Raw genomic sequence first — 72089 nt, 5'->3', positions numbered from 1 at the left:
TGGAGGGTCAGGGGGTGTTTCTGCCAAGTGAGCCCGGAGTCACAGTCACAAACGTCCTCTTCTTCCTGAATAAAAGTGAGATTATGCTGCATACTTGTTCATATTTTAAGTAGTTCGCACAGACACAATGTTTTAAAAACAATAAAGTTCCTAATACCCGCCTTCTCTGAACAGTTAGCTTGCTGCCCCATCCCCTTCCTCCCTATCCTCTGTTGTGTGAATCCATGGACTAGCCTCCTCCCTCCTGCCATGCATGGTCTGATGTGCTGCCACTGCCCTCAATTTAGTATGATGTACCAGTCCACTCCTCCTGCCCTCCATTGCCCAATTCTATGCCCCATCATTGACCTCCTGCTTAAACTCTGTGCTTAGCTTGCTGCCCCTATTCTCCTTCCCCCTGCCCTCCGATGTCTTTGTGCATGCCCCTGCTCCATCCTTTTTGCCCACCATGTCCCATGGACCTGCCACTCCTATCTACTCTGAGTGCTCTGTTGAGCTGCCACTCCCCTCCCACCTGCCTAGCATTGTCAGATGACTGTAACCTGTCCCTGCCACCTCCACCCTGCCTGTCCACATGCCATGCCCCTATCCTCTTCCTCCTGTCCTACATGGTCCATTGTACTGCCACACCCTTCTGCCCTCCCTGGTCTGTTGTGCTGCAACTGCTCCTCCTGCCTGCCCCGTGTGGTCTGTTGCGAGGTCCCTTCCCCTCAACTTTCTTGTCTGTGCACAGGTCCTGACCCTTCCTTCTATCCTCCATCGTCCTTTGTGCATGCCCCTCCACCCTCCTTCTTGCCCATCATAGCCATTGTGCTGCCACTAACCCTCCCACTTGCCATGCATGGTCTTCTGTGCTGCCATGGCCCCTCCCACCTTCCCTGTGTGGTCAGTTAGCTGCCCCTGACCCCCTCCCACCTTCCCTCCATGGTCTGTGTGTATGCCATCACAGTCTCACTGTTGCTCTTCATGGTGTGTCTTGCTTCTAGTGCCCATCCTGCCTGACCTCCATGGCTATCTTGCTGCTCCTGCCCTGCCCCCTTGCCCCCAGCCCTACTCCCTCCCTCCTGGCTTGTCTGTTCCATTGTAATGCCCCTGATCCGTCCCTCCTGCCCTTTATGGTCTGTTATACTGCAGCTTTCTCTCCTGTCTGTCCATTATGGTCAGCTAGCTACCATTGCCTCTTGCCCCTCTGTTCTCTGTTGTCCATGTGCATGGTCCTGTCCCCTCCCTCTTGCTTTCTATGGATTGTTGTGCTGCACTCCCGTCCTGCATGCCCTGTGTGGTGTATTGTGCTGCTGCAAACCCTGATGCCTGCCCTGCAGGGTCAGTTTGGTGCACCTCTCCATGTCCCTACTGTCCTCTGTTATCCAAGTCCATGTCCCTATCCCATTTCCTTCCATGATCCAATGTACCATACTTGCGAACATTTTGAACTTGGTAAGAGGGAGATTTTGAAAAAAAACTGGGGTATTGATTTTCCCCTTTGAGTTACATTGAAAAAGAGGATATTGTAGACAGGAGACAGATCAAATAAAGCCCATTTGAGCTTAAAAACATTGGACGTTTCCTGGCTGAATCGGGTCTGTTAGCATGTATGGTTGTACTACCATTGCCTCTTCCTTCTGCCCACAATGGTCTATTACATTGCCACAGCCTTGAAGGAGGGTAGATTTTGTATCACAGGGGGCCCCTGGCCCGTTCTGTCCACACCTGAAGTATGAGACCCTTGTCCTTGCCCTGCCAGCTGCATTTGTAGGCCGTAATAAATTGACCAGCGGGTCCTGTGTTGCTATATAATTATCCTGAGACATCCTTACCACTCAGCCAGGATAAAACCCCTGTGTAGGCCCTTCTGTTCAATATGTAGGCCTCTTTGTTAAATTGACCATAGCTCTGCAATTTTAGTGTATAGCAGTCTGAAGGCAGGTCTGCGAGGCCTTCTGATCCAAACTAGTAGCCCCCACCCTACCCGAGTGCTCCGTGCTCGGTATCAAAGTTCAACATCCCCCTGAAGCTGTCGACATACAGTAGGCTGCATCCTGGACTGGTACTTGCTTCCTGGGCAGGTTTCCCGCTTTTAAGGAAGTGGCAACCGCAGAGCGTCAAGTTAGGAGAACTGAGGAGATTTTATACATGAATATATTGAATTCCCGTACAATACCCATTATTTTCTGCTTGCTCTATGGAACTTACGATAAGCGATTGGCCTGAGAGACTGACCTTTTCACCCAGTCCATTGTCAGCATTAAGTGGGTAAATGACGAAATGTCTGGTAAAATCTGCAGACGAAGCTTTTGGGTAGCATACGTAGGTAGATGTAGCGTGCAAAGGAGCCCACAAAATGATATAAAAAGGGAGCACCCACAGATATCGACGGACTACCTCGCCGTCTGTATGTAGGTTAACAGGCAGTGCAGGTTTTCCCCAAGAGCTGGGAGCTCTTGTCTTCCTTTGCTTAAAATGTCTTGCTCTGCTTTGCTTGAAGTATCTTATTCTATTTTACCTATATGAAATGTCATGTTATGTTTAACCATTGTTCTCTTTACTTTTGCATTTAAAAGATTTTGTATTGTAATTGCAGGAATGCTTGCTCTAAGAGTAAACGTGAGTGTTCCTAGGTAACATTTTCCTTGGTGTAACTTGTTTCTCATGATGCATTTATAGATGTGTTTTCTCTCTCTCTCTGTCAGTACATTAATTGAGATACAGAGAATATTATGACAGCTGTATGATTATCTGGATTCTGTATTTTGTACTTTATGTCTCTATTCTGCGGTTTCTTTGAAGTTGCATCTTCTCATTAAACTGCCATTGTATTCTGCCTCCAATTCCATGTCTCATATGTCTGTTTTCTTCATTTTTGGAGCAAGCGTTCCTAGGCACCCCGGCTCAAATTAAGGTGCCCCTTTTGTTCCTGACTCACTCTCCTGCTCAGTTCTCTGGTGGCTCCCGGGGATCTGGGGACCGCCCCTAGCTTCCTTGACCCGTAATAGATCTTCCCTCCAACAGCCTCTCTTGCAAGTCCTGTATTGTTGGTTTGTTGCCCCTGCCCCCCTTTCCACTGCCCTCCATAGTCTGTTGTGCTTCCACGGCCCTTCCTGCCTGCTCAGTGTGGTTAAATTGTTGCCTTTGCACCCTCCTACCTGCCTTCAATTTTCAGAGTCCCTGCCCCTGGCCTCTGCCTCTCAACAGTATCCTAATGAACAACTAGATTGCTAACATTCTATATTTATTACAAAAGTGTGGAACGCCTGACATCATCTTGATGTAATCAAAACTGTAATACCTAGAGCATTTCCTTTAGAAATTACATATATGAGAGGGTCTTATTGGCATCAAAATTATGGTTAGTGCTCTAAAAGACTAAAATAAGGACATATTTTCTGACTTTTCAAATAGCGACAAAGCACTTTTAAATTATTTGTTATCTTTATGTTTTTTTATCCAGTTGACCACTTGATTAAATGTTGCACTTAGGGGAGAGGATGTGGTGTTACTTCCAGAACTGCAGACTTTGCAACTGGGGAACCAGGTTGAAGTTTCTGCTTCAGCTCGACATTCTGTGATTCTGGTCAAATCACTTAGTCTCCCCATGTCTACAACCAAAATGAATTTGTTCTTGTGTGATGTAACCAATGCTCATGTAAAGCACTCCAATACCTGACAAGTCTGCACTATATAACACTGCAAAAACACAAAATAATAAGTGTTTTGCACACTTCTGTCATTGGGCTATATTTGGGCTACATCTGGGTGATTTTGGGCTACATTTGGGCTCTTTTGTCTCCGGTGGCCATCTTGGGAGATTTATTTGTTATGAAGTTTCCTAATTTCCTCATGTACTGCAGTCTCCTCAGTAGGAAATGCTTTCAGTTTTTTACTTTGATTCCATCATGAAGGTATTCAGATATGTCACACATTTGCCATAAATTCTGAATGTTAGCACTCTAGTTGCTCATTAGATCACTGTAGTAAAACTACTGCACCATGGAAGTCTGCTCCTGGTATTAAAAGTGCATGTTTCAGTCTGCATGTCAGAATGTTTTAATGAAATAGAAGAGGATTTGAGAAGTCACTCAAAATGTGCCCTCATTTTCTTTCTTCAGCATTAATCATAATTTCTATGGCAAAATGAACCTCCTCATTGTGTTCCTTTTTAAATTAAATGTTTTAAGTGTTACCAGTTTATTCCAATCAAGATGGCTTCAGGTGTGCCTTACTTTTGTCATAATGAAGACAGTAAGCGCTCTAGTTGTTTTTAAGAACATTCTGGGACATTCTGTCATTGGGCTATACTTGGGCTACATCTGGGTGATATTTGGGCTACATTTGGGCTCTTTTGTCTCTGGTGGCCATCTTGGGAGACTTATTTGTTATGAAGTTTCCTAATTTCCTCATTTACTGCAGTCTCCTCAGTAGGAAATACTTTCAGTTTTTTACTTTGATTCCATCAAGAAAGCATTCAGATGTGTCACACATTTGCCATAAATTCAGAATGTTAGCACTCTTTTTGCTAATTAGATCACTGTAGTAAAACTACTGCTCACCAGGGAAAACTGCTGCTGGTATTGAAAGTGCATGTTTCAGTCTGCATGTCAGAATTTTTTTATGAAATAGAAGAGGATTTGAGAAGTCACTCAAAATGTGCCCTAATTTTTCTTTCTGCAGCACTAATCATACTTTTTATGGAAAAATGAACCCCCTCATTTTGTTCCTTTTTAAATTAAATGTTTTAAGAGTTACCACTTTAATCCAAGCAAGATGGCTTCAGGTGTGCCATACGTTTATCATAAGTAGGACTGTTAGCGCTCTAGTAGTTCTTTGGAACACTCTGGGAAGCTGCAGTAGAACACAAAGGAATCAACTGACAGTCTCTGCCCTTGTTGGATGTACATGTTTTACTGAGAATGTCAGACTTCATTCTCACATGACTGAGAAAGATAATGTGAATTTACAGAAAATAAGCTCTCAGTTTAGCCTATAGATCACCTTCCAAACCTCTGTGGTAAAAGCATGAGAAAATATTTTTCTCTCAATCATGATATCCCAGCAGAAGGCTTTTTCACATGGTGAAATCACCTTAGAACATACCACAATTCCTAAAATGAGTATGGTACCATCAACAAATGATTTATAATGTAACTAAAGTCTTAAAACCTTCTATTAACTGCAATGCTTTTTAATGAGGTGCTATCATGTATATTGGTCCCAAGATGGCTGCCAACACTTCTTGGATGAAGTGCTGACAGCCAATCAGATCTCAGGATGAGATGTGTGGTTAGGCTCCGCCCACATATATATATGCTTTTAAATGCTATTTTCTCAGGAAATACTGAACAGATTTACACCAGACCTGCAAAAGGCACTTCCTTGACCTTATGGCTACCTCTCTGCCAAATTTCAAGTAATTCTGTTCAGCCGTTCGGGCTGTAGCTGTGTCTAAAGGTCCTATGGAAAAATGCATGGGGAAAACGCGTTTTGGGACCCCCCTTTTTTCTCGGCCCCTGCTTGACGAATCCCCCCGAGACTTTCAGGGTAGGAGCGGAGCGTAGCGCCCCACCTATTTTGAAAGTTTTGCGAGGATTCGTCGACCGGCGCCAAAGTTATTCCAAATAGAATGTTGCGGATTTCCTATGGAAACAGGGTCCTAACTATAACTACCTACTGGCGACCGCCAGTAGGTAATATATATATATATATATATATATATATATATATATATATATATATATTATCTACTGGCGGTTGCCAGTAGATAGTTACAGTTAGGACCGTGTTTCCATAAGAAATCCGCAACATTCTATTTGGAATAACTTTGGCGCCGGTTGACGAATCCTCGCGAAATTTTCAAAATAGGTGGGGCGCTCCGCTCCTACCGTGAAAGTCTCGGGGGGATTCATCAAGCGGGGGCTGAGAAAAAGGGGGGTCCCAAAACACGTTTTCCCCATGCAATTTTCCATAGGGACCTTTAGTCCAAGGTACAGCCCGAACGGCTGAACAGTCTGGTGTCAATCTGTTCAGTAGTTTCTGAGAAAATCAAAAGTAAAATCATATATATATGTGGGCGGAGCCTAACCACACATCTCATCTCAGATCTGATTGGCTGTCAGCACTTCATCCAAGAAGTGTTGGCAGCCATCTTGGGACCAATATACATGATAGCACCTCATTAAAAAGCATTGCAGTTAATAGAAGGTTTTAAGACTTTAGTTACATTATAAATCATTTGTTGATGGTACCATACTCATTTTAGGAATTGTGGTATGTTCTAAGGTGATTTCACCATGTGAAAAAGCCTTCTGCTGGGATATCATGATTGAGAGAAAAATATTTTCTCATGCTTTTCCCACAGAGGTTTGGAAGGTGATCTATAAGCTAAACTGAGAGCTTATTTTCTGTAAATTCACATTATCTTTCTCAGTCATGTGAGAATGAAGTCTGACATTCCCAGTAAAACATGTACATCCAACAAGGGCAGAGACTGTCAGTTGATTCCTTTGTGTTCTACTGCAGCTTCCCAGAGTGTTCCAAAGAACAACTAGAGCGCTAACAGTCCTACTTATGATAAACGTATGGCACACCTGAAGCCATCTTGCTTGGATTAAAGTGGTAACTCTTAAAACATTTAATTTAAAAAGGAACAAAATGAGGGGGTTCATTTTTCCATAACAAGTATGATTAGTGCTGCAGAAAGAAAAACTAGGGCACATTTTGACTTCTGAAATCCTCTTTTATTTCATTAAAAAATTCTGACATGCAGACTGAAACATGCACTTTCAATACCAGCAGCAGTTTTCCCTGGTGAGCAGTAGCTTTACTACAGTGATCTAATGAGCAAAAAGAGTGCTAACATTCTGAATTTATGGCAAATGTGTGACACATCTGAATGCCTTCTTGATGGAATCAAAGTAAAAAACTGAAAGTATTTCCTACTGAGGAGACTGCAGTAAATGAGGAAATTAGGAAACTTCATAACAAATAAGTCTCCCAAGATAGCCACCAGAGACAAAAGAGCCCAAATGTAGCCCAAATATCACCCAGATGTAGCCCAAGTATAGCCTAATGACAGAATGTCCCAGAGTGTTCTTAAAAACAACTAGAGCGCTTACTGTCTTCATTATGACAAAAGTATGGCACACCTGAAGCCGTCTTGATTGGAATAAACTGGTAACACTTAAAACATTTAATTTAAAAAGGAACACAATGAGGGGGTTCATTTTGCCATAGAAATTATGATTAATGCTCAAGAAAGAAAATGAGGGCACATTTTGAGTGACTTCTCAAATCCTCTTCTATTTCATTAAAAGATTCTGACATGCAGACTGAAACATGCACTTTTAATACCAGGAGCAGACTTCCATGGTGAACAGTAGTTTTACTACAGTGATCTAATGAGCAACTAGAGTGCTAACTTTCAGAATTTATGGCAAATGTGTGACATATCTGAATACCTTCATGATGGAATCAAAGTAAAAAACTGAAAGCATTTCCCACTGAGGAGACTGCAGTACATGAGGAAATTAGGAAACTTCATAACAAATAAATCTCCCAAGATGGCCACCGGAGACAAAAGAGCCCAAATGTAGCCCAAAATCACCCAGATATAGCCCAAATATAGCCCAATGACAGAAGTGTGCAAAACACTTATTATTTTGTGTTTTTGCAGTGTTATATAGTGCAGACTTGTCAGGTATTGGAGTGCTTTACATGAGCATTGGTTACATCACACAAGAACAAATTCATTTTGGTTGTAGACATGGGGAGACTAAGTGATTTGACCAGAATCACAGAATGTCGAGCTGAAGCAGAAACTCCAACCTGGTTCCCCAGTTGCAAAGTCTGCAGTTCTGGAAGTAACACCACATCCTCTCCCCTAAGTGCAACATTTAATCAAGTGGTCAACTGGATAAAAAAACAAAGATAACAAATAATTTAAAAGTGCTGCGTTGCTATTTGAAAACTCAGAAAATATGTCCCTATTTTAGTCTTTTAGAGCACTAACCATAATTTTGATGCCAATAAGACCCTCTCATATATGTAATTTCTAAAGGAAATGCTCTAGGTATTACAGTTTTGATTACATCAAGATGACGTCAGGCGTTCCACACTTTTGTAATAAATATAGAATGTTAGCAATCTAGTTGTTCATTAGGATACTGTTGAGAGGCAGAGGCCAGGGGCACGGACTCTGATAATTGAAGGCAGGTAGGAGGGTGCAAAGGCAACAATTTAACCACACTGAGCAGGCAGGAAGGGCCGTGGCAGCACAACAGACTATGGAGGGCAGTGGAAAGGGGGGCAGGGGCAACAAACCAACAATACAGGACTTGCAAGAGAGGCTGTGGCAATGTAATAGACCATAGTGGGCAGAAGGAAGAGGCAATGGTAGTACAACCATACATGCCAACAGACCCGATTAAGCCAGGAAACGTCCAATGTTTTTAAGCTCAAATGGGCTTTATTTGATCTGTCTCCTGTCTACAATCTCCTCTTTTTCAATGTAACTCAAAGGGGAAAATCAATACCCCAGTTTTTTTTCAAAATCTCCCTCTTACCAAGTTCAAAATGTTCGCAAGTATGGTACATTGGATCATGGAAGGAAATGGGGTAGGGACATGGACTTGGATAACAGAGGACAGGAGGGACATGGAGAGGTGCATCAAACTGACCCTGCAGGGCAGGCATCAGGGTTTGCAGCAGCACAATACACCACACAGGGCATGCGGGACGGGAGTGCAGCACAACAATCCATAGAAAGCAAGAGGAAGGGGACAGGACCATGCACATGGACAACAGAGAACAGAGGGGCAAGAGGCAATGGTAGCTAGCTGACCATAATGGACAGACAGGAGAGAAAGCTGCAGCATAACAGACCATAAAGGTCAGGAGGGAAGGATCAGGGGCATTACAATGGAACAGACAAGCCAGGAGGGAGGGAGTAGGGGTCTGCACATGTAAACAGAGGGCTGGGGGCAAGGGGGCAGGGCAGGAGCAGCAAGATAGCCATGGAGGTCAGGCAGGATGGGCACTAGAAGCAAGACACACCATGAAGAGCAACAGTGAGACTGTGATGGCATACACACAGACCATGGAGGGAAGGTGGGAGGGGGTCAGGGGCAGCTAACTGACCACACAGGGAAGGTGGGAGGGGCCATGGAAGCACAGCGCCCATGCATGGCAAGTGGGAGGGTTAGTGGCAGCACAATGGCTATGATGGGCAAGAAGGAGGGTGCAGGGGCATGCACAAAGGACGATGGAGGATAGAAGGGAGGGTCAGGACCTGTGCACAGACAAGAAAGTTCAGGGGAAGGGGCCTCACAACAGACCGCACGGGGCAGGCAGGAGGAGCAGTTGCAGCACATCAGACCAGGGAGGGCAGAAGGGTGTGGCAGTACAATGGACCATGTAGGACAGGAGGAAGAGGATAGGGGCATGGCATGTGGACAGGCAGGGTGGAGGTGGCAGGGACAGGTTACAGTCATCTGACAATGCTAGGCAGGTGGGAGGGGAGTGGCAGCTCAACAGAACACTCAGAGTAGATAGGAGTGGCAGGTCCATGGAACATGGTGGGCAAAAAGGATGGAGCAGGGGCATGCACAAAGATATCGGAGGGCAGGGGGAAGGAGAATAGGGGCAGCAAGCTAAGCACAGAGTTTAAGCAGGAGGTCAATGCTGGGGCATAGAATTGGGCAATGGAGGGCAGGAGGAGGGGACTGGTACATCATACTAAATTGAGGGCAGTGGCAGCACATCAGACCATGCATGGCAGGAGGGAGGAGGCTAGTCCATGGATTCACAAAACAGAGGATAGGGAGGAGGGGATGGGGCAGCAAGCTAACTGTTCAGAGAAGGCGGGTATTAGGAACTTTATTGTTTTTAAAACATGTGTCTGTGCGAACTACTTAAAATATGAACAAGTATGCAGCATAATCTCACTGTTATTCAGTAAGAAGAGGACGTTTTGTGACTGTGACTCCGGGCTCACTTGGCAGAAACACCCCCTGACCCTCCACCCCCTATCGCAAAATGTAATGCCCGTGAAAAGGGTAGGTGAACACAGTGTTATATAGAACATAGTCCTGAGAGCACGATTGAAAATGAAAACTCGATATAGTGTCTGGTATAAACTATGCACCAAAAAGTGTGATATAAGATGAACCGGGCGTGAAATATAATATGCAACACATTGTGCGCAATGACAGATTCATTGGAGAGCGCGAGATAGCACAGGCACTAGCGCGTGCTATGCGATGTGCACCTTGGAGTGAAATATGCACAGGGCAGTGTTGTGTAACCTAACTAGTCTCTAAAGTTGTAATATAAAATATGTGCTGGGGAGTGTAACGTTGCATATGCACTTTGACAAAGATATGGATCCCAGATTGTAATATGTATGGCATAGCACTGTGCGTTATAACATATGCATCGAGGAAGGCACGTTAGATGGGGCAATATAACCCGTGCGAAGTGTGGCATGACATATTCACGGGGTGGTGTTACAGTGCACATGGGCTAGAGAGTGTCATAGCATATGCACTAGCTGGTGGAATACAACACAGAGGTGTGTGGCACTCGGCAGGCAATGGTGGGTGTAACACAGCATTGGGCCCTGCCAGGAGCGCGCTGTGACTCTCAAGTGATGTTCGTCCCCTTTCCAGAGAGTAAAATAAAAAGTATTACACATCCGGCAGTGGATTTGTGTTTTATTAACCGTGAGGGGGGTTTCTTACATAGTTTTGGTCGAATTTTTGTCGAATCCCCTTTGAATGGCTTGGTGTGCATGTGTATTAAATGTGCCCGTCAATAGCTACCCATGTTTGTATAAATAAACAACAAGCGTGTCTACCGGGATTAGGCACGGTAGGGCATCAGACATGTCAGAGCTTCACTAGTGGTGTAAATACATTCCACGTGGATTCATTGTATGCATAGTCGCCTTTTAATGAATATCACTCAAATCATCATGGTGATAGGTACGTACGGTTTGTCCAGCATGTCCTAGGTGTGTCTATAAAAATATATTTTTTAAAAATAATAAAAAACAGTGGCCGGCCCTGGGGATTGGGGTCAAAAAAATATAATTAGGAGACAGGCCCTGGGGGATGGGGTCATCAGGGCCAATAAATTAGAATAAGAAGGGGAACCACACAGCCCCCCTTCTTAAAAAATTAATATAAATAAAAGACTGGCATCGTGCCGGAGGCCACGCCCCCTCCTTGCAGCACTCTGCAAACTCGCCCCCTGGCGAGTTGTAAGTTGGGGAATTAATTCCTCTTCAATACTGAGGGTCCCTGAGGGCCAACTAGCCCAACAGGCATCTCCAGTATGCGCCAGGGAGCTGCGCTGCAGACAGGTGTTCTGAGGCCAAGCCCCTTTTTACACCTCCATGCAACGCAGCTCTGTGGCGCTTACTGGAGGTACCTAGTGGTCTAGTTTGACCCTAGGGACCCTTAGGATTCAAGGGGACTTAATCTCTCAACTTAGAACAGCCACAGGGCGCGTTTACACAGTGGTGAAGGGAGGGGACGGGGCCTGAGGTGACGTGTGCAAACACGCACTATGGCACGTTTTAAATTGGGGATATAATTTCCCTTCAATACTGAGGGCCCCTGGGGGCTAACTAGCCCACCAAGTGCTTCCAGTAAGCGCCACTGAGCTGCATTGCAGAGAGGTGGTCCAGGCTGTGCCACTTTTTACACCTCTATGCAACGCAGCTCTGTGGCACTTACTGGAGGTACCTAGTGGGCTAGTTGGACCCTAGGGACCCTCAGGATTCAAATGAACTTAATCTCCCAACTAAAAACGGACACAGGGCGTGTTTACACAGTGGTGAAGGGAGGGGACGGGGCCTGAGTTAACGTGTTCAAAAACGCCCTGTGGCCTGTTTTAAGAGGTAGTTTTAATCCCCCTGCCCTCTTATATACTAGGGGCTTACAGAGGAGGTCATGCTAATCACAGGGGGACCCCAACGCATAATGTTCCCTAGTGTATGTAGGTGTTTTCACTGTATTCTAAGTGTCTTTTAACATAGCACTGGCTCTAGGACTGGTTAGTCAGACTCAGTTACCACCAGTATCCGTCTGAAAAAGTTGAGGGTACAGGATGATTTTGCAACAAGGATTCTTTTTGCTCTTCTTTTTGTTCTTTCTGCACGTTATCCTTCTTCCTGCACTTTTCTTCGTCTTTGAGGACTTCTGTTGCTTCTTTCTGCACTTCTTTTTTTTCTTTCTGTGCATTTTTTCTTCTTTCTTCACATGTCCTATCTCTGTAGGCATAGTTAGAAATTAGCATTTAAAAAACCTTTGAAATTCACAGATAAAACCATAGGTTTCAGGCACGTTATAGTTAGGAATTAGGATTCTAAAAAACCTCAGAAATTCACTGAAAAAACCATAGGTTTCAGGGGTGTTAAAGTTAGCTGGACCCATTGAAATTCCCCCGTTATAGTTAGTTCAGCTAACTATAACTCACGCGCCCGCAATGCACTGCTGATGATGTAACATATTACATCACTCATGACATGGTCAGTGACATCACTCATGACATCACTGATGACATCTCAAATGACATCACTGATGACATCACTGATGACATCATGCTTGTAATAGAGTGGCAGACCTCCTCTCACCCTAATATAACCTTTGATACACACATTCAAAAATAGAGACTAAAATTTTCAAAACAATGGACATACCAATACCAGTTACAACAACCTCTTCAGTAATTCTAAGATCCACATGCACATCCACTCATTCACCAACAGTCCTATACAGTCACTCACACATGTACTCACTCATCATATGTACTCATACACCTATACATCCTGTTACACAATGCCACTCATCCATAGAGTTACTCACACACATAGTCACTCATGCTAATAAAGAATCAAACATACATTTACTTGCATATACAGTTATACACACACCACCACACTTACTTCTACGGAAACTTACACATACTTAGTCTTTTAAACAATCACTTATAGAAACACATACTTATTCATACAGGAACTCTTTCAATCTCTCACTCTCACATATACTCACTTATATACACCAATAGTCACATATACTAGTTTAAAACATATGTAGTTACTCATAAAGACACTATTGAGACAGTCATTCACTCACTAACACACCCATACACACACTCATCCACCCATACAGTCCTGCACACATGCTGTCTTCAACACATACAAACAGTGAGTCACTAATTCATGCACCTATGCACTACGTAATACCCCCCACCGAACCATGCAGACACTTAGACTGATACTCAAAAAACCAACTAATGACCTATATAGACACCCATGTAGCTACTCACCAACCCATGCAGCCACTTCTACACAAAGTGAGAGACTGATACAGATATTTACATATTTAAACATTACTCACTAAGCCATGTATTCACTATGATACACTTAATCAGTCAGTTACACAATCAATTTTTCAAAAACAAATCATCCGTTTAGACACTTATATACCCATTTATTCTTCCATCGACCTTGACATATACATATATAAAACATATTTAATTTTCAGAAAAACAGACATTCACTGGATGATGTCATCAGTGATGTCATCAGTGATGTCATTTGAGATGTCATCAGTGATGTCATGAGTGATGTCACTGACCATGTCATGAGTGATGTAATATGTGACGTCATCAGCAGTGCATTGCGGGCGCGCGAGTTATAGTTAGCTGAACTAACTATAACGGGGGAATTTCAATGGTTTTGTACAAGTGAAAAGTTCAGCTAACTATAACATGTGCCCCAATGTTTATAATCCAAAGAGCAAGATTGCTTGACTTTTCAAACCTAACAGCAAATCCAAACTAATGTTCTCTGGAAAAACATTTTTCTGAACCAATACAAAACATGCTTTTAAAAAGGTAAACATACAGTCTAGTTTTCAGTGTTGAATGCTCTGAAACAGCCAATGAGTTTTTTTATTTTAAAAAAAAAAGTATGTAAACCTCCATTTTACAACTATCTTTCATTTCATATTGCCATTCCACTGAAACACACCTTCTGAGTGTATCCACATCTCCTCCTCACTCCCTGAAGTAGTCTGCTGTTCTGCCATTTTCAAGTAAAATTGATACCTGTTCCGCTCCTTGTCCCAGGAAATAAGAAGAAATAGTGAGGGGAGTGGCAAGGCATTTATAGAGGAGACGGTGTACATTTCACAGATGAAGGGAACAGAAGATTCTGGAAGAGAAAGTACTATGAACCAATGCTTCTGAGTGCATCCAGATCTCCTCCTCACTTCCTGAAATAGACTGCTGTTCTGCCATTTTCAACTAAAATTGATACCTGTTCAGCTCCTTGTCCCAGGAAATAAGAAGAAATAGTCAGGGGAGTGGCAAGGCATTTATAGAGGAGTCGGTGTACATTTCACAGATGAAGGGAACAGAAGATTCTGGAAGAGAAAGTACTATGAACCAATGCTTCTGAGTGCATCCACATCTCCTCCTCACTCCCTGAAGTAGACTGCTGTTCTGCCATTTTCAAGTAAAATTCGCACCTGTTCAGCTCCTTGTCCCAGGAAATAAGATGAAATAGTGAGGGGAGTGGCAAGGCATTTATAGAGGAGTCGGTGTACATTTCACAGATGAAGGGAACAGAGTCTTCCTCTTGAACTTTAGACTCTGCATCGGCACTTACTTATAGATACCCAAAAACACTCTATTAACATAATGGCTCGTTTTAGAGCCAACCAACATCTAAACACTTAAATTTGATTTTTAATTCTATTTTTATTTAACGGGTATGAGGATTAGAAAAGGGGGTAAGGGAAACTGAGAGATGGAGAGTGAGGGGATGGAGGGATTTAGGAAACTGGAGTGAGAGAAAGGGAGTCAGGATGTCAATGAGCAAAGCAGAGTGAGGGAGATTGAAGGAAAGAATGCAAAAAGGTGAAGGGGTGTGAGATACAGACAGGAGGAAGTGAAGTAGGAGAATAGGAGTGACTATGAGTAAAGGATAGTGACAGTTAGGGAAGGTGAGGGAAGGAGAATGACGGAGAAGGTTAAAAAATTAACATAGATGGAAAATGAGTGATGGAGAGAGGAGGAGTGATAGAAACAGAAGAGCAGATTTATAACAAACTAACGCAGCACGGTGCAGCAAGTAATTTTGCTGCGCCGTGTTGCGTTAGTTTCGAAGCACAGAGATGTGACATAATTACAAGAATATGTTGCATATCTATGTTTCCCCTGCGCTGGCGCACAAACTGCAGCCATGCGCCGACGCAGGCTCCCTTGCACCATGGTGCAAGGATGCCTGCGTGGTGGGGAGATTGTTCTTGTGCAGGAAGGGACACCTTCCGGCACAAAAACAATCACAAGAGGCTTTTTCCTCTTTTAATGCGTGCTGTAGAATGCAGCATGCACTGAAAGAGGAAAAAACGAGGAGAAATAAAAACATTTCTCCTCGGTGTGCCTCGCTATACCACCTCTAGGGTGGCGGAGCATTCACACGCAACTCCAGAGTTACGATTTCTCGTAAATCTGGAGATGTGTGTAGTTCTATGATCGCTGCGTGGGAACACCCACAACAACACCCATGGAACGCCCCTTCAACGCACATTGCTACGTGTGAAGTGGCTGTATTTACAAGGAGAGGAAAAGTCACGCAGGGTGGATTTTCCTCTCCTTGTAAATATGGAGGAGCCCCCAGCGCCACTAGTACGTCATGAAAAGTAACGTAGTGGTGGCGCAGGGGGCTTGTAAATCTGCCCCAGAGACGTTAAGGAAATTAAAGGTAAGACAGACAAAGTGAGAGAGACAGAAACAGAGACAGAGAGCAAGGAACTGAGAAGGAGTAAGGCAGTTAGAATGACTGAGACATATGAAGACAGGGAGAGAAACATGGTTGAAAAAATAGTGATGGAGGCAGTAAACCTAGGGGAGTAGTAGAGAAGGAGTGAGGGAGTTACGAAAGAGCAGTAAAGGAAGAAGAGAGAGGGAAGAGAAAAGCAGAGTGAGGAGAAGTGAAGAAAAGGGAGCATGAAAGTGAAGGGGTGAGAAATACAGATATTTTAAACTTACCTGTCCACCAAATAACTTCATTAGAAATAAATGGTTTTTTTTAATTGCAAGAAAAATGGATTCAATTTCCTAAATTTTCTTTCGAGATATGAAAAAAAAGAAAAAAGTATTAATATTCAACAATACATTTTAGAAAACAGTACATGTATTTTCATATTTAACAAAGTAATTTTTTGCCCTTTTTTTGCTGTTTTCAGAATGTATTGAATTTCACTGAAAATAGTGATATCAATTGTATTCATCATTTAACAGCGGGCAAAAAAATAAACAATCTGAAAGATTGTTTAAAAAAGCCCTGAATGTATCCTCACTAAAACATACCTTCATAGAAATGTAACATATATATTAAAAATATCTTCTAAGAACAATAACATTTTGCAATAAATAACGTCTGTAAATCTTGTTGCTTAAGCACATACACCAAAATAATATATGTCAAAGAAGTCCACAATATAAATATTTACCTTTCCATGAGGCCAAATGGTAATTTTTAAATCCTTTTAAGTGAAATATCCAATGTTAATCCTATAAAATTGAAATAATGGTTTCTTCAGATGCTGAAATTTGTATCTAAAATGTTGGTTTCAGAAAAATTAAGTAACAATTTCGTAATTTGTAAAATCATTACACAGTGTCCAGCCTTTTTCACATTTTAGATAAACTGTGTAATGACCAGAAGTTATACAAGGTCCATCATGGAATATTATTGCAACTGCAACAAAAGTTTTTCCTGATATTGATAATTGATTTCCTACAAACTTCTTTATTAAAGTGTCCAATTTTGTTCCATCAGCTCTACAACGTTGCATCATTAAAATTACATACTGTCCATATTTCTTTAACAATAACGTTGATAACATTTCTGATTTACATTGAGAACATTCCATGTTGTGATCTGCATCTTCAACTAATTTACTAAAAGTCACTGATTTACTCTCTGGTAATGTTAAATGTATCAACCTTTCAGAATCAACATTAGTGCTGCATGTGTTCAAACAATTTTCACAACAACGTTCCCATTTATAAGAGAGACCAAATATATTTTCTATTTCTACCCCTTCATCTTCCAGTACCATAAACATATACATTAAGAATTCCTGTGCATCTTGCTGGACATTTTGTGTAAACTGTGTACATCCAGAACATACATCTAAAAGATTTCTAACATCAGAAGCACTTTCTATTTTAGTTTTATCATTACTCAGCTTCTCATAAAGGAAACTCAGCAGAGAACAGAATCTTTTTTCATGATTTAGTATTATCTGCTCTTACAAACTTTCAAGATAAAATACAACATTCAGCACTACATTAGCATAGCAGTTGACACCAGAGCTATTTTCAAAATGACAACCAACAACCTCTTCAACATTGTCCTTTTTCTTTTTGCTTGTAATCACATCACTCTCTATTTGTTTACTCTTCTGTACATCCTCATTACAGATATTCTCAATTCTCCTTTTCCGACAAACAACACGTTTTTCAAACACAGGATACTGACCTAAATGAGGAGCATAGCTTCTTCTTAATCTATTATACTCCTTCACACAGTTTGCATCAGCACTAACTTTTGAGTCATCAAAGTCTATCATGAATAAACCAGATATTTTTTTCACTCGTGACAAAGCAACATATGCCATACCTTCTTTAAACACACTAGATCCAATGTTTACAAAAGCACTATCTACAGTTAATCCTTGAGATTTGTGAATAGTTATAGAATATGCTAGAGAAAACGGAAACTGCTTTCTACGTACATATAAGTCTTTCACAAGCAAAAAACGAACTGAACAACGACTAATGTCTTTAACCTCTTCAATCTGATCATATTTTATTTTTAAAAATTCAATTCCATCTTTTTTCTGGTAATTAACAAAACCCACACCTTTACCCATAGCTCCATTCACTAAACCTTTTTCTACATCCAAGTTACGTCTTAAAATTACTCGACAGTTCAGACATGCATAAAGATTTTTTTCTAAACCAGCTGTTTTCGATATGTTTTTCGCTAGAGAATCCAATTTAGTTGTCAATTTGCTTGTCAATATAATAGTTATTCCTTCATTCTGTATTTTATCCACAGCTTCCAGTTTTATAATCTCTTCATTTTCCAATTTCAAAAGTTCTTGAATGAATATAGAGCATTCATGTAGTGTTGGCATTAAGCAGATTACAGTATTTTTGTCAGCAATTTTCTTGTATATTTTCTCTGGAACTATTTCTTCTGTTGGAAACAAATTACATAGCAATCGACTCTGTAAAGCTTTTCTGCCATGTTCTGTGAGTAGTCCAATTCTGATATCTTTGAGAATAATTGCATAATCCTCATCATTTGCTTGCCTCATATTGGTAATGAGTTCTTTATACTCAAAGTATGTCCAAATATTCACATTACCTATACTTCCTAACGACTTTTTCGTGTCTTCATGTGTAAGAGTATGAAATACTGGTTGTCCTTTAACTGGACTGAGCTGCAAAAGATCCCCAAAAACTATGACGTGTTTTCCTCCAAATAACACGTCATAGTCTGTCTTTAGAATTTGCTGCCTTCTTAAATGCACAAAGGCAAGCATTAAGTTTGATACCATGCTTACCTCATCAATAATGAGAACCTCCATCTTCTTCAACACTCTTGAAACTTCAAAACATGCTTCTCCTGTTAGCTTGTGGTATTGTATTTTGTTTTCATGCTCTACTGGTAACATTGGCAAACGATGTAAGGTAATTCCTTTTATGTTATACGCTGCTAACCCAGTTGGAGCAGTAACAACACAAGACAAAGTTGAATCAGTTTTTTTTCTGTATGTAGCTTCTAATTACTTTAATTAAGAAACTTTTTCCAGTTCCAGCTTGTCCACTCACATACATTCTGATTGGTTCAAATGATGTACATGAGCACTCTTTATTTTCATGTAGTAATCCGTGATCAATTTGTTTTTTGACTTCCTCATAAATTTGTTGTTGTTCATCATTCAGTTGTTGTTCCAATTTTGGTAAGTTTATTAAATCTTCCTGAGCTTGATTCATAGCTGTTTTCACTTCAGTCATGGCTATTGCAGCTTCATTTTCTACGATTGGTTGTCCTAGAGGATCTTGACTGAACGTCCCAGAACTTTGACTGTCTTGAGAACTGTATCTAGCTACTTCAGCTGCAATTGTTGCTTCTTGTTCAATTTCTTCATTTAACATTTGTACATAAGTTGTGAAAGTACTGCATTCTATGCTATCTTTGCATGCATTAAAGGAATCTTCATAGCTCTGAAAATCTCCAAGTAATTCATCCTCTGAACGCCATGGTTTAAACAACTGTAAAAGTGCTAAGTAGTAAAATTCCTTTTTGTCAGTAGTGTCGCAACTCAGCTTCCTGTGATTAATCAAACTTCCTTTTGTTTGTTTGACCAAACATCCTTCCTCACCAATGACTTTAAATTTTCCATTGTTGATGTCTTCTGTGGCATTCCGTTTAAAAATGTAGTTCTGCAGCACTTCATAGAAGACACATGTTCTCAAGATGATGACTTCTTTGTGGGTAATATGTGTCCAACATGATTGTTCTTAAAATGTCTGTACTTTCAGGTTCGTTCTCTGCTAAATATTCAATTTCTCGAATAGATTTCAGTACCCGATTTCGCATTCCTGCAAGGCCTAAACTTACCCAAATTATTCTTCTGGATTTGGAGTACAGCCTTGCAGATGATAACCTATCTGAGCATTCGTATGACCCAATTTCTCGATGCGATAACATCTTTAAACTGAAACTGTATAGCTTTTTACTGACAGTCTTCTCGTGAGAAATCTCTTCCCACATTTCTTTCAATTCCGTTTTCTCAGATTTAGTGATGTAAGATGTGACATACCGAGCAACAGCAATAGAATTGTCAGCGACATATTGAATATCCATGTTAGCATTCCACATGGATAAAATGACTGGGTTGTAGTCATTTATGTATTTTGACTCTTCTTTTCTTCTTAGGTTATAGGTATTTTTCGGCGATTTTCTTGTAATAGTATGTCGCACAGCTGACATAAAACTGTTTACTCTTCCTTTTGAAAGAACAGGTCGTGGAAATCCAAATTGACATTTTGTGTAGAATTTATCCTTACTCTTGTACTCTCGTCGACAGTACTTTCCACACCGATGACTTTGGAAACGTAAAACTTGCTCTTTTAAGTTTTTTTCTTCTGTGCTTTTAGGTATAGCACATGTTGCATACTCTTCAATGAAAGATAAAACTGCATCATCAGAATCTGTTCCAAATTTTGGGGCATCCTTGATCCACAACAGCATATGAATATGAGGAGCACCTCTTGCTTGGTACTCTTTTCTCCAAAAGAAATCCACAACTTCTCCAAGAGGAGGATTTTTTTTATTGCAGATGAAGGACATCATAGCCTCAAATCTATGATCGAAATATCTGCAAACATTAATCGGATCCAATGAGCACAATTCTCCTGCTGTCTTGTATTGGATTTTTTCAATATTTGAATTTGCCTCTCGAAGAAAATCCAGTAAATCATACCAAGCGTACTCAGCAAAGCTTAGGGTAAGGAACCATGTAGGAGTTCCTAAATTCCGTAAGATACATTTTAATTCTCCATGGCGTCGGTACCAATATTCATTAGTCCCACGCTGACAAGCCATCAGATTAATCAATTGAGATTCCAAATGATCATCTCGCTGTTGCACTTTGTTCATAAAATCCTTTGCCGACACATTATGTAGATGTACTCCAGTTTTTAAAATGTGATTTACTGCATAAGATAGTGCAGACAAGTCACTTTCAAATAAAAGATGGAACAAATAAGGAATACTTTGACGAAATCTAGGATCTTCTGCATATAATCTTGTAGTCTGATACTCAGATGCAGGAATCTGTACTAGACGTTCATCATATCGTCCACCTTTTCCTGTAGGAAACAGCTGGGGAAAACAACGAGCTTCCAAGCTCTCCTCCCATACACTCACAGGAGTTCCTTTTGCTTTTTTCATCTGAAACAGATCAATAGCGTTTCCCATAACTTCTTTAGAATGAAGAGGATGTATGCTGAAATGTTCAGAAATTTCTTCTTCTTTTGACTTATCCACTTTTTCAATTTGCCCAGTTGGTATTCCTGTGTCTTCTAGTAAAACTTCTTCATCTTCATCCATATAAATGGATTCATACCATTTATTATTTCTTTTCAAATATAAATTTGCTCTTTGTACTTTTCGTACATCTACCAGCTCCTGCCACATTTTCTTATTCTTTGTAGGTACACCATTAACCAGAATAACTAATGGTTCAGTTTCCAAACTATCTGCATCAATTGTTTCAATATTTTTTTTCCAATCCAATGGCAAATAGACAACTCTTCCTTTTAAACCTCTTTGTAGTCAGTCAGTCAGTCAAAGAACTTTATTCGGTTACTAAAAACCATAAAAGCAGTACAAAATACATAAAATAACATTAAAAATTCAATAAAACAGATTTAAAAAGTGATTGCAAATCCTAAAATAAAAGAAGCGTATCAAAAATATGAGGAATACCAAATTTACAAATGTCAGGTTTGGTGATTGATCTTTGTGGCCAGACTGATTTTCTTTTGTCTAGCGGCTGCTACCAAAAAACACGCTACACTATATGTGACCTGTACCGAGTTCAACATCTGTAAATATAATAGAGCCGGCCGTACCTGCGCAAAATTTAAATCTTTCAGAATAGGAAAGAGAAATTTTTTGCGGGCCACCAGATAATGTTCACAAAGCATCACTAGGTGCAGAGTATCCTGTGTAGAGAAAAAATCGCAGGTGCAGGGTGGGGAATCTTCTGGGATGCCCCACTTTGTATACGAGCCAAGCACAAGGTGTATCAGATTGAACCTGAACCTTATGAGTAGAAAACGATGATATGGTTTAGTAACATATTTTAAATAAGGTTCCATGGCCAAAGACGACGAAAGTTGGTAAAGTGATCTTACCATTGGTTTACAAAGCTCAACCGTTTCCCTCTCAGCTTCCAACATATTTCTAAAGTGCTGCTTGACCCACCTTACATCATCTTTTTTAAGGTTCTGTGGAAAAGAGTACATATCCGGGCGACCTAGCCTAGCGCATGCCGCTCTAACATACGCTAGCCACGGTATGCTATCTGCTTTGTCCAAAGACATGCAATCTTTAAGAATGCAGTGGTTCAATGTGATCTCCTCATTTGTCCAGGTTTTAATCCAACATAACAGTGGGGACATTTTTAAGAGATCAGTGACATAACCCAAGCCTATTTCGTTATGTATTGAATATGTGGGGGATGATTTCGGGAGTGATAACAAGGCTCGTATAAAACTGTTTTCTACGATTTGAATGCCTGGGGCTGAAACGTAGCCCCATATATCTGCCCCATATGATGCAATTGCCACACATTTGGCTCTATAAATACGAGTCATGGCTTCCATGGGTCTCGAGCCCAATCTTTTAGCAAAATGCATAAGAGCTGTGGTAGATCTACTTACACGATTCTCCTTTAACTTTAGTTGGGCACCCCAAGTTCCTTTCTCATCAAAAGTGACTCCTAAGTAACAAAAAAAGGGTACCCTCGAGATTGGGGAATTGTTACAGCTAAAGGCCCTAATCTTCATGTTTTTCCTCCGTGAGCCTGTAACCATAACATGGGATTTAGTGGTGTTGATCTTTAGGTCCAAGGCTTCCATGAAACCACCAAAATGATCTAATAATCTTTGCAGGCCCGTACCAGTCCGAGCTACAAGGACGGCATCGTCCGCATATAGCAGTACCGGAATAGGTAACCCCCCCATATGCGGTATGTCCAGGGTAGCTGAATCCAGGGATTTCCCCAAGGAATTAATATATAGTGTAAAGAGGAGAGAGGCCAGAATGCAGCCTTGTCTGACCCCTCTTCCTGACCTAAACTTCGCCGTGCATCTCCCTTCCCTTGTGACCCTAACCGAGGCGGACAGATTTTGGTGAAGGTCGTGCAAAAAATTAACCAAGGTGCTATCCAAACCCATGTCTCGCAAAATAATCCAAAGTTTTGAGCGATTTACCAAATCGAAAGCAGAAGATAAGTCCATAAATCCCAAATAAAGAAGCCCACCCTTCGCCACAGTGTATTTACTAATAATAAGGTGAAGGTTTAAACATTGGTCCATGGTCCCTCTATGTGCTCTGAAACCGTACTGTAAGTCCGATAGGGTCCCGCTCTCCACTAGCCAATCCCCCATTCTTTGCAAAATAACTCTGCCCAGAATCTTAACGGCAGAGTCCAACAGGGAGATTGGTCTATAGCAGGCAGGGTCCCCCCTATTCCCTTTCTTAAAAATAGGCACGATAATGGAGGTAGACCAGGAGGAAGGAAAACCAGCTGCAGGTATTGCATTAAACACATTGGTTAGTATTTTTGACCAAAATTGCGGATACTGGATGTAAAGATCTGCAGGGACCCCATCCGGACCCTGAGGCCTTGTGTTTACTTGTATCTTTAATCGCCCTCTCAACCTCAGTGATGTTAAACTTCAGGTGAGGTATAGCATGGGTACTGACTGGTGGCGTTAATGCTGTGGATTCATAATTCTGTTTAAAGTGGCCAAGCCATCTTCCATCTTCGATCACACAGTCCATGTCAGTTTTCCCATCCTCGGAAAAAAAAGGCTGGTTCACCAAGGCCCAAAACTTTTTGCTATCTCTCAGTACATCAATGGATAGTAAACTATCCCAAGCTTCCTCCTTAATTTGGTTTTTGCGATTAGTGACTGCAATTTTGTATTCCTTCCTTAGTTTGGTCACTAAGGGCCTATCTCTGGGTTTATGTTTTAATGCTTTCAATAGGGCACTGTGTTTTAGCGAGCAATCCTTGTTAAACCATTTAAAGATCTTCTTGTTCCTTAGAGCGCCTGGCCTTGACTCCAAGTTCTTAGAGATCCTTGTACATATTTCCTCATACGCTGCCATAACATCAGAGCCAAGGGCAGTTGGATCTAGGCACACTGCCAAATTAGCCTCCGCCTCTTGGGCTAATGTTTGGAAGAATTGCTCAGGGACAATCATCCCCCACTTAAGGCGCCTTCCCTGGTCCTTAGTTGTCAAAACATTTGGAGCTGCCACACTTGCCGATCTACTAATCCGGAAACAATCTAGGTCCAGCACTAGGAGGACAGGGTGATGATCACTAAAACTAGCAGTAACAACCCTATACTCACGTGCTTTTGACAGGACCCCGGATGATACAAAAATATAGTCTATGACAGTATTGGCGTCTCTCCCTATAAATGTTGGAGGTCTGGGTTCATTTTTGCCCTGCTCAATTTCAAATAGATTTAAGTTAGCAAGAAAAGTCTCCAGGCACTCACCCTCGTTTGTGTGTTCAAAATGGGGAATGCCCTCGGTCGGTAAGCCCCCATATCTATCATTAAAACAGTCTCCCTCACAGGGATGAATGTTAAAATCACCCAGGATTACCATCTCTGGGACGGAGTTGCAATCTTGTCTATAGACTGACAGGAAATCTAACAAGGAGGTCAAATGCTCATTCGCATGAGAAACCTCCTTGGAATTATAAAAATTAATGAGCAAAAAAACTTTAGTGTCAGATAAAACCCACTCCACAACTAACGTGTTCATGGGGGCGGAATCTAATTTTTTAAAGACCCCCGCTAAGTTCAGAGAACATAGTGTAAGTAAGCCACACTTTGCTCTCCCTCTCGCTCCTGGGACTGCTGGGGTTGAAAAACTACAAAAACCATCCAATGAGAAACTTCTAGTGGTATCCCATGTTTCTTGGATTGCCAAGACGTCATATTGTTTTACAAACCCTTGCCATATGGGGTCTAGAGCCTTTATATTTAAACCTGCCACGTTCCAGGTGAGAAATTTGCAGTATGATGAATCTGCATTAGAAGGGGTAAGCGCACCCCGACGATCACCCTCTGCTGGGTCTTTATCAGGGGTATAAGAAGGGTTTAGTTTAATCGAGTCCTCCATAGCAACAGCCTTAATTGGTTGAGTAGGAATAATCTGGGAACTCCGATCAAATTCCAAGCTCTGTATTTGTCAGTCAACACAATCTGTAGTTGACAGACATTCAAAACGATTAGCTATTGGAAAGTGCAAGGGATTATCTAGACCATTTGTAAACTGTTGGTAATGATAGGGTTGGCTGTAATGTGAACCAACAAGAGGGCCGCCTTGACGTGGTCTACCTCTTCTACTCCTTACCTGATTCCATCCCGCATTCCACCCCTCCTCCCACCCATGGGGTTGTATCTCCCAGGGGGGATTAGATCTTTGTCTAAATTTACTGTCATGGGGTCCTTTTAACCAACTCCATCGGTTATCAGCTTGATTTTGTGGGAGATAAAAATAAGACAAAGGTCTAGCAACCACCGTGTTCGTCTGGAATCTAGGGGATCCACTACTACAAATGAACTCTACAACCTCAGTATTCTCAAAAGTGACCACTACACAGTCCCCTCGTAGGTTTTTTCTATTACCTCCTACCCACGGAGCTCTCTCAATCATTAAAATATTGCACGGTATGTTTGGCGGGAGAGGATAATTTTTAGATAGCCAGTAACATACTTTATTTTTCAGGGCCTGATACGATTCAACTTCTGGCGAAGAGATTTCGGTAACGCCAGTGAGAATAATTACGTAAGGGCAGGCATCAGGAGGAAGATGGATGTTTCTACGGGCCATGCCCTTGGCTCTGTCGGGTGCATCAGAATTTAGAGGCTGTGATAAGCGATCACTTAATGTAGCCTGAGCGGTTGAATTGCTCTTGGTTGTTATCAGAGATTGATCTGTTTTCTGAGTTTGATCGGTTCTGGGGGCTTTTATAGTGATGCCATCCTGGTTTATAGCGTTACTGGAATTCTTGGGGGTCATTTTTGTAGTCTCCAGCGGTTTGTTAACAGCCACCGAAGGCTTATTGACCTTTTTAGCTGGAATAATAACCTGGGCAGTTCTATTATTCAAGGTGAAACTAGGGGCACTTATGTCCTTATGTATGTTTTTTAGGACAGTTTCCAAACAGCGTAATCTAGCCTCTAAGGGTTCCAGCAGTACTTTTAACATATTAAAAATAGTGGTATTACTCATGCTTGAACCATAGCCCTCCTGTAATGGAGATTTTACTGAGTTGCCCGCTTCCCCGGTCAACTCCAGGATTTCCTCCAGGCTATGATCGATAATAGTATCATCAGGAAGGCTCAGGGGTAAGCCACTCTTAATAACATGCGGTCCCTCTGTGGAACTAGGTAAAGCTACTGGCAATTTATCCATGTTAGGGGGTTAGGGGGAATTCGAACCTTCTTTCCTTTATGAATAGATGATTTGTTGGTTTTTCGAATTTGCTTAGGGATAGCCCCTTCTGTCCGACCCCTTTCTTTTGTAATGGATATATTGTTAGAGGTATTTGACTCACTTTGTTGCACTCCACATTCTGATAGGAAATGAAGGTTAGGAGAAGCCTCCAGATCCTGTGAGGTGTTTAAAGCGTCAAGATCCCCAGTCTCTCCAGTACTATGTACTAGAACCTGTATATCTGTCCGAGAATCAGTGTTGGGTGTCTGTGCCTGTGCTATAAGGCCCAAGGAGGATCGTTTGGCCATGGCCAGGTCTTGGGACACTCTCCCATCCATTAAAGTTATACCCTCATCAATTAGCGCATGAGTGCGAGTGATAAAATTATCCAAGGTTCCTGTAAGTTTTTTAGCTCCTACAGCGGCCATGCTTCTGGTTTCACGACAGTTCATGGCCTATAATCCTACCAGTAAAAACAAGGGAGCGAAGTACAACCGGCTAAGGTTTATGGCCCAGCCCAGCCTCCTCTGGCCTCTGAGGGCCCGCCCTTTGCCCGGGCTTCGCTCCGGGCCTCGTACTGCGCGCGTACCGCTAGCGCGCTTGGACGTAGGCAGAGATAAGCCTGGAGGAGGAGTAGGGGGCGTGAACGGGAAGAGGAACCAGGTGAGCACAGTTAGTGGAGCGCAATGCTCCGTGGTCCTCGCAGTCCCGTGGGTTAGTCGATCAGCATCCAGCCCCCAACAAACAGCATAGCGTCCAATACGTTGAAGAACAGCAGAGAGTCCCACCGTTGAAAAGCCCCAGCCAAGGTTTTATACGCTTGAGGCCAACGAGCGGCTCCCGCGCAGCGGGGGCTGCGAGGCGTGGTGGTGGAGGGAGGAACCAGGCGGGAAGAGGAACCAGGTGAGCACAGTTAGTGGAGCGCAATGCTCCGTGGTCCTCGCAGTCCCGTGGGATAGTCGATCAGCATCCAGCCCCCAACAAACAGCATAGCGTCCAATACGTTGAAGAACAGCAGAGAGTCCCACCGTTGAAAAGCCCCAGCCAAGGTTTTATACGCTTGAGGCCAACGAGCGGCACCCGCGCAGCGGGGGCCGCGAGGCGTGGCGGTGGAGGGAGGAACCAGGCGGGAAGAGGAACCAGGTGAGCACAGTTAGTGGAGCTCAATGCTCCGTGGTCCTCGCAGTCCCGTGGGTTAGTCGATCAGCATCCAGCCCCCAACAAACAGCATAGCGTCCAATACGTTGAAGAACAGCAGAGAGTCCCACCGTTGAAAAGCCCCAGCCAAGGTTTTATACGCTTGAGGCCAACGAGCGGCTCCCGCGCAGCGGGGGCCGCGAGGCGTGGCGGTGGAGGGAGGAACCAGGCGGGAAGAGGAACCAGGTGAGCACAGTTAGTGGAGCGCAATGCTCCGTGGTCCTCGCAGTCCCGTGGGTTAGTCGATCAGCATCCAGCCCCCAACAAACAGCATAGCGTCCAATACGTTGAAGAACAGCAGAGAGTCCCCTCTTTGTAAATCTGAAGGAGGTAATTTACCTGTTTTGGGCTCCATACGAACTATAGTCTGAAACGGATGGACACATTGAATGAGTATAGACTCATACGTATTTAAATCAGAAAGTTCTCCAGGAACATCAATCAATTCTAAATTATTATGTACAGCTCTAGCTGGCATTTTATGTTCTTCTAACTTGTTATAACAGTATTTACAAATACGCTGATCTTCACCCAAATCAAAACAATGTTCCAGAAATAAATATGTAGCAAAATCCTTCCACACATGATTATCTTCTTTTTCACTTTTTTTTTATAGAGATCAACATTCCTTGTTTGAGTTTTATAATGGCTTCTCCGGCAACAAATACAAGTAATATTTGGTCTTTCATTAGAGATGATAGTAAATGTTGTCATTTGATCTTCAAAGTTTTTACTAACAGTGAGTTCTACATTCTCTTCCACATTTTCCTCAATAACTGTGTCATTTCCTGCACTTTCTTGTTCTGGACCAAAGTAACAAAACTGAATATCATCAGTAACCTTCTGTACATCTGATACAGATCCATGGAACAAAGCAGTATTCAACTCATTTAACTTTAGTGCTGGACTTTTAGCAAAATACAATCTTCTCACAAACTTTCTCATTTCAGTATGCTGTACTGCCAGCATCCTAAAATGATGGAAAACACTTTGACAAACTTTCCTAGAAACACAAGCCAGAGAATGTCCTTGCAAACCAGTATTCTTTCTCACTCTGCATGGATCTAGTCTTTGAAGCATCTTAATCTTCTGTTTAACACTTTTTTTTACTATATTCTCTTAGAAAGTCACGTTATTTATCAATAGATTCCTGTCGTACAGTACAAATACTACTACAATTCCAAGTGTACAATGGGGCTTTAGGACGTCTCCCCATAACCTCATCAGCTAACACTTCTTCCTCATTTCTTGGAACCATTTTCTCCTTTTCCATTACACAACCATCTTTCACTTCATATGCTCGACCATTGGTGTCAACTGCATGCAGCAAACTATTACTTTGAAGATAACTCTCTTCATTAAAAAATGGTTCAGTACTTGAACTATGCTTTCATTCTCCTAAGAACACTTTACAAAAGTTATTTTTTTTCACTACTCTTTTCCTTTTGAGTTTTGACTTCATAGCATTGACTAATTTATATAATGTACGCATCCTGTTCAAAATTAAAATGAATAGTTTTCTTTTTAATTCCAACGCCTTTGCAACAATTGATTCAATATGTTTCTTTTTCTTATAAAATTTGGCTTTCTTCTCATATTTTTTCACATCCTTTAGCAAATTTAACATCACTCTTCTCTGAAACATTTTTCTCCGAATGTCTTTAAAAACTATTTTTCGTTTTAAGTCATTCTTTCTTACTTCTGATTCTACAATAGCATTTAGTATTTTCTGTCGATTGTGTTGTTGTTTTGTACTTGAAACACTATCTGCAGTGGATATATTTTTAACATTTTTTCTTTGTTTGAGGATATTTTAAAAAAAATCCTTAGTCTGCTTACCAGAAGACTTTTTCTTTTTTCCAACATGAGGTTCTTCAACTAATTTTTTTTGTCCGGTTGTCTTCAAATATAGATGTTGTTGCTGTTCTTTTCTCTTTCTTGACTTTATAGGCATTTTTAATTTATTTCAGTGTTATTCAGCAATACCTGAAAGAAACAAAAAAAAAAATACCTTTATGTAAGTTAAATATTTTACGATTTTTTTTTTGAGCTTTTCAAATCCTATCATTTGAGCTGTCCCTTTCCTACGACTGCAAGTCTTACACAACAACACCAACACAAATTAAATCTCTGACATCAATTCCTGTGTGCACACAGACTCATGGTGTGATTCTAGGCACAAAACGATATTTGATTGGCAATTTTAAAGCACATTTACTACTGTGGTACAGTAAGTGATAATTACTGTAACAGCCTGACACATTTTCCTTATAGTTTACACAGGCAGAAAAGAGCACATGTCCTAACAGCTACTTGAGACTAGGGGTGGGCGGAATTTGCAAAATTAACTTTCGCAAATTATCGCGAAAATGCTGAAAATCTCCGCAAACACGCTGGAAATATCGCGAAGACGCAGAAGTTTTTTTCCCGCCTGTTCGCGGTATTTTTTGCAATAACGCGGGTCGCCAACTTACCCATGCGGTTGCTCACGGGCGCGGCCATCTTGTTTTCTCTTGTCCCGCCCTATCGCTATGCTAACTTCCTGTTCCAGGTCGCGCAATGCATGTTCGCTCCCGTTCGTGGTCGATATTTCCTGTTCGCGACCGCTTTTACTTGATCGCGTTGCTTTTTGCTTGTTCGGGGAGAAAATATTGCGCGAACTTGCGCACGTGGTCGCAATGGGCGCGGCCATCTTGTTTTTCACTCTATTGCATGGTTCTGGGGCCTGATTTTCAATCCTCCCAAAATCTTTTCAATCCTTTGTTTATAGCCACTTTTTTTGGATCTTTATTACTTATTATTTCTCTAACTATTTTCCTGCTTCTATATTTGTGGTTTTTGTCTATTTTTTTTTGTTTTTTAGCCACTTTTTCTCTTTCTATTGACTGCTATTTATTTCCTTTACTCCTTTATTTATTTTACCTTTTCTTTCCCGCCCTGTCCCCAGAACCATGTCCAAGGGTAGGGCTGTTCGCCGGCGCAGCCAGAGCCGCGACCGCCTTCCTTGCGGAAGGCGGCGCCCACAAGGGGTGCAGGCACGGGCCTTATTTGGGGCGGTGGAGTTGGCTGCACTAATTTTCTTTGTGCAGCGCCACCTCCCCTCAACCCTGGCAGCAAGTGGCAGGCCTGGGTCCGGGTACGGCCTCCGGGAGCGTCGGCATTGGTGGGGGAAGGTGCGCCGGGCAGTGTCGCGCATCTCTGGGGTCCGGCGCACCCAGGCGCAGCTGACGCACCGGTGGTCCGACATCCTGGACCGTGAGCAGGACCTGCTGGACCTGCTTGGAGTGGAGGTCCCGGGGCTTGGTGAGTACCTATTTAATTATTACAACTTTGTGTCTGTTCTTCTGCTCTGTGTTATATATTGCGAATATTTTTTTTTCCTTCCAACCAGCTAGAATGTTGCTGCTTACAATACATTCCAGGTTAATAACGTTTAAAAGTCTTCTGTGATTATGGTGCTCTTCTGTGCTACTACTAATCTTACTTGTTTGCAGCTTTGCGTTAGCGTGATTCTTTACGAGTTTATTTTAGAGAAATTAAGTTACGTAATGCTACAGTGACTCTAGTCTTGAGGGCTGACACTCACCGTAACCTTCAATTTTACCTTGTGTTTTAGCGGGCCTTCCCCAGTTTTGTGAAGAATTGTGATTTTAGTTTGATTGCTCTTTATAACATTTGCGTAATTTGCACATTTAAAAAATTAACTTTTACCTCATCGTTTTTTTCGTTGGTCCTGCCGCGATTCTTGAATTGTGGTGTATGTCATATTGCACAAACTTTTAATTGCGCTGATTTGCACACTCTGTCAGATAAATGATTTGAATTGGGCTCTTTTACTTTTCCTATTCTCGTAGTGAGAGTTCTCCCTCACTTCCGGTGGCACAGAGCTAGGCGCCATTTTGTTTTGTAGGCGCTCTAGTCTCTAGCCCACCGGTACTATTTCAATGCACGCTGCGCGTTCGCGCAGCGGGCGTGCCGCTGGCGCGCCGAAGGCGCACCTAAGGCAAGCACGTCTGCGCCCGTCAGCGGCGCGTCTGGGGCCGGGGCCAGTCATGCTGCCCGTTTTGGTGCCTATGATTCGCGTCTCCCTCCTTACTCTAGCGAGCAGCTTCTACAGCTGCGTGGTCTCTGCTGTGATCATCGGATCTTTCCTGATCTCCAAGGGGTACGAGACTTTGTATGCTGTGTATGTGGCTTTCGGCTGCAGTTGGGTGCTACAGTGGCGACTTCGACGGCTAGTGACTTTGTCTTCTCGGCAGCGTTGCTCAATGTCCGCTCTTTGAAAAAGCATCACACTGAAGTGTTTGAGCTTTTGGACGACAAGTCACTGGACTTTCTTTTTGTAACAGAGACCTGGCTCGACAATTCCTCCGACCCGCTCATATCCTTGGCTATCCCGTCGGGTTATAAAATCACCAGGCTAGATCGGATAACAGGGAGAGGTGGGGGGCTGGCTGTCATCTTTAAAGAGAAGTGGGAGTTGTCCAAGTGTTCCCTTAGCTCGTGGGGCGGCTGTGAAGCGCTTGATTTCGCTGTAAGAAATTGGAGCGTTCCTGGCGTGTCGGTAACTACTGTCCGGTAGCTAAGGCTAATCTTAGGCAGGGTCAGAAAATTTACTATAAAGCCATCTCTTCGGCAAAAAAGGCCTTTTTTTCCAGCCAGATTGCCCTGGCCCAGAATAATTCAAAGGAGATTTTTTCTATCGTCCAGAGCTTTATGTCCCCTGCTGCGCAGAGCAGTGTTCTTCCGGTGACAGTGGACTGGTGCGAGTCGCTCTCCACATTTTTCCGGGATAAGATTTTAAAGATACAGGGCAGCTTCTCTCTTCCGGCGGTGTTAGATGGGCCCACTGCCCCTCTGGACTCATCGCCCATTGCTCCCGGTGCCTTGCCTTTTGAGCATTCCCTGTCCAACTTCGCGCTGGTGGACTTGTCTTGCACTCTAAGAATTTTGCAGGGCCTTAAGTCCGGTTCGCCGGACGACCCGTGCGCAGCAAGACTCCTGGCCTCTGTGGCGGAGACGGTGAATGGGGAAGTTAACCACATCATTAACCTATCCTTACAGCTGGCCAGGGTCCCGTCTTGTTGGAAGCAGGCTAAAATTCTCCCCTTGCTAAAGAAGCCTAGTCTTGACCCCTCAACTCCCGGGAACTACAGGCCTATCTTTCTTCTCCCTAGCCTGTCTAAGGTATGTGAGAAGATCGTGAACAGACAGTTGTCGGAATTTGTTGAGGGAGCGGGTCTTCTTCATCCAGCTCAATCTGGTTTCCGTCCTTCTTTTAGCACGGAAGGTGCTCTTTTGGAAGTCTCTGAGGCTATTCGGGAGTGTCTTGACGCCGGTGGGACGGCAGCCCTCGTGCTGCTGGACCTGTCGGCGGCCTTTGACACTGTCCCCCACACACTGCTGCTGTGTAGACTATCTGAGATCGGGGTGTCCAACCTCGTTTGGGGTTGGATTCAATCTTTCTTGGATGGCCGGCTCCAGCAAGTCTGGTTACCTCCTTTTGTCTCGTCACCTCTCCAAGTGAGCACGGGGGTCCCTCAGGGCTCCTCCCTTAGCCCCCTTTTGTTCAATATCTACCTCACTCCCCTGGTGGCCCTAGCGGAGAGGCTGGGGGCTAAGGTCATTGCTTACGCTGACGACACTCAACTTCTGTTTACTTGGGAGAAGCAGGGCGCCTCAGTAGACTTCGTGCAGAGGTGTCTGGCCTCGGTTTTTAAGTGGCTGGCAGCTGCCCAATTAAAGTGTAATGAGGACAAATCTGAGGTTCTAATGTTTGGAGACTTCCCACTTGGATTTAGAGAGTCTCTCTGGCCTCCTGATTTCCCTCCGCCTGCCTCCACGAGTCAGACCGTAAAGAACCTGGGGGTTTACTTTGATTGCAACCTCTCTTTTGTTAGTCAGGTTAAGCGTCTTACCGGTTGTTGTTTCGGCCTCCTCAGAATTCTCAGAAGATTCCTTCCGCTTCTTCCGCAAGCGGCCAGGGAAGCGGTGGTTCGGGCACTGATCCTATCCAGACTTGACTATGCCAATGCTCTTTATGCTGGGATCCATGCCTACACTCTTAATAAGCTTCAGGTGACCCAGAATGCGGCGGTCCGCTTGTTGGGGGGCTTGGTGCCCAGGCAGAGCATGAATGATTACCGCCGCTCCCTTCACTGGTTACCGGTCAAGGCTCGTGTGGTATTTAAAGCCCTCACTATGGCCCATCGCGCTCTCCATGGACAAGGCCCCGGCTACCTGCAGAGACGCTTTTCGTTCTATGTGCCGGGGAGATCCTTACGCTCCTCTTCGCTAAGGCTGATGAACACACCTAGATTTCAGCGTCATAGGCTTGGTGGCGCCTCCTTGGTTGTGTCCGCTGGGCGCGCCTGGAATGCGCTTCCACTTTCGCTCCGCTTTGTTGATGACCTTGGAGTCTTTAAGAAACTGTTAAAAACACATCTCTTTTCTTAAGGTCTGGTTATGATGTTGTCTCCTCTTGGGCCGCGCCGGGACACTCTTCTGAGTAGCTGCGCGCGCTAGAAATGCAGATAACATAACATAACATAACATAGTCCACTCCTTACTTTGTCCCGTCACTAATAGATAGGGGCGGATTGATGTTTAGGTACACTACTTTGTTTGAGCTTCTAATTTGTTAGTGGTATGCGTGATGCCCCCTCACTCAGTTACGTGACGTGCTGCTAGTACGGCAGTCTTTATTAGAACCTTTTCTAGTTTGTTCAATGAGTGGTGGTAGGCTTAGCAGTTACTTAGCAGTAGCAGATCAGCAGCAATCAAACCAAAATTTGGTGTATACAAAAAATGTAGTCATGTTGATGTGTCCTCCATGATTTGACCATACGCATTGTTGAGGAATACAGTGGAAATGCATACTTAATGTACAATTGGCATGCCTGGAATAGGTGGGCTAGGTTGGGTGGTACGTTGTACTTAGGCTTAGTTGTGACTTAGTTTTCTGGAATCGGAATGGAAGACTGGATTACTGTTGATAAATAGTAACTTGAGTAGTCGAACTGTGAATCCCCCGATATTACTTGTTGACCAGATGAGATCGGTCAATTGAGTTATTGCAATTGTTGTTTACATAAGTGTTTTTTGAGAGTTGTTGAAAAATATTGTATTTGTTTGACACCATCCATCAATGTTTGTCTCTTTCTTATATCTTTCCTGGTCATCAGCACCCAGGGGCAGACCGACAGGGACTGGGCAGTCGGCGGGACAGGCAGAACACCACCAGGAGGACACCGCTGAGGGCTCCTCTGCTGGCCCCAGTAAGTCTTCTTGTTTTTAATAATATTTCTTATTCCATAAATTTTACTGCCCCATATTTTTCACGAACTATTGTTTGTTTCCAAATGCTATTTTTTTACCACCAATTATCCTTCGATCTGTACGGTTTCAAAAATCTTATCCCTGCCTCCGCTATGATGACTCTGAGTACTACTACTACTACATACTATCAGTCTGTCTGTACTGTAGTAGCTAGTCTTGCCCAGTTGGCCAGTGCCACTCTTTGTGAAAGGTTGTAATATAAAACTCATATTCACCAGTAGCTCGAGCCATTGAGTCCAATCCGTTGGGTCGTCGTCTTGTACTACTTTTACTATTATTGATCTTGAGGCTTTGAAAATTCACAGCAACAACAGCCCTACCAGATTTATTACTATTTTGATATGATACCCTATAGGACATACTACTGTTGTAGGGATCTTGCACATACACAGACATTTGCACCAAAAAATAGGATGTTGGTGATGGTAGGTTGGACCTTCCTTGCACACCTCAATCAGAAATTCCGCACCCACCACAATTCCACTGCTTGACTATAGTACTGTCTTGTCATAACTATTAGGTCTCGGAACCCTCCCCCTAAGATACCCAACAAGTAGACAACCCAGAACATAACACACCCAACCTCTCAGTCGTGGAAGCAATTCACATGCACACCCTTACTTTAATTTGCTCACTCGTGTAAGTTAGTCCACACCAAATACCACCAAGTCTATGTAAGTTCAAAATGTTTATTTCAATTTGAGAAGGTCTGTACACTGTTTTCTAAATTTATAAATGCAGCACCAACCGGAAAATCAATAACATTAAAACAATATACATTGTTACACTTATACAGTTGGGAATTAAATCATGATAACTGAACAGTGGTGGAAAGCAGCACCACCATCCCCTAGGAATTTAGTTTATAAATTTATAAATGAAGATGTGAGTGAAGGGACCCCTCACCTTAGAAAAACCTAGTACTGGTAGTTGTTGCATCATTCAGAAGCTCTGGTTCGTAGAAGGGAATCTTGCGTCTGTAATGCGAAAAATGAAATGGTGTGCGTTAGTATATTGCAACTTGCAAGCATTTCTCAGCCGTGCCAAAAAATGTAGCATTTATGGATAAGCAATATGGACTAACAGTAACAGTAGTACACCAGTACTTCCTAAAAAAGTGGCTTGTTAATGTTTGTTGACCGCTTGTACACAGCGCGTACACTAGAGTCTAGACAGTAGCAGTGTGAGGCAGGTCATGTGGGCTCAAAGGTGTCTTAAGAAGCTGCAAGGTAACGTCACATGTGCAAAAAGAAAAGACACAAAGGTAAAACGGTAGCATGGCTAGGGCTAATTAAGCAAAGGCCACAATGATCATATATAACTATTAGTGTCTACTGTACTACTACCTGATTTGTACTAGTGATGTATGTTAGTATTAACTCATTTTTCAACCTTGCTACTGATCAATAGGGGGGAGGTGTATATGACGCCTAACAAATGTGTAATGTTTTCTAGGCGCACTACTGACCACCACTGCCGGGGCCAGCGAAGAAGGCGACGCGGAGGGCGAGGATGCGGGAGTTGCTTCCGATACCGATGGAGCGGCAGGGGGAGTGGCAGCACCAGTGGCAGGCGGTGGTAAGTTAGATTCATAATCCTTAACTATTGTTGAACTTGACAGTACACTCACTGCAAGGGTGTACTGTATGTATAGGTATACTGTACAGTTGTGACTTAGGGCCCCATTAGGATGGTGGGCGAATTGCCCCCGCCGGACCGGCTGGAATTCACTGCCGACACCGGAGGGGCAAACCTCCCGCCATCCCTGTAGAAAATATTCAGACTCCCCACATGTCGACCAGGCGGAAAAGGGTTCAATATGCCGGTGGTGTCTCTCTGAACACACCGCCAGCCATATAATCTGCATTTTGGAATGCCTTTGCGTGGCGGCATTGCCGTCCACCATGGAAAGGCATGCAGACATTGCAGAGTATGCTTGGGGGACCCCATGGAGGGTACCTACCTATGCTATGGTACCCCACCGCCTTTCAAAGCAAAACGTGACAGGCTCCGTGCGGGGCCCCGTCATGTTGTGCTTGGAAAAGCAGCACTACATTTTAGCATTGCTTTCGGCAACGCCAACCAGAATGTAAATAAAACAGGATGCGCCCGCCACTGTGCTGGGCGCATCATCCTAATTAATTGTCCCCACAGGACCCCCACCCTTTTTAGCATGAGGATGGCGGGCGGACAAAGTCCACCCGCTATCCGATGTCGTAAGTAAGTATGAGTTGTTGGGGACGTTTGAAGAGTGAACTAGAAGACTAGAATTCCCTTTAATTGGCATAGGAGCGGGAGTATTGAGTAACCAATGGCCTCATCTATCTGATTTCAACTCCACTTTTAAAGTTTTATGGAGAAGAGCACCTGGTGCACTGTTCAACTAAAAAGTGAAAGACGGGTGGAAGGAAGAAGGACGGGCGACATTTAAAATGTTATGTACTACTGTGCTTTATTTTATAGTGCTACTCTACCATGCCACTATGTGTATAAATAATTACCTTGTCCTACTGTTTTTCTAAGAGTATATTTTACAATTGTCTTGTTTTTTTCTTTTTGATACACAGCTACTCCGAAACTCAACCGGAAGGAGTTGGCACGGCGCCGGAAGCTGGAGGCAATCCAGCGAGAATACCGGCGGCTGGTGGTCTTAGCCGAGGAGGAGGAGGAGACTGCAGCTGCAATTGTTGAAGCCTCATCCAGTGGCCCGGGCCCCAGCCACTGCCCTCCAGCGGTACGGTGCCACCGTCTGGCAGCTGCCCGCCGCCACCTTGCCATCTCCGGTGTCCCCCCCACTGTGGCTGCAACTGCCGCGGCCTTAGACGCCGCGTCGCCCGTTTAGAGGACGAGTTGCGCCAGATGCGTGTCCTCCTTCAGTCCCGCCCCACCACTTAGTCCCTGTCATCCTGTTCTGCCCCTTTTTTAATTCTTGTTTGGGTGGGTGGGAACTTGTTTGGGTGTTACGGACTTCCATGGACATTGGTTGGGGTTAGGGAGGGGGGTGGGTCAGCTTTTTGGGTTTAGTTTATTTTTGTTAGGGTAAATTAAATATATTTTTCTATGTTACATGCAATGTTGTTAATGTTTTGTAGGTGGGGTAACTGTTTTACATCACACTGTTTCCTTGCTGGTGCTTGGCCGCCCATAGCCTGTGTTTGATTTCAATAATTGGCTGACTGTATAAGACACAAACAGATATATGCGACACACCTCACTCATTGACTGGTCCTTCTAGTACTTTCAGTCTGTCCTCTAGTCTATGCATTCTTTGGAGTGGTGTGTGAAAATGAAATCATTGACAACATGTCCATTATTAATTCTGCCTCCCCCAAACTTCTCTCTTACCGGTGCTTGATGTTTATGTCCAACTGTGGCACAGCACTGGCTGCATGGTGAAGATGGTTTCCTTTTTCATACATGCCATGATTGGGGTGGTGGTGGTGGTAGCATAGTAGTAGTAGTAGACACTGGCAGGGCGGCAGCATTTGCAAAAAAAGAAAAGGAGACAGTCAATCGCCTTTGAGAGACTGTTAGAGGAGTAGTTGAATGAAGTACAGTACAGAACTTACCGAGCATAATATGCTCAAATATTTGACAAAAAAACAGAATGGTGGTTAGGAGGATAGCCTACTAGACAGAGTTACAAACTATAGTTGTGTCGAGTCACTTGACTAGGCCTACAGCCTAACAGTTAGTGCTGTATATGAGGAATGACAACAAACAAATCCAATCAATGCCGGCAATTCATGCTGAGGTATATGTTCCTTTGTTAAAAAAAATAACCTCTGAAATATCCTACTCATGGGTGGCCAAGCAGAGGAAGATCATCGCTCTGCCTTGAAATTGAAGTAGTGTTGCTTTCACCACATCCGCCCCAGCAAGTGTGTGATTAAGTATTGGTGTACATTTAATTTAGTTACACCTCGACAAAAAGTCACACAGCCCGGGGGAAGAGGGTTAGGGTTTGTTGAATGGATGGGAAGGGGGTTTTTGGGAAAGGTTTGACATAGAAAAACAGTATGCATACATAGACAAAGAAACGACAATCATTGAAGACTACCATATCAATATGTTAAGGGAGAAAAAGGCAATGCATGCATGATGATGAGAGACCCGGATTACATACACTTCTAGTTCTTGTTCTATTGTTCCGGCCTTAATACTTTAACAGATAGCAAATAGAAATTTTAAATATTGGTAGGGAAGAATCGTAAACACAGAGCAAACCTAATGATGATAATAACAACTCCAAGAACACACTGTTGTAAAGATTGTATACAAGATATTAATCAAATTATTTAAAAGAAGATAAAAGTGGATACTGTTACTGTCTTATCCTGGTCAGAAATGTGGACTGGATTTGCATCTCGGCATTCCTCTTGCTCCTCTCGTCCATCAATCTTGGGTGTGTCGCCTCGCCACTGCCCGGCTGGAAAAAAAAGGTGATTTATTGGTAAGGTAATTAATATGCATTGTAATGTTTTACAAAGTTTAGGGCAAGGCCCGGCCTGTAATTGTAGATGGAAAACCAAAGGGGATATTGAGAAAGAAAGTTAAAACAAATGCACAAGTGATGGTGTAGTGCAACAAGAACACTTTCCGAGGTGGCATGTATGCATCATCTCTACTCTAGTCTGTTTCCAGCATTGACCTTCAACAGTAACAGGAGAGAGCAGGCCCACAGTGCTTAGCATTAGCACATCCTACGTTAACACTTTAGAGTCCTTTTTTTTTCTCTCAAAGAGTTGGACAAACGCAAAGCACATTATCCATTCCAAACATAGCATTTTACAGTTTAAGTTAGTAAAATCAATGTACTGCAGTCATCCCACCGCTACACTCTATTAAACTTCTACACAGACATTTGGGTCTGCTGTGGTTGTTGTTGACGTGTTTACCTTTAGGCTTTTCCGTTTTATGCCACTCATGAAACGTCCTCCTGACTTCATCATCATCTCTGATACTTTTACTGACTGACTGTGAAGATCGGCCTGCAGTATAAGTAACATTTTTATGACACAACAAGAGTAGAAATATAAATATTATTGACTTGAGTCATTCTTTATTGTGTACAGAAAGATAGATTACTAGTACACTTTGACATCACTTTGTGCACAACAAACAAACAACGCAAACACAAAGACCAATAGCTCAGAGTCAGGTGTCCAATGCATGCCATTAATTGTCATCATTACCTGTTCCTTCTCGTCTTAAGTTAACGGGCCATCTATTTCGCCATCATCATGATGGACGGTGCTGTTGTGTCAATCATACTCATTGCGCAGATTGAGTGAGTCCCCTTCCTGTATTGAATTAAAAGCAATGTATCACCAAGCTGCAGGAGAAGTACAAATTTCTTATTTGCAAGAAGGGGAAAATTGAATTCACCTTGAGTTAAGTTTAGTGTGTTCTGTAAAGTTGATTAGTGGCAGTGCACAATTACACAAATTCATGCGCAACAAACACAACAAAATCTAAAGCATTCAGTCTACGACTCTGCGTCCAATGCATGGCATCAATCATTACCTGTTCCTTCTCATCTTAAGTTAATGGGCCGTCTATTTCGCCATCATCATGATGGACGGTGCTGTTGTGTCAATCATACGCATTGCGCAGATTGAGTGAGTCCCCTTCCTGTATTGAATTAAAAGCAATGTATCACCAAGCTGCAGGAGAAGTACAAATTTCTTATTTGCAAGAAGGGGAAAATTAGTGTGTTCTGTATAAAGTTGATTAGTGGCAGTGCACAATTACATAAATTCATGCACAACAAACACAACAAAATCTAAATCATTCAGTCTGCGACTCTGCGTCCAATGCATGGCATCAATCATTACCTGTTCCATCTTATTTTTAGTTAATGGCCAGTCTCTCTCAGCTCTGAAAGGAGGATAGCTATAGTAGTCATCTGATTCATGGTCCACTTCTTTTGGAAGGACTAGGAAAGTTTGAATTTGTTGTTACCATCATCCAATCATCATTCATGAGGGAAATGGAATTGAGCAGGAGATTCAGTATGATGGAGCGGAGGAGCTGGATTCGGAGGACTGTACTGTCAAATAGCAGACACCTGAAACTTGTATATTAAATTACAAGAGTAGAAGACGGTGGTAATGGATTTGTTGCGATTCACAAGTTTATAACCGGAACGACAGACACATAAACAAAGGGGGAAAAAAGGGAGAAAGACAGTAAGTGCGAGCCTAATTGTCAGGGAAGTATAGCTCGTCCTCAAACTCTGGGGGTTCAGCCAGTAGTAGGTAATCATCTGACACAATACTTCCGTCACCTGAGCCGCTGTCCTCATCTTCCTCCGTTGATTCATGTATTGTGTAATTCGGTGGTATGAAGTGCTGATTCATTTTGATCATTGTTAACCTCTCCACGTTTTTTGGAGATAGACTGGTCCTTCTCAATGTTACAATGGAACCAGCAGCACTGAAAACACGTTCGGAAGAGACACTTGCGACAGGGCAAGCCAGATAGCTTATCGCCAGCCTGCTGAGCTGTGGCCATTCAGACCTTTTCCTATACCAATACTGCAATGGGTTTTGATCAACGTACACCTCTGTTGGGTCGTCCAGATAGGCCTGGACCATCCGCTCAATGTTCAGGGTTGCTGCTGGTAAGCTTTTGTGCTTTTTTTCTGTGCATCAGCACTGTGCTTACAAAGGCCCATCTTTACATACCAATCCTGTAATGATAATGATTGTACTCGGCCTAATGATCTAGTTATTGTTTCTGTAGTCGATAGTGATGGTGAGTGTTGTGATTGTGACTCTGAGCCAACCGCACTGCCCTCAGCCGACAAAGTTGCACTTGATTCTGCATGGCCTGCTTCAGTATCAGTACTTGTTGTGGGTTGACCTTGCGGGCTTTTAATTAGCAGCCGTTCGTTTTCCAACTTACTGGCTGCTTCAGCTATACAACTTTTGTAGCGGGCAACATCATTGTCGGAAACAGCAAGGAATGTCTTCAGTAGTCCTACTTTTGCACGTGGATCCAGAATTGTGGCACAAATGTAATGTTCTTGTGACAAAATTTTATTTTGTATCCTTACATTTTCAGTTAAGCGCCGGGATAAGCTCTCCACCAAGTCATGGGTTCGCCTTCTGTCCTCTACACCTTTGTATGATTCAGACACATTATTCAGCTCATGCTCTAGCATTTGCAATAATGGGATAGCTTGGCCCATTGTACAGTCCTCCTTGCTGACTTCACGTGTGAAGACCTCAAAAGGAGACAGCATCTCAGTCAGGCATTTAATTAGGGTCCATTGATCCCTCTCAAGGTTCATGCCTTTAACACTAGCATCCCTGCTTCTGTACCAGACATATTCATGGAGTGACCTGTGCTGTTTCTACAGACGATCAAGCATGTAATACGTTGAGTTCCAACGTGTTGCCACCTCCTGGATGAGTGCCTTGACTGGCATCCTAAATTCACGTTGGATGATCCTCAGCTGCTTCCGAGCTTTAAAAGAATGGCTGAAATGAGTGCATATTCTTCGGCAGATGGCCAGTAAATTGCTGACTATGGGTTCTTTTTTCAGAAAGTCTTGAACTATAATGTTTATGCAGTGCGCCAAACACGGAACCCTGAAATAGGAACCAAGTTCCATGGCCTTAAGTACATTACTGCCATTGTCTGTGGCAACAAAACCAATACCAAGCCCTCTGGGCCGCAGCCATTCCAAAACCTTGGTGCGAAACTGTTCTAAAATGTTTTCAGCCGTATGAGATTTCTCCATGGCGAACATGGCTACAGTTGCATGTTTCCGAGTACCTTCAAAAATCGCAGCTGTGTCAACAACACCTCGTGCAGATAGTTTATCTCTAACCCCCACAAAAGAGATCCAGTGTGCAGTGATGCACATGTAATCTGTGGCTTGGCTACTGCTCCACATGTCTGTTGTCAGGTGGATATTGCGCACAGCACTCTGCTGCAAAGCTTGTCTAACCAATTCCAGCACATCATGATGTAGTGCCGGAACAGCAATTCTTGCGAAATAGGACCGGCTGGGAACTTTCCATTTCGGGCAGATGGCAGACACAAATTCAAGGAAACCCACCCCTTCCACAAATGAAAAAGGAAGAAGGTCCAGCGCTAACATTTTAGCCAGCTTCGCATTGTACAATCGTGCCGTTGGGTGGTTGCGTTGGAACTGCCCTTCCAACCTAAACATGCTCTCAATGGTAGGCTGGCTTACTTTCCTTAGTGGTGCTGTTTTCATTAACCCACTAAGGCTCAACGACACAGATTGTCTCATTGAGGTACTCGCCGCCGGTCGCCTTGGTGTCTCACCCAGACTCTGAGTATGGCTCTTACTGCGGTGCCACTCTGATGTTACTGAGGAGGAGGTGGGCGTTACCACTGCACTACTGGGGACGGGGCTAGAAATGCCTCCCTCTTCTTCACCTTCCACCGCAATAATATCGCTCCCTGATTCATCCTGACCAACTTCAATGGGTTGAGTTTTTCTACTTTCTTTTAACTTACGTAGGTGATCCTCCCACACGATACTGTGGTGTATTTTTAGATGACTTGCTTGTCCTCCGGTACCATAGTTTGTACCAAGCTTACCACGCCGAACACCTTGCCGACAAATTGAGCATATAGCAACGTTCTCCTCCTTGGCGCTAACAGAAAATAAGTCCCAAACTGGGGAGGAGAACTTTCTGGCACTGCTGGATGTGCCACTTTCAACACTAGATGAACTTGAGGGGGTGCTTGAAAATATGTGACCCTGTCCACCTACACTGTGACTTTTACTACCACTACCTACTGAGATGGTTGAGCTGGATGTAGGTCCCTGCCGGGCCTAGGAAAATATGGCAGCTGGAGGTAGTGGTGGTGTAACCTGTGTTGGTGAGATCCGTGCTACATCCCGCTCAGTAGCAGCCTTTCTGGATAGGGTGAGAATGTTGGTCTCCAATCCCTTTGGGGCGGGAGTAATGTGCGTGATGACTGGCTCGTCTTCATCAACATCGTCACCCCCCTCTTCTACATCTACCTCCATAACTCTAAGTTTTTCTGGGACCTTCCTTTTCAGAAGCATTGTCTTGTGGCGTATATCACTCTCAGACCGAGCTGGTGGGACCCAAGTGTCATCACGATCATCAGAAGCGGGGCTTGAAGAAGAAGATGATGGACTAAGCCTCCTTTTCCTTGCTGGTGGTCTGGAAGACAATAGATCTTCTGAAACAGTGGTTTGACTTTGCTCCACTTTGTCTGCAGGAAGCTCGATTTCCTGAAATGCCCCAACGTCAGGAGCAACAACTACTATGGTGGGCTGCTGCGGCGGCTGCTGCTGTTCTTGTTGCGGCGGCTGCTGCTGTTCTTGTTGCGGCGGCTGCTGCTGTTCTTGTTGCGGTGGCTGCTGCTGTTCTTGTTGCGGCGGCTGCACACTCATCTGCTGAGTTTGCGCCTGCGTTGAACTTGATTGTGTACTACTTTGCGGTAATGACATTTCTTCAACATCGCTGCTCGTTAGTAGACTGGCTACCTCTGCGACACTAAAGCCCTTGGGCCTAGGTTGGTGGGGTTGGACCGCTGTGCTGCTCCCAGCTTGGTTCCCGGACAACGCTTTGGTGCCAAAAAAAACATTGGCCGGCACACCACCAGTCGTGATTAATGGGACTTCCTTTTTCTGTTCCTTCTTCTCACCGGCAACTTTCTTGGTACTGGACCTGGTACCTTTCTTTGGGGCCATCTTCTTCAGATGTCAGGCAGGATGCAGATGCAAAACAAGTTCTGGTCACACGTGGACGTGATGCGCAGCAGGACTTCTGTCTGGCTGGCAGTACAACGGGTAGCCGGGTGATGCTGATGACACCTCCTGCTCTGTCTTTTGTGCACCTAAAAGCAAATAAGACAGGAGAAGAATATCAGTGAAATGTTGCATTTGTTGTTGTGGTTCAGTTAATTAGTACTGTACTAGTGCAAACGAAAGATAGTCTAGCCATTTATGATTTTTTTTTTTTAACTAGAGCTATGTTATACTACTGTGTACAGCCACACACTACACTCTCAGGAAGGATAGGAAAGTTAATAATAACCACCAAAATAAAAATGTAATGGAAGTGGGGTGGACCATTACATTATTTGAGCATCTCAGCATCCATGGAGCTGCTGCTGGCAAAGGGGGTGGATGGATGGAAGCAGTAAGCCAAATAGCCAATAGGAAAACCATGCAGGCCTATGTCAAAAGCAGGAAACTAATAACTCACAGTCCAAACACCAAAAAAGGCCCCCACCCACATGGACACTCACAAATCACAAACAAGCCGGGGGCCTGGGAAACACCAGGAGCTGACAAAAGGCGTATAAAAGCCAGGTAAAGGATGCCTGCTAAAGCACACTGCTCTGCCTTTTTAATGCAACAAAATGTAAAAAAGAACATTCACAGGCCCCAAAAAGCTCTGCAGGGTGCATGCATTGCACACCAACACACCAGTGACCAGACACATACAAAAAAAGCATGTCTTTAAGACAACCAACATCAGAAAGGCCACCCCCAAAAAGCACACTTCCCCAACTCAATCCAATGCCATCCATGCCCTAAATGAAGTCTAAATTTAACAGACCACACAGAAAACAGTAGGTTAATAAAGCTGTGGCTACCTGCTCTGGTCCTAGTGGATGAAAGCAGGCCTGTTGGCGGACAAGGCCAGGCAAGCTTGCAGGCCTAGGCTTCAAAATGGCCACCAGCCACATGACCAGGCCCAAAAACATCAGAAAGGCCACCCCCAAAAAGCACACTTCCCCAACTCAATCCAATGCCATCCATGCCCTAAATGAAGTCTAAATTGAACAGACCACACAGAAAACAGTAGATTAATAAAGCTGTGGCTACCTGCTCTGGTCCTAGTGGATGAAAGCAGGCCTGTTGGCGGACAAGGCCAGGCAAGCTTGCAGGCCTAGGCTTCAAAATGGCCACCAGCCACATGGCCAGGCCCAACAACATCAGAAAGGCCACCCCCAAAAAGCACACTTCCCCAACTCAATCCAATGCCATCCATGCCCTAAATGAAGTCTAAATTCAACAGACCACACAGAAAACAGTAGATTAATAAAGCTGTGGCTACCTGCTCTGGTCCTGGTGGATGAAAGCAGGCCTGTTGGCGGACCAGGCCAGGCAAGCTTGCAGGCCTAGGCTTCAAAATGGCCACCAGCCACATGGCCAGGCCCAACAACATCAGAAAGGCCACCCCCAAAAAGCACACTTCCCCAACTCAATCCAATGCCATCCATGCCCTAAATGAAGTCTAAATTCAACAGACCACACAGAGAACAGTAGATTAATAAAGCTGTGGCTACCTGCTCTGGTCCTAGTGGATGAAAGCAGGCCTGTTGGCGGACAAGGCCAGGCAAGCTTGCAGGCCTAGGCTTCAAAATGGCCACCAGCCACATGGCCAGGCCCAACAACATCAGAAAGGCCACCCCCAAAAAGCACACTTCCCCAACTCAATCCAATGCCATCCATGCCCTAAATGAAGTCTAAATTCAACAGACCACACAGAAAACAGTAGATTAATAAAGCTGTGGCTACCTGCTCTGGTCCTAGTGGATGAAAGCAGGCATGTTGGCGGACAAGGCCAGGCAAGCTTGCAGGCCTAGGCTTCAAAATGGCCACCAGCCACATGGCCAGGCCCAACAACATCAGAAAGGCCACCCCCAAAAAGCACACTTCCCCAACTCAATCCAATGCCATCCATGCCCTAAATGAAGTCTAAATTCAACAGACCACACAGAAAACAGTAGATTAATAAAGCTGTGGCTACCTGCTCTGGTCCTAGTGGATGAAAGCAGGCCTGTTGGCGGACAAGGCCAGGCAAGCTTGCAGGCCTAGGCTTCAAAATGGCCACCAGCCACATGGCCAGGCCCAACAACATCAGAAAGGCCACCCCCAAAAAGCACACTTCCCCAACTCATTCCAATGCCATCCATGCCCTAAATGTGCTTGAAAATGAAATACATTCAAAAAACAACAAAAGGAACAGTTGCTTCATCATGCACACACCCATGAGGCCATGCCCATGGCTAGCTCGGGCCTACTACTACTACCCACAAAATAAAAATTAAAAAAAAGGAATGATGATAATAATTATCAAAAATAAATTGTAGTTACAACAACTGCAATGCCCACAATCAAACAGACACAACAACCACTTACTTGTAAAATATCCTATTCCAAAAATCCTCAAATCCAATTGCAATGATGCAGCAGACAAAAAGAGTGATCTTTCCAGCTCCAAATCCAAAGGCAGAATGAGCAGGAGATGGACAAAGCACTGGGAGGAGCCTGCTGGACAGGAACAGGAAGTTGGAGATTCTGTGTCACTTCCTCCCTCTCTCCATCTTTTAAAAAAATGACTCCTTGCACAAAAAAGGACAGCCAAATGTCAATGTAAGAAGTTGTTTTCATCCAAACTCAGCATTTGCAGAAGGTTTCATGCTGCTAGAGCTGATATTCCTCTCCAAATTGAAAATTTTACATGTTCGAGTTCACGAGCTTCACATTACTTCCGCCGGCGTGTCAAAAATGACATGATCGCGTTCTCTTTGTCCCTGTCGCGTTGGATATGACGTGTTCGGGGTCTCTTTCTCCTGTTCGCGTTCGATTACACGTGCCCGCGTCCTCACCCTCTCGCTCACGATGTAAAATGATGTGTTCGAGATCTCAATCTTCTCATGCTCGCGCGGTGCATGATCGCGAGAAGAAAGACGTGATCGAGCGACAAATGAAGTGATCGCGCGACAAATGACGTTAATGCGGCCGCGAACTGTTGCGAGACAGCGCAAAATGGCTACCAACAATCCAACATCTCGTGGAGAACGCGACCGGGTCGGGAAAACTTGTCAGCGAACGCGGGGATTCAGGTAAGGCGATCGCGCGCACGCAAGAATGTATTTTTTTACAGCGCGAGCAAGAAACAAATATATCGCTAAGCTGCGGAATGTGGAAATTTTGACATTTTCGCGCTTTCCGCAGAACGCGAAAATGCCAAATTATCGCAATTTCCGCGAACGGAACGGAATTTTGGCCCAGGCCTACTTGAGACCATGAGCATGTGTTCCCTGGGTGAGTGATTAGTCTAGAGCAAAGGAAATGAGCCTTGGTGACGTTGAATGTGTTACCGTTACACACTGCTATCTAAAATACCACACAGAGATGAATAGTAAGCATGGGAGTACAAGAGAAGCATTTGCCTGTGTGCTAAGAGTGTGTTTCTGGAGACTGTGTATTGTCAGGTGCAAGAGAGATCTGCATGGACACTTGCACAACTGCATAAACACTGCAGAGACGTATGTAAGAGTACATATGTGGTAAGGGTTAATTGGAGTTTTGAACATGTAGGAATTACCTCACCCATTGCAGGAGTGGAAGGAAAATCAACCATGTTGATTTCAAATGTGTTAGCATTTGCCTCTCATTTGTGAGATAGTGATTTCTGCTGAATGCTAACCATCACAGTTCAAGAAAACAAGCTGCCCCTTTCCTGCGAGTACAAGTCTTACAGATCAACAGCAACACAAATTAAATCTCTGACAACAATTCCTGTGTGCACACAGACTCATGGTGTGATTCTAGGCACAAAACATTATTCCTGGGTGATACCAGTACACCTTAACTTATGGTGCAGACATACTCCATAATATCTTACAAGTTCAAGGCAGTTGAATATCTTCCAAAACATAAAATGTAAAACACAACTTTAAAAGTGTAGGGAAAATCTACCATGATGATTTCAAATGTGTTAACATTAGCCTCTCATTTGTAAGATAGTGATGATTTCTTCTGAATGCTAACCATCACAGTTCAAGAAAACAAGCTGCCCCTTTCCTACAAATGCAAGTCTTACAGATCAACAGCAACACGAATTAAATCTCTGACAACAATTCCTGTGTGCACACAGACTCATGGTGTGATTCTAGGCACAAAACGATATTTGATTGGCAATTTCAAAGCACATTTACTACTGTGGTACAGTAAGTGATAATTACTGTAACAGCCTGACACATTTTCCTTATAGTTTACACAGCAAGAAAAGAGCACATGTCCTAACAGCTACTTGAGACCATGAGCATGTGTTCCCTGGGTGAGTGATTAGACTAGAGCAAAGGAAATGAGCCTTGGCGACGTTGAATGTGTTAGCGTTACACACTGCTATCTGAAATACCACACAGTGCTGAATAGTAAGCATGGGAGTGCAAGAGAAGCATTTGCCTGTGTGCTAAGAGTGTGTTTCTGGGGACTGTTTATTGTCAGGTGCAAGAGAGATCTGCATGGACACTTGCACAACTGCATGAACACTGCAGAGACGTGTGTAAGAGTACATGTATGGTAAGGGTTAATTGGAGTTTTGAACATGTAGGAATTACCTCACCCATTGCAGGAGTGGAAGGAAAATCAACCATGTTGATTTCAAATGTGTTAGCATTTGCCTCTCATTTGTGAGATAGTGATTTCTGCTGAATGCTAACCATCACAGTTCAAGAAAACAAGCTGCCCCTTTCCTGTGAGTACAAGTCTTACAGATCAACAGCAACACAAATTAAATCTCTGACAACAATTCCTGTGTGCACACAGACTCATGGTGTGATTCTAGGCACACAACGATATTTGATTGGCAATTTCAAAGCACATTCTGTCAAGTACCTTAGCAGCTTCAACGGATTCCACAGGAGCAGATGCTGGATCTCCACTCCTCCACTCCGCTACCGCCAGCTAATAGCTCACGAGCAGCAGAGCGGGGGAAAGGGGAATTGGACAGAAAAGAGAGACTGCACTGTGTCTTCTTTCTTGGACTGGATTCGGAGCTTCTTCCTCCCGACTCCTGCAAAGAGAGTTACTCAACAACTGTTCTACTGTTAATTACTCTATTAGTTGTGATACTATTACTCACTATACCTGTCCTGACACAGTGGGTTGCTACTCTCTGGTTTTGTTCGACTGATGTCTTCTAAGGAGCAGTGGAGTTGAACAGGTGGTGTGTGAAACCCTGCAAATAGAATCACATGTAAACCCAATTACCTACTACCTTGTTCCCCTCCCTTCACCTTGTCTTCTTATACCTGTCTTTCCCTTAGAAGAACTTTGTCCATTTACTGAATGCTCTATAGTTCCAACTTGCAGCCTAATCCTCTTGCTGGATTCAGAACCAAACTGGAGTTGTCCGTTGGTAGAAACCTTATATATATATATATATATAATTGCATCTACATGGAGATACAGGAAAGTCTTTAAACTCTTCAATTTTTATTCAGTACTCAGTCTTGCTGATGGAAGCCTTTACTGCTGTTACTTCTTAAAATGAAAATCTTATTCATGAGACTCTCACTCTCTCAAAATTTCAGTTCAAGTCTGTGAATTAAAATCCTTGTCCTTCTATTATACTGTCTCTGGAAGCTTTTGCAGAGCGCAGGCAATTCCACGAAAATATAGATATGATTGAACTTACTTCTCAAGAAGAATGTTCGCCAGCCTTACTTCTCGTTTACCTCTCAACTAGGGCGCTGTGAGGCACAGGTAAGTCCTTAGTTCTTCCACACTCTTGTGGAACGCCAAACTTGCAGAATGAATAGGAACTCTGAAGAACCCTGGAATCTCTGGATTAAAAGGGGTACCAAAAAGGAGCACTAAACCCCACGAAGACACTCTGACTGGAACCTTAACAGAAGAAAGCGCGGAGCTCAGAGAGAACACCGCCTTCACAGAAAATTCAACGGTTGAAGTGCGCCACGCTCAGAGCGAGCGCGCGCCACATCAACCCAGGATGCCTGCACCGCTGCCAGAGTGAGACTGAGGAGAAAGACTGACATAGCAGCGGCCATCTTGGGAGAGGGAAAAAGACTACGCTCGTAAAGAACGGAGGAAGGCAGAGAGCGATCTCACTGAAACCACTCTTCGCCTCCCCCCCAGGCGCCAAGCCCGACTCCTGGGTTGTATACTCAACCTGGGAAATCTAAACCTAGACTCTCCAGTCCTGACAGTACCCCCCACCAAAACCCCCCTCCTCTCCTCTTTGGGCTTGGTGGGGTGAGTGCGATGAAACTCTCGGAGCAAACGTGGAGCATGGATATTGCATTGTGGCTCCCAGGACCTTTCCTCTGGCCCACAACCCTTCCAATCAACCAGATAGAAGATCTGCCCTCCTTGTGGCCTAGAATCAAGAATTCTTTTTATCTCAAATTCCTCCCTTCCTTGCACCAAAACTGGGGAGGGGGAATTACCAGCCCTCAAACCCTCTGGACTACGCTGAAGTAGTGAAACATGGAAAACTGGATGTATCTTTAGCCGGGGAGGAAGCCTAACCCTTACACTGACTGGGTTTACCATTCGCTCTACCTGAAAGGGACCCACAAACCTTGGCTGAAACTTCCGATTTCCCTTCAGTCGTAAATTCTTTGTAGAAACCCAGACCTGATCTCCCCTTTTATAGACTGGATTTGGGCGTCTCTTTTTGTCTGCCTGCTTCTTATAGGAAAACTTAGCCTTAGACAAATTCCTAGCAGCTAACCGAAAGGCCTCATGAAGATCTTGTACTATCGTTTCCACTGCAGGTACATCGCTGTTTTCTTTATCTACTAGAGTGTTGGGATGACGACCAGAATTTAAATAGAATGGGGAGTAACCAGTAGAAGCATGCTGAGCATTATTATAGGCAAATTCTGCTGCCCAAATCAAGTCTGGCCACTCTCCCTCCTGATCCATCAAGAATAGACGCAAGTATTGCTCCAAATCCTGATTTACTCTTTCCGTCTGTCCATCTGTCTCTGGATGGAAGCTAGTGGACAGACGGGAGTCTACACCCAATCTCTTCAAGAAGGATCTCCAAAAACGAGAGACAAACTGTGGGCCTCTATCTGAGATGACAATCTTTGGAATACCATGAGCCCTTACTATGTGCTGAGTGAACAGTTTGGACAACTGTGTAGCGTTAGGGAGAGCCTTTAGAGGGATAAAATGGCTCATCTTGGAGAAATGGTCCACAACCACCCATATGACTGAATAACCACTACTGGACGGGAGTTCTACAATGAAATCCATGGAAATGGTGTGCCATGGGTATGGGGCTAAGGGCAGGGGCTGTAATAGACCTTGTGGAGCCCTTCTGGGAGTCTTCCCCTTGATACACACCTCGCAAGTGGCTACATACTGTCGCACCTGAGCTTCCATCGCCGGCCACCAGAACTCTCTTCGAATCAGCTCCAAAGTCTTCTTCACCCCTTTATGCCCAGCCAATGGCTCGTCATGGAAATGTTCAATGATTTGTCTTTGTAGTTCCAGATCGGACACAAACAACTTGTCTTGGTAGACGGGTCTCCCTTTCTTGACTTGGAATTCTTTCCCTTTAGCCGTCCAATCCCTCTCCTCTTCCGGGGACAACAAACTTGGGAGCTTCCTTTCAATGTCTGTGGAAGTGAGTGTTCCGATTATTCGATCTACTGGAATAATTACACCTTTTTCTGCCGTTGGGACATCGGTGCTCACATGTAGACGAGATAAGGCATCCGCCTTTCCGTTTGCCGAGCCAGGTTTGTACGTTAAGACAAAGTCATAATCCGCAAAAAATAGGGACCATCTCAATTGACGAGGGGTAAGAGTTCGGGCAGATTTCAAAAACTGGAGATTCCGATGATCAGTAAAAACAGTGACCACATGCTTGGCCCCCAGTAAGTAATGCCTCCATTCTGAGAACGCATCCTTGACTGCCAATAGTTCCTTATCCGCAATTGGGTAATTTATTTCTGCTGCAGTTAATTTCCTTGAACGAAATGCTACTGGATGTAACTGGCCCGTCTGCTTATGGCGCTGAGACAAAATCCCACCAATGGCCAAGTTGGAAGCGTCTGCTTCTACAAAGAATGGGTCATCCGGATCTGGATGGAGTAGCACAGGAGATGACACAAAAATTCTCTTGAGCTCATTAAACGCTGCTTCAGTTTCCGCGTTCCACTCAAACTTGATCTTCTTTCTCAGTAGTCTGGTGAGTGGACCCACTCGCTCAGAAAAGTTGATGATGAAACGTCTATAAAAATTGGCGAAGCCAAGAAAACTCTGAACTTCTTTCACAGAACGTGGAGAGGGCCACTCCTTGATTGCCTGCACCTTAGATTCATCCATCGAGACACCATTTGGAGACAGAACAAATCCCAAAAACTCTACTTGCGTGGAATGGAACACACACTTCTCTAATTTTACGAAAAGTTGATTCTCCAACAACCTCTTCAAGATGGATCTGACGTGCTGGATATGTTCCTCTAAACTGGCCGAAAATATGAGGATGTCATCAATGTAAACCACTGCAAATCGGTCCAGAAATTCTCTCAAAACATCATTGACAAAATGTTGGAAGGCTGCCGGAGCGTTGCATAAACCAAATGGCATGACCTGATATTCGAATAATCCAAAACGTGTACGAAAGGCCGTCTTCCACTCTTCTCCCTCGGCCATGCGTACCAAATGATACGCACCTCTCAAATCCAGTTTAGTGTATACCTTCGCTCCCTTGACTTGGTCCAAAAGTTCCGAAATCAAGGGTAGCGGATATCGATTCTTCTTGGTTACCAGATTGAGGGCGCGGTAGTCGATACAAGTCCTCAGTTGGCCATCTTTTTTAGGAATAAAAAAGAGTGGAGACGAGACTGGTGACTGTGACGGGCGGATGAAACCATTGGCCATATATTTGCTCAGGTATTCTTTGAGATGGACATTCTCAGCTTCCGACAGCGCGTAAATTCGGCTACAGGGCAGGGAGGCGCCAGGCTCCAGCTCGATTCGGCAATCATACTCTCGATGGGGAGGTAGACGTTCTGCCTCTTTTTCATCAAACACCGAGGCGAGATCTTCATACTCTGGTGGAATCTCTTGGGTGTCTACGGCACAAATGGTCTTTGGAAAGCTTGCCAAGAGTTGGGATTGCGAAGCTTCCGATGGTTCTGGATTAGAATGAAAGCAATGATGCATACAGTAATCTGAATTCATACGAATTGATCGTTTTGCCCAATCAATTTGAGGATTATGCTCCGTGAGCCAAGGCAGACCCAAGATTAATTGAAATTGTGGAGCATCAATTAAGCTGAATTGCAAAGAACTAAAATGCTGTCCGGGTCCACACAATAAAATCTCCTCGGAATCAAAAACAATCGGCCCAGAGGACAGACTAGTTCCGTCCACAGCTCGTACTGGCTCTGGCCGCTCTTTCCTCAAAAAGGTAATTCCAAGTGACTTGGCAAATCCTATGTCACAAAAATTCCCCGTGGCCCCTGAATCAATCATGACCGAAATTCCTTCCTTGACCTTCCCTCCAAACCTTATTTGGACAGATAAAATTAAATGTGGAGCCGATGATTGCAGGGTGTTAGCCACTAATTTCGGATCTGGAGTTGACTGTTCTTTCGCTTCCACCAGGGCAACCCCTTCTACTGGTGGAGCCGATCTTTTACCCAGGAAGGGTTCTTTGGCTTCTTAGGACATTCCTTCACGAAATGACCGGAGTTCCCACAGTACATGCACAACTTGCCCAAACGTCTCTTCTCTCTTTCTTCCTTAGACAACGGTCCTCTGACCGAACCAATCTGCATAGGCTCATCCTCTGTACACGACTCCTTGGACTTGGATCCCTCTGATTTCATTCTGTCGAAACGGGGTGGTATATATCTAGTTTCCTTTCTCCTCTCGTTCTTCCTCTCACTTTGACGCTGATCAATCTGAAGAACCAAGTCAATTAATTCTGAGACCTCAGTGGGACGTTTTGGGATCTGTGATAACCCATCCTTCAACTCATCCTTTAATCCACGATAAAATATGGCAGCTCGTTTCTCCTCTGGCCAACTTGTTTCCACAATTAGCTTGTTAAATTGAGCCAGGTAGGCTACTAGTTCACGATTCCCCTGCTTGAGATCTAATAACTCATTATCTGTGGATTGAGAGATGGACCGTCTGTCGAATATCCGTAGAAATTCTCTCTTGAACCCTTCGAATTCATACAAAATGGGATCATTGTTGTTCACCAAAGGCATGGACCAAGCGGCGGCATCTCCACTCAGGTACGACAGCATGAACGCCACCTTTGACTGATCTTCCTTAAAAATGATTGGCCGACAAAGATAATGTAAAGAACATTGCGTGAGGAAAATTTGGGCCTTGTGTGGGTCCCCACTATACCTTTCTGGAGCGGCCAGTGGAATTGTAGGAGAGATTGCGTGAATCACCTGCGTAGTGAGTTCTGCCGCAGAGGGGGCAGGGGCAAAAGAGGGCGTCTTTTCCTCCTTTACTGCTGAACGGGAACCCCCAGAAAACTCTTCAAACTGTTGACGCAAATAACTAGCATCTTGAGCAGACTTCCTGACCTCCTCTCTAAGGGACTTGTTTTCCTCCATAGTATCACTTAACTGCTTTTGTATGCTATCTAAAACTGTGGCCAAGGCCTTTACATCAATTCCTTCAGCCATCGTGCTCAGGTGGAATTAAATTGCGGGCACTTCAATCTGTCAAGTACCTTAGCAGCTTCAACGGATTCCACAGGAGCAGATGCTGGATCTCCACTCCTCCACTCCGCTACCGCCAGCTAATAGCTCACGAGCAGCAGAGCGGGGGAAAGGGGAATTGGATAGAAAAGAGAGACTGCACTGTGTCTTCTTTCTTGGACTGGATTCGGAGCTTCTTCCTCCCGACTCCTGCAAAGAGAGTTACTCAACAACTGTTCTACTGTTAATTACTCTATTAGTTGTGATACTATTACTCACTATACCTGTCCTGACACAGTGGGTTGCTACTCTCTGGTTTTGTTCGACTGATGTCTTCTAAGGAGCAGTGGAGTTGAACAGGTGGTGTGTGAAACCCTGCAAATAGAATCACATGTAAACCCAATTACCTACTACCTTGTTCCCCTCCCTTCACCTTGTCTTCTTATACCTGTCTTTCCCTTAGAAGAACTTTGTCCATTTACTGAATGCTCTATAGTTCCAACTTGCAGCCTAATCCTCTTGCTGGATTCAGAACCAAACTGGAGTTGTCCGTTGGTAGAAACCTTATATATATATATATATATAATTGCATCTACATGGAGATACAGGAAAGTCTTTAAACTCTTCAATTTTTATTCAGTACTCAGTCTTGCTGATGGAAGCCTTTACTGCTGTTACTTCTTAAAATGAAAATCTTATTCATGAGACTCTCACTCTCTCAAAATTTCAGTTCAAGTCTGTGAATTAAAATCCTTGTCCTTCTATTATACTGTCTCTGGAAGCTTTTGCAGAGCGCAGGCAATTCCACGAAAATATAGATATGATTGAACTTACTTCTCAAGAAGAATGTTCGCCAGCCTTACTTCTCGTTTACCTCTCAACTAGGGCGCTGTGAGGCACAGGTAAGTCCTTAGTTCTTCCACACTCTTGTGGAACGCCAAACTTGCAGAATGAATAGGAACTCTGAAGAACCCTGGAATCTCTGGATTAAAAGGGGTACCAAAAAGGAGCACTAAACCCCACGAAGACACTCTGACTGGAACCTTAACAGAAGAAAGCGCGGAGCTCAGAGAGAACACCGCCTTCACAGAAAATTCGACGGTTGAAGTGCGCCACGCTCAGAGCGAGCGCGCGCCACATCAACCCAGGATGCCTGCACCGCTGCCAGAGTGAGACTGAGGAGAAAGACTGACATAGCAGCGGCCATCTTGGGAGAGGGAAAAAGACTACGCTCGTAAAGAACGGAGGAAGGCAGAGAGCGATCTCACTGAAACCACTCTTCGCCTCCCCCCCAGGCGCCAAGCCCGACTCCTGGGTTGTATACTCAACCTGGGAAATCTAAACCTAGACTCTCCAGTCCTGACAGTACCCCCCACCAAAACCCCCCTCCTCTCCTCTTTGGGCTTGGTGGGGTGAGTGCGATGAAACTCTCGGAGCAAACGTGGAGCATGGATATTGCATTGTGGCTCCCAGGACCTTTCCTCTGGCCCACAACCCTTCCAATCAACCAGATAGAAGATCTGCCCTCCTTGTGGCCTAGAATCAAGAATTCTTTTTATCTCAAATTCCTCCCTTCCTTGCACCAAAACTGGGGAGGGGGAATTACCAGCCCTCAAACCCTCTGGACTACGCTGAAGTAGTGAAACATGGAAAACTGGATGTATCTTTAGCCGGGGAGGAAGCCTAACCCTTACACTGACTGGGTTTACCATTCGCTCTACCTGAAAGGGACCCACAAACCTTGGCTGAAACTTCCGATTTCCCTTCAGTCGTAAATTCTTTGTAGAAACCCAGACCTGATCTCCCCTTTTATAGACTGGATTTGGGCGTCTCTTTTTGTCTGCCTGCTTCTTATAGGAAAACTTAGCCTTAGACAAATTCCTAGCAGCTAACCGAAAGGCCTCATGAAGATCTTGTACTATCGTTTCCACTGCAGGTACATCGCTGTTTTCTTTATCTACTAGAGTGTTGGGATGACGACCAGAATTTAAATAGAATGGGGAGTAACCAGTAGAAGCATGCTGAGCATTATTATAGGCAAATTCTGCTGCCCAAATCAAGTCTGGCCACTCTCCCTCCTGATCCATCAAGAATAGACGCAAGTATTGCTCCAAATCCTGATTTACTCTTTCCGTCTGTCCATCTGTCTCTGGATGGAAGCTAGTGGACAGACGGGAGTCTACACCCAATCTCTTCAAGAAGGATCTCCAAAAACGAGAGACAAACTGTGGGCCTCTATCTGAGATGACAATCTTTGGAATACCATGAGCCCTTACTATGTGCTGAGTGAACAGTTTGGACAACTGTGTAGCGTTAGGGAGAGCCTTTAGAGGGATAAAATGGCTCATCTTGGAGAAATGGTCCACAACCACCCATATGACTGAATAACCACTACTGGACGGGAGTTCTACAATGAAATCCATGGAAATGGTGTGCCATGGGTATGGGGCTAAGGGCAGGGGCTGTAATAGACCTTGTGGAGCCCTTCTGGGAGTCTTCCCCTTGATACACACCTCGCAAGTGGCTACATACTGTCGCACCTGAGCTTCCATCGCCGGCCACCAGAACTCTCTTCGAATCAGCTCCAAAGTCTTCTTCACCCCTTTATGCCCAGCCAATGGCTCGTCATGGAAATGTTCAATGATTTGTCTTTGTAGTTCCAGATCGGACACAAACAACTTGTCTTGGTAGACGGGTCTCCCTTTCTTGACTTGGAATTCTTTCCCTTTAGCCGTCCAATCCCTCTCCTCTTCCGGGGACAACAAACTTGGGAGCTTCCTTTCAATGTCTGTGGAAGTGAGTGTTCCGATTATTCGATCTACTGGAATAATTACACCTTTTTCTGCCGTTGGGACATCGGTGCTCACATGTAGACGAGATAAGGCATCCGCCTTTCCGTTTGCCGAGCCAGGTTTGTACGTTAAGACAAAGTCATAATCCGCAAAAAATAGGGACCATCTCAATTGACGAGGGGTAAGAGTTCGGGCAGATTTCAAAAACTGGAGATTCCGATGATCAGTAAAAACAGTGACCACATGCTTGGCCCCCAGTAAGTAATGCCTCCATTCTGAGAACGCATCCTTGACTGCCAATAGTTCCTTATCCGCAATTGGGTAATTTATTTCTGCTGCAGTTAATTTCCTTGAACGAAATGCTACTGGATGTAACTGGCCCGTCTGCTTATGGCGCTGAGACAAAATCCCACCAATGGCCAAGTTGGAAGCATCTGCTTCTACAAAGAATGGGTCATCCGGATCTGGATGGAGTAGCACAGGAGATGACACAAAAATTCTCTTGAGCTCATTAAACGCTGCTTCAGTTTCCGCGTTCCACTCAAACTTGATCTTCTTTCTCAGTAGTCTGGTGAGTGGACCCACTCGCTCAGAAAAGTTGATGATGAAACGTCTATAAAAATTGGCGAAGCCAAGAAAACTCTGAACTTCTTTCACAGAACGTGGAGAGGGCCACTCCTTGATTGCCTGCACCTTAGATTCATCCATCGAGACACCATTTGGAGACAGAACAAATCCCAAAAACTCTACTTGCGTGGAATGGAACACACACTTCTCTAATTTTACGAAAAGTTGATTCTCCAACAACCTCTTCAAGATGGATCTGACGTGCTGGATATGTTCCTCTAAACTGGCCGAAAATATGAGGATGTCATCAATGTAAACCACTGCAAATCGGTCCAGAAATTCTCTCAAAACATCATTGACAAAATGTTGGAAGGCTGCCGGAGCGTTGCATAAACCAAATGGCATGACCTGATATTCGAATAATCCAAAACGTGTACGAAAGGCCGTCTTCCACTCTTCTCCCTCGGCCATGCGTACCAAATGATACGCACCTCTCAAATCCAGTTTAGTGTATACCTTCGCTCCCTTGACTTGGTCCAAAAGTTCCGAAATCAAGGGTAGCGGATATCGATTCTTCTTGGTTACCAGATTGAGGGCGCGGTAGTCGATACAAGTCCTCAGTTGGCCATCTTTTTTAGGAATAAAAAAGAGTGGAGACGAGACTGGTGACTGTGACGGGCGGATGAAACCATTGGCCATATATTTGCTCAGGTATTCTTTGAGATGGACATTCTCAGCTTCCGACAGCGCGTAAATTCGGCTACAGGGCAGGGAGGCGCCAGGCTCCAGCTCGATTCGGCAATCATACTCTCGATGGGGAGGTAGACGTTCTGCCTCTTTTTCATCAAACACCGAGGCGAGATCTTCATACTCTGGTGGAATCTCTTGGGTGTCTACGGCACAAATGGTCTTTGGAAAGCTTGCCAAGAGTTGGGATTGCGAAGCTTCCGATGGTTCTGGATTAGAATGAAAGCAATGATGCATACAGTAATCTGAATTCATACGAATTGATCGTTTTGCCCAATCAATTTGAGGATTATGCTCCGTGAGCCAAGGCAGACCCAAGATTAATTGAAATTGTGGAGCATCAATTAAGCTGAATTGCAAAGAACTAAAATGCTGTCCGGGTCCACACAATAAAATCTCCTCGGAATCAAAAACAATCGGCCCAGAGGACAGACTAGTTCCGTCCACAGCTCGTACTGGCTCTGGCCGCTCTTTCCTCAAAAAGGTAATTCCAAGTGACTTGGCAAATCCTATGTCACAAAAATTCCCCGTGGCCCCTGAATCAATCATGACCGAAATTCCTTCCTTGACCTTCCCTCCAAACCTTATTTGGACAGATAAAATTAAATGTGGAGCCGATGATTGCAGGGTGTTAGCCACTAATTTCGGATCTGGAGTTGACTGTTCTTTCGCTTCCACCAGGGCAACCCCTTCTACTGGTGGAGCCGATCTTTTACCCAGGAAGGGTTCTTTGGCTTCTTAGGACATTCCTTCACGAAATGACCGGAGTTCCCACAGTACATGCACAACTTGCCCAAACGTCTCTTCTCTCTTTCTTCCTTAGACAACGGTCCTCTGACCGAACCAATCTGCATAGGCTCATCCTCTGTACACGACTCCTTGGACTTGGATCCCTCTGATTTCATTCTGTCGAAACGGGGTGGTATATATCTAGTTTCCTTTCTCCTCTCGTTCTTCCTCTCACTTTGACGCTGATCAATCTGAAGAACCAAGTCAATTAATTCTGAGACCTCAGTGGGACGTTTTGGGATCTGTGATAACCCATCCTTCAACTCATCCTTTAATCCACGATAAAATATGGCAGCTCGTTTCTCCTCTGGCCAACTTGTTTCCACAATTAGCTTGTTAAATTGAGCCAGGTAGGCTACTAGTTCACGATTCCCCTGCTTGAGATCTAATAACTCATTATCTGTGGATTGAGAGATGGACCGTCTGTCGAATATCCGTAGAAATTCTCTCTTGAACCCTTCGAATTCATACAAAATGGGATCATTGTTGTTCACCAAAGGCATGGACCAAGCGGCGGCATCTCCACTCAGGTACGACAGCATGAACGCCACCTTTGACTGATCTTCCTTAAAAATGATTGGCCGACAAAGATAATGTAAAGAACATTGCGTGAGGAAAATTTGGGCCTTGTGTGGGTCCCCACTATACCTTTCTGGAGCGGCCAGTGGAATTGTAGGAGAGATTGCGTGAATCACCTGCGTAGTGAGTTCTGCCGCAGAGGGGGCAGGGGCAAAAGAGGGCGTCTTTTCCTCCTTTACTGCTGAACGGGAACCCCCAGAAAACTCTTCAAACTGTTGACGCAAATAACTAGCATCTTGAGCAGACTTCCTGACCTCCTCTCTAAGGGACTTGTTTTCCTCCATAGTATCACTTAACTGCTTTTGTATGCTATCTAAAACTGTGGCCAAGGCCTTTACATCAATTCCTTCAGCCATCGTGCTCAGGTGGAATTAAATTGCGGGCACTTCAATCTGTCAAGTACCTTAGCAGCTTCAACGGATTCCACAGGAGCAGATGCTGGATCTCCACTCCTCCACTCCGCTACCGCCAGCTAATAGCTCACGAGCAGCAGAGCGGGGGAAAGGGGAATTGGACAGAAAAGAGAGACTGCACTGTGTCTTCTTTCTTGGACTGGATTCGGAGCTTCTTCCTCCCGACTCCTGCAAAGAGAGTTACTCAACAACTGTTCTACTGTTAATTACTCTATTAGTTGTGATACTATTACTCACTATACCTGTCCTGACACAGTGGGTTGCTACTCTCTGGTTTTGTTCGACTGATGTCTTCTAAGGAGCAGTGGAGTTGAACAGGTGGTGTGTGAAACCCTGCAAATAGAATCACATGTAAACCCAATTACCTACTACCTTGTTCCCCTCCCTTCACCTTGTCTTCTTATACCTGTCTTTCCCTTAGAAGAACTTTGTCCATTTACTGAATGCTCTATAGTTCCAACTTGCAGCCTAATCCTCTTGCTGGATTCAGAACCAAACTGGAGTTGTCCGTTGGTAGAAACCTTATATATATATATATATATAATTGCATCTACATGGAGATACAGGAAAGTCTTTAAACTCTTCAATTTTTATTCAGTACTCAGTCTTGCTGATGGAAGCCTTTACTGCTGTTACTTCTTAAAATGAAAATCTTATTCATGAGACTCTCACTCTCTCAAAATTTCAGTTCAAGTCTGTGAATTAAAATCCTTGTCCTTCTATTATACTGTCTCTGGAAGCTTTTGCAGAGCGCAGGCAATTCCACGAAAATATAGATATGATTGAACTTACTTCTCAAGAAGAATGTTCGCCAGCCTTACTTCTCGTTTACCTCTCAACTAGGGCGCTGTGAGGCACAGGTAAGTCCTTAGTTCTTCCACACTCTTGTGGAACGCCAAACTTGCAGAATGAATAGGAACTCTGAAGAACCCTGGAATCTCTGGATTAAAAGGGGTACCAAAAAGGAGCACTAAACCCCACGAAGACACTCTGACTGGAACCTTAACAGAAGAAAGCGCGGAGCTCAGAGAGAACACCGCCTTCACAGAAAATTCGACGGTTGAAGTGCGCCACGCTCAGAGCGAGCGCGCGCCACATCAACCCAGGATGCCTGCACCGCTGCCAGAGTGAGACTGAGGAGAAAGACTGACATAGCAGCGGCCATCTTGGGAGAGGGAAAAAGACTACGCTCGTAAAGAACGGAGGAAGGCAGAGAGCGATCTCACTGAAACCACTCTTCGCCTCCCCCCCAGGCGCCAAGCCCGACTCCTGGGTTGTATACTCAACCTGGGAAATCTAAACCTAGACTCTCCAGTCCTGACACATGTACTACTGTGGTACAGTAAGTGATAATTACTGTAACAGCCTAACACATTTTCCTTATAGTTTAGAGAGGCAGAAAAGAGCACATGTCCTAACAGCTACTTGAGTCCATCAGCATGTGAACCTGGGTAAGTGATTAGACTAGAACAAAGGAAATGAGCCTTGGTGACGTTGAATGTGTTAGCGTTACACACTGCTATCTGAAATACCACACAGTGCTGCATAGTAAGCATGGGAGTGCAGGAGAAGCAGCTGCCTGTGTGCTAAGAGTGTGTTTCTGGAGACTGTGTATTGTCTGGTGCAAGAGAGATCTGCATGGACGCTTGCACAACTGCATGAAGACTGCAGAGATGTATGTAAGAGTACATGTGTGGTAGGGGTTAATTGGAGTTTTGAACATGTAGGAATTACCTCACCCATTGCAGGAGTGGAAGGAAAATCTACCATGTTGATTTCAAATGTATTAGCATTTGCCTCTCATTTGTGAGATAGTGATTTCTGCTGAATACTAACCATCACAGTTCTAGAAAACAAGCTGCCCCTTTCCTGCGAGTGCAAGTCTTACAGAACAACAACAACACAAATTAAATCTCTGACAACAATTCCTGTGAGCACACAGACTCATGGTGTGATTCTTGGCACAAAACAGTATTCCTGGGTAATACCAGAACACCTTAACTTATGGTGAAGACATACTCCATAATATCTTACAAGTTCAAGGCAGTTAAATATCTTCCAAAACATAAAATGTAAAACACAACTTTAAAAGTGGAAGGAAAATCTACCATGTTGATTTCAAATGTGTTAGCATTTGCCTCTCATTTGTGAGATAGTGATTTGTGCTGAATGCTAACCATCACAGTTCAAGAAAACAAGCTGCTCCTTTCCTGCGAGTGCAAGTCTTACAGAACAACAGCAACACAAATCAAATCTCTGACAACAATTCCTGTGAGCACACAGACTCATGGTGTGATTCTAGGCACAAAACAGTATTCCTGGGTAATACCAGAACACCTTAACTTATGGTGAAGACATACTCCATAATATCTTACAAGTTCAAGGCAGTTAAATATCTTCCAAAACATAAAATGTAAAACACAACTTTAAAAGTGGAAGGAAAATCTACCATGTTGATTTCAAATGTGTTAGCATTTGCCTCTCATTTGTGAGATAGTGATTTGTGCTGAATGCTCACCATCACAGTTCAAGAAAACAAGCTGCCCCTTTCCTACGAGTGCAAGCCTTACAAAACAAGAGCAACACAAATTAAATCTCTGACAACAATTCCTGTGTGCACACAGACTCATGGTGTGATTCTAGGCACAAAACGATATTTGATTGGCAATTTCAAAGCACATTTACTACTGTGGTACAGTAAGTGATAATTACTGTAACAGCCTGACACATTTTCCTTATAGTTTACACAGGCAGAAAAGAGCACATGTCCTAACAGCTACTTGAGACCATGAGCATGTGTTACCTGGGTGAGTGATTAGACTAGAGCAAAGGAAATGAGCCTTGGTGACGTTGAATGTGTTAGCGTTACACACTGCTATCTGAAATACCACACAGTGCTGAATAGTAAGCATGGGAGTGTAGGAGAAGCAGCTGCCTGTGTGCTAATAGTGTGTTTCTGGAGACTGTGTAATGTCAGGTGCAAGAGAGATCTGCATGGACACTTGCACAACTACATGAAGACTGCTGAGATGTATGTAAGAGCACATGTGTGGTAGGGGTTAATTGGAGTTTTGAACATGTAGGAATTACCTCACCCATTGCAGGAGTGGAAGGAAAATCTACCATGTTGATTTCAAATGTGTTAGCATTTGCCTCTCATTTGTGAGATAGTCATTTCTGCTGAATGCTAACCATCACAGTTCAAGAAAACAAGCTGCCCCTTTCCTGCGAGTGCAAGTCTTACAGAACAACAGCAACACGAATTAAATCTCTGACAACAATTCCTGTGTGCACACAGACTCATGGTGTGATTCTAGGCACAAAACAGTATTCCTGGGTGATACCAGTACACCTTAACTTATGGTGAAAACATACTCCATAATATCTTACAAGTTCAAGGCAGTTAAATATCTTAGTGATTTCTGCTGAATGCTAACCATCTCAGTTCAAGAAAACAAGCAGCCCCTTTCCTACGAGTGCAAGCCTTACAAAACAAGAGCAACACAAATTAAATCTCTGACAACAATTCCTGTGTGCACACAGACTCATGGTGTGATTCTAGGCACAAAACGATATTTGATTGGCAATTTCAAAGCACATTTACTACTGTGATACAGTAAGTGATAATTACTGTAACAGCCTGACACATTTTCCTTATAGTTTAGACAGGCAGAAAAGAGCACATGTCCTAACAGCTACTTGAGACCATGTGCATGTGTTACCTGGGTCTTACAGATCAACAGCAACACAAATTAAATCTCTGACAACAATTCCTGTGTGCACTCAGACTCATGGTGTGATTCTAGGCACAAAACAGTATTCCTGGGTGATACCAGTACACCTTAACTTATGGTGAAGACATGCTCCATAATATCTTACAAGTTCAAGGCAGTTAAATATCTTCCAAAACATAAAATGTAAAACACAACTTTAAAAGAAGAAACAAATTTCTATTATTTATATCAAAATGCACCACATACATCCCCTCTCAAATTCATAACTCACCTTTAAAAGTAGTTAGTTGAGAAAGAAATGTGGCACTCACACAGCAGATTACACACAGCAGATTATCAGAGCCAGAATCTCTGAGCTGTACTCCTCTCACCAGAACCAGTAAATGGCAAAGTTTCCCTCTCTTTTTTCACACATATACATGTTAACTTCAAATCACATTGCTTCCCACATTTTTTCAAATGGAAACACACATTTCTATTGGTTGCAAATTTCAACCCTTTCCAAATGATCCCTACCCCCAACATGACTTCTACCTGCTAGCATAGCAACAGGTCATGGAACACTGGTGTGAGCAGAGAGGTCAGAAGTTCAGCACACAATGTTTCTAATCCAAAGAGCAAGAGTGCTTGACTTTTCAAACCTAACAGCAAATCCAAACTAATGTTCTCTGGGAACACATTTTTCTGTACCAATACAAAACATGCTTTTAAAAATATAAACATACAACCTAGTTTTTAGTGTAGAATGGTTTGAAACAGCCAATGAATTCTTTTTATTTTAAAAAAGTATGTAAGCCTCCATTTTACAACTATCTTTCTTTTCATATTGCCATTCTATTGAAAGACACCTTCTGAGTGCATCCAGATCTCCTTGGAAGATGTTCACAGTGTGGATTGTAGGTCATAGCTATGTCTTCTGGAGTGAAAAGTATGCAGAAAAAAGAGGTATTGTGAAAGACCTTGCTTTGCCAAATGTAGACATTAAATGGATTGGTCAGAGAGGGTTAAAGTGGCACCAATTAATGCCTTTGGTGAAATCCTTTCTACATCTCCCACAGCCTAACCTTATAATTGTGCACTGTGGTGGAAATGACCTAGGCACTTTAACTGGGGTAGGTCTGGAAATGCTTGTTAAGGACACCTTTGTGCAATTGATGTCACTTTTTCCACAAACTACCTTTGTATATTCTAATATATGCCAAAGGCAAAAGTGGAACTGGTCCAATCAACATTGTCCGCATATTGACCAAGCAAGAAAGCACGTCAATAAGTCTGTTTCTGCTTTCCTCAGAGACTATGGTATGGGTTCTATATACCACAACAACTTGCATTGCAACATGCAAGACATTTATAGAGGAGATGGTGTACATTTTAATGATTTAGGGAACAGAGTCTTCCTCTTGAACTTTAGACTCTGCATCGGTACTTACTTGTAGGTACCAAAAAACACTCAATAAACACAACAGCTCTTTTTAGAGCCACCTAACATCTAAACACTTAAACTTGTTTTTTAATTCTATTTTTTTAAAGATTTTTTTCAGCCGTGCGCGCACCCCGCGCGCACGGTGCGCGCACCCCGGGATTTTTTGAAAAAAAAATCAAATGTTTTTTTCACCCTTCGGGGTCCTTCAGGGACCCCCTGACAAAGGCTAGGGGGTCAGGCACTCTCTACCCTGCCCCCTTAAACAGTTTAAAATGTTTCTTTTTTTTTTAAGGGTTTTTCACCGTGCGCGCACCCCGCGTTTTTGGAAAAAAAATAAAATGTTTTTTTCATCCTTCGGGGTCCTTCAGGGACCCCCTGACAAAGGCTAGGGGGTCAGGAACTCTCTACCCTGCCCCCTTTTCACGTTCTCCACCTTTGTTTTTCTCTGTCACACAACTCCCACACAAAATGGCGTCCGACACTTCCTGATTTCGACCGATTCAAACGTTGACTGACATCTAACCACCAATCAGAATTACGCTTGCGCACGGCACCGTGCGCACACCGATCGCGCACGGTGCGCGCATATAGATATATATGTACATTTATCTGCAATTTTCTCAGGAACTACTGAACAGATTGACTCCATATATGCAAAAGGCACTTCCCTGACCTGAGGACTACCTCTTTGCCAAATTTCAAGTAATTCTGTTCAGCCGTTCGGGCTGTACCTTCGACTAAAGGTCCTATGGGAAAATGCATGGGGAAAATGCGTTTTGGGACCCCCCTTTTTTCTCAGCCCCCGCTTGACGAATCACCCCGAGACTTTCAGGGTAGGAGCTGAGCGGAGCGCCCCATAAGTTTTGAAAATTTCGCGAGGATTCGTCAACCGGCGCCAAAGTTATTCAAAATAGAATTTTCAGATTTCCTATGGAAACACGGTCCTAACTATAACTATCTACTGGCGACCGCCAGTAGATAATATATATATATATATATATATATATATATATATATATATATATATATATATATATATATATATATATATATATATATAGATATATATATATACATATGCGCGCACATATATATCGAATATCAAACAAGATAAATACTCACTTGGCACACAAGCCTATGGAGTAAACTTTTATTACTGCAAAAACTCATGGCGCATTTCGACTTACATACATTTTTGATCACATAAGAGAATACAGAAGAGTGAGGGTGTATTTAAAGAGAGTGACATGAACATTAAAAAAGGACACATAGTTACATGTATTACATTGTTTGGCAACACTGTAGCGGCCATATTGAAATCCTAGCATCGTAGTCATACGGCAACAGCCCAGTGAAAAAAACAGCAATATTCAAGTTAACATCCCCACAGAATGTCAAGCAAATACAAATAAACGGTTAAATCCACTGTTAACAAAATAATCAAATTTGTGTGTCTGCGCAGGAGGAACAAGTGGGCAAAAATTGAAACACCTGCTATGTTGGAAGAGTATCAAATGCACAGAATCCATCGCGAGTGCAGGGAAAATAATGACACTTCGTAAAATATTTTTAATAAATTATATATATATATATATACATATATATCTATAACCAAAGGTGCCTCTTCAGGTAAGGACGCTACTCCGGGGCAGTAGAGTTTCAACAAAACCATTTATTTTGGAAAGCTGCATATCGTGCATGTTATTTCAAACCCTGACGCGTTTCGAGGCTACAAGCCTCTTCTTCATAGGGTCACAAATGGCAAACCACGTCACTGCCACATCTATTTTTCCCAAAATGCACGCAATCTCCAGTGATGCATGCTGGTAGTTGTCGGCACATTATTCCCTACTATTAGGGTCCGTGTCCATTTGCCAAAACACAGTTTCTTTTGTCATTAATTTTCATTTTCCAGCCCTCCGGTGAGCTCCAAGCGCGATGTGCAACCTTCCCCAATTTAAACCTGGCCACGCTGTTTTCACGGCCATAGGATTGTGACCGTGCAGACCTGCCACCACATTCCAGGCAGGCGGTGCATCCTCCGCGGCTGAGGCCGCCGCGTACTATATATCCAAAGGCGCCTCTTCAGGTAATGACGCTAATCCGGGCAGTAGAGTTTCAACAAAACCATTTATTTTGGAAAGCTGCATATCGCGCATGTTATTTCAAACCCTGACACATTTCAAGGCTACAAGCCTCTTCTTCATAGGGTCACAAATTGCAAACCACGTCACTGCCACAACTATTTTTCCCAAAATGCACGCAATCTCCAGTGATGCATGCTGGTAGTTGTCGGCACATTCTTCCCTACTATTAGGGTCCGTGTCCATTTGCCAAAACACAGTTTCTTTTGTCATTAATTTTCATTTTCCAGCCCGCCGGTGAGCTCCAAGCGCGACGTGCAACCTTCCCCAATTTAAACCTGGCCACGCTGTTTTCACGGCCATAGGATTGTGACCGTGCAGACCTGCCACCACATTCCAGGCAGGCGGTGCATCCTCCGCGGCTGAGGCCGCCGCGTACTATATATCCAAAGGCGCCTCTTCAGGTAAGGACGCTAATCCGGGGCAGTAGAGTTTCAACAAAACCATTTATTTTGGAAAGCTGCATATCGCGCATGTTATTTCAAACCCTGACACGTTTCAAGGCTACAAGCCTCTTCTTCATAGGGTCACAAATTGCAAACCACATCACTGCCACAACTATTTTTCCCAAAATGCACGCAATCTCCAGTGATGCATGCTGGTAGTTCTCAGCACATTCTTCCCCACCATTAGGGTCCGTGTCCATTTGCCAAAACACTGTTTCTTTTGTCATTAATTTTCATTTTCCAGCCCTCCGGTGGGCTCCAAGCGTGATGTGCAGCCTTCCCCAATTGACAAATGGACACGGACCTGAAGAGGAACCTTTGGATATATACATTACCTACTGGCGGTCGCCAGTAGGTAGTTATAGTTAGGACCACGTTTCCATAGGAAAACCTCAACATTCTATTTTGAATAACTTTGGCGCCGGTCGACGAATCCTCGCGAATTTCTCAAAATAGGTGGGGCGCTACGCTCCGCTCCTACCCTGAAAGTCTCGGGGGGATCCGTCAAGCGGGGGCTGAGATAAAAGGGGGGTCCTAAAACGCGTTTTTCCCATGCATTTTTCCATAGGACCTTTAGAACGAGCTACAGCCCGAACGGCTGAACAGAATTACTCAAAATTTGGCAGAGAGGTAGTCCCTAGGTCAAGGAAGTGCCTTTTGTAGGTTTGGTGTAAATCTGTTCAGTAGATTCTGAGAAAATAGCCTTTAAATCAATATATATATCTGAGCCAGCTTACGGTACGCTTACCGTACGCTTACGGTAAGCGTACGGTGGCGTGCGCGAGCGCGATTCTGATTGGCTCTTAGATCTTAGTAAACATTCGAATCGGCCGAAACCAGGAAGCGGCGGCCGCCATTTTGTGTATTTCACTCTGAAAAAAAAGAGTGAAAACAAGGAAAGGGGGCAATGAGGAGAGTTACAGACCCCCTAACAATTGTAAGGGGGTCAAAGATGGACAGAAAAGTACAAAAAAAATATTTATTGATTTTAAAAAAAATCACGGGGTACGCGTACGGTAAGCTTACGGTAAGCGTACGGTAAAAAAAATAAAAATAAATAAATGAAAAGCAGATTTAAGAGTTTAGAAATTAGGGAGCTCTAAAAAGAGCTGTTGTGTTTATGGAGTCATTTTTTTAGTGGTACCTACAAGTAAGTACCGATGCAGAGTCTAAGGTTCAAGAGGAAGACTCTGTTCCCTTCATCATTGAAGTGCACACCATCTCCTCTATAAATGTCTTGCATGTCGTAACGCAAGTTGTTGTGGTAAATGGCACCCATACCATAGTCACGGAGGAAAGCAGAAACAGATTTGTTGACGTGCTTTCTTGCTTTGTCAATCTGTGGACAGAAATGATTGGACCAGTTCCATTTTTGCCTTTGGCATATGTTGGAAAACACAAAGGCAGTTTTAGGGAAAAGTGAAAACAGTTGTGCAAAGGTGTCCTTCATAAGCATTTCCAGACCTACCCCAGTCAAAGTGCCTAGGTCATTGCCACCACAGTGCACTATTATGAGGTCAGGGTGTTGGATTTGCATGAAGGATTTCACCAATGGCATCAATTGGTGCCACTTTAACCCTCTCTGACCAATCCATTTAATGTCTACATTTGGCAAAGCAAGGTCTCTCACCATATCTGTTTTCTCTGCAAACTTTTCACTCCAGAAGACATAGCTGTGCCCTACAATCCACACTGTGAACATCTTCAAAGGAGATCTGGATGCACTCAGGAGGTGTCTTTCAGTAGAATGGCAATATGAAAAGAAAGACAGTTTGGAAATGGAGGCATACATATTTTTTTCAAAACAAAAAGAACTGATTGGCTGTTTCATACCATTCTAGAATAAAAACTAGGCTGTATGTGTAAATTAATAGAAGCATGTTTTGTATTAGTACAAAAAAATGTGTAACCAAAGAACAGTACTATGGATTTGCTGTTAGGTTTGAAAAGTCAAGCACTCTTGCTCTGTGGAATTGAAACATTGTGTGTCGAACTTCTGACCTAACTGCACACAGCAGTGTTCCATGAGCTGTTGCTATGGTAGCAGGCAGAAGTCAAGTTGGGGGAAGGGTACTAGGCAGAAGTCAAGGTGGGGGAAGGGTACTTTTGGAAAAGGGTTCGTTTTCAACCAATAGCAATGTGTGATTACATGTGAAAAAAAGGGGGAAGCACTGAGATTTGAAACTTACATGTATATGTGTGGAAAAATAGAGGGAAAGTTTGCCATTATCTGGTTCTGCTGAGAGGAGAGAGGTGAACACAACAGAGATCCTGGCTCTGATAATCTGCTGTTTGAGTGTCACATTTCTTTCACAACTAACTAATTTTAAAGGTGAGTTTACAGTTTGAGAGGGTATGTATGTGGTAACTTAAGAAATGAATAATAGAAATGGGAATTGTTTTTGTTGTAGTTACACATGGTGGTTTCATAATGTGTCAGTGTGTAAAAGTGATTTACACTTGCCCCTGAAAAAAAAAAGAGCAGTAAGTGTGCTTTCAAATTGGCAAAGAAATTTCGTTTTGGGACTAATGTGAAAATATGACTCTGTGTGCATAGAAGAATTATAGGCAGAGATTTATTGCGTCTTGCTCTGGTGATTTCACAGTTGCATTAGATGGAAAGGGGGAGCGAATTTTTGGGGGAATAAGCAGAGGGTTAGCACACACCCATGTCCTTGCCGTGTATAGTCATGCACAGTATTTACAAGCCAGTGGGGTTTTCAGGTTTAAGTCTGTAATGCAAATACATTCAGCATCACTAAGGCTGGTTGCCCTTGGTGGAGTGTAGGCAGTCACAGAGAATGCACATGGTGGTGGTCTGAAAAAAAAACAGCTTGGACACGTGCAATTAAATAAATCAAAAATAGTGGTTTCATAATGTGTCAGTCTGTAAAAGTGATTTCCAATTGTTAAAAGAGGCAAAAATATTTTTTGGAAAAAAATGTAAATATGTGTACTGTATTATAAATTGTTATAAAAATATTAATACTTTTTTCTTTTTTTTCAGATCGATATAGAAAATTTTTGAAAACTACAACCATTTTAAAAACTATTTTTTAAAAAAACAAATGAATAAATATTTTTTTGAGTGAGTATGGTAAGTC

This window comes from Triturus cristatus, chromosome 8 (genome assembly GCF_964204655.1).
Source record: "Triturus cristatus chromosome 8, aTriCri1.1, whole genome shotgun sequence".
Lineage (NCBI taxonomy): Eukaryota > Metazoa > Chordata > Amphibia > Caudata > Salamandridae > Triturus > Triturus cristatus.
This window is presented reverse-complemented; position numbering follows the sequence as displayed.